This window comes from Miscanthus floridulus, chromosome 11, assembly GCF_019320115.1.
Source record: "Miscanthus floridulus cultivar M001 chromosome 11, ASM1932011v1, whole genome shotgun sequence".
Taxonomy (NCBI): Eukaryota; Viridiplantae; Streptophyta; class Magnoliopsida; order Poales; family Poaceae; genus Miscanthus; species Miscanthus floridulus.
Window position 1 is genome coordinate 96018780 of NC_089590.1, and position 72089 is coordinate 96090868.

At 47.5% G+C, this 72089-nt stretch overlaps 2 protein-coding genes across 2 annotated transcripts; both read right to left on the reverse strand.

Moving 5' to 3' along the window:
* Positions 1 to 6523: 6523 nt before the first annotated feature.
* Positions 6524 to 9836, reverse strand: LOC136494057 (protein DJ-1 homolog D-like). Its single transcript, XM_066490198.1, has 5 exons — positions 9668 to 9836; positions 9424 to 9540; positions 8022 to 8462; positions 7439 to 7801; positions 6524 to 6990 (listed from the first exon to the last, which is right to left on the reverse strand). The coding sequence occupies exons 1-5, from the start codon at positions 9719 to 9721 to the stop codon at positions 6802 to 6804; spliced, it is 1164 nt and encodes a 387-aa protein (XP_066346295.1). The 5' UTR covers positions 9722 to 9836; the 3' UTR covers positions 6524 to 6801.
* Positions 9837 to 11810: 1974 nt separating this feature from the next.
* On the reverse strand, positions 11811 to 15412 carry LOC136494058 (zinc finger CCCH domain-containing protein 32-like). Its single transcript, XM_066490199.1, has 3 exons — positions 15077 to 15412; positions 14082 to 14192; positions 11811 to 13967 (listed from the first exon to the last, which is right to left on the reverse strand). Exons 1-3 carry the CDS (start codon positions 15203 to 15205, stop codon positions 12123 to 12125), a joined length of 2085 nt encoding a protein of 694 aa, XP_066346296.1. The 5' UTR covers positions 15206 to 15412; the 3' UTR covers positions 11811 to 12122.
* Positions 15413 to 72089: the final 56677 nt, after the last annotated feature.

The following is a 72089-nucleotide window of genomic DNA, read 5'->3' on the forward strand; positions in this document are numbered from 1 at the left end:
ATAACTCGTTGTACCACCTTTATGTTTTGAATCGGGCCCATCCTCATGATGGCTGAGATCTTCTCTAGGTTGGCTTCGATGCCACGCTCGGAGATGATAAAACCTAGAAGCATGCCCCTTGGGACCCCGAAAACGCACTTCTTAGGGTTGAGTTTGATGCCGTTTGCTCGGAGTTTAGTGAAGGTCTGCTCTAGGTCGGCTACAACCTGGTCAGCCCATTTGGACTTGACCATGATGTCATCCACGTAGGCCTTAACGATATGCCTGATGAGATCCCCAAAATAATTAAGCATGCAGCGTTGGTATGTAGCCCCCACATTCTTCAGGTCGAACGAAATTGTGACGTAGCAGAACAATCCAAATGGGGTGATGAAAGATGTCGCGAGCTGGTTGGACTCTTTCATCGTGATTTGATGGTACCCGGAGTACGCATCAAGGAAGCAAAGGGTTTCGCACCCTGAGGTCGAGTCGACTACTTGGTTTATGCATTGCAAAGGAAATGGATCCTTTGGACATACTTTGTTGAGACCCATGTAGTCAACACACATTCTCCATTTTCCACTATTTTTTTATACAAGAACGAGATTGGCTAACCACTCAGGGTGGTATGCATCCTTGATGAACCCGACCACCAAAAGCTTCGCAACCTCCTCGTCGATGGCCCTTCGTTTCTCCTCGTCTGCTTCACCAGCTTGGAGCCTAGCCTGATCTTCAAGGCGTGCTTGGTGACTTCTCTCGGAATGCCTAGAAAGTCTGAGGGTCTCCATGCAAAGATGTCTCTATTGGTGTGGAGGAAGTCAGCGAGTGCGCTTTCCTATTCAGAGGAAAGTGTGGTGCCGATGCGCACCACTTTGCCCTTAGAGCCGCTGGGGTCTATGAGGACCTCCTTGGCATCCTCTACAGGCTCGAAAGACCCGACCGACCGCTTGGGGTTAGGCGCTTCTTTGATGACCTCCTACCTGATGGTCATAAGCTCTTTGGAGGTGACAATTGCCACGACGTGTTCGCAGCACTCGACCTCGCACTCGTAGGCACACTGGAAGGAGGTGCCGATGGTGATGACCCCGCATGGACCTAGCATCTTCAACTTCAGATAGGTGTAGTTCGGGATGGCCATGAACTTCGTGTAGCATGGACGTCCCAGGATGGCATGGTAGGTCCTGTGGAACCCGACCACCTCGAAGGTAAGGGTCTCCGTCCTATAATTGGTCTGATTCCCAAAGGTGATGGGCAGATCAATCTGCCCAAGTGGCACAACCTACTTTCTAGGCACGATGTCGTGGAAAGGCACCCCGGTCGGCCGGATGCGCGATCGGTCGATGCCCATGGCATCGAGCGTTTTAGCATACATGATGTTGAGGCCGCTGCCTCCATCCATTAGCACCTTGGTGAGCCGCTTCGTGCCGATGATCGAGTCAACCATGAGCGGGTATCTTCTCGTCTATGGGACGCTTTCCGAGTGGTCGGTTCGATCAAACGTTATGGCAAACTCCGACCATCGGAGGAAGGAAGGCATGGCCGGCTCGGCCGTATAGACCTCGCAGCGTGCAAGCTTCTGGCGGCGCTTGGAGTCGTAGGCCACCGAGGCGCCGACCCTCCAAAAATCATGAGGTAGCCATCCAGCATAAAAAATCTGCATTCCTTCCCCTTGGCGTTGTCTGCGGCCGGCTTGGGCTCCTTCCTATGCTCCCTCTTGTTGGAGCCTCCGGACAAGAACCGCTTCATGAGGACGCAGTCCTTGTATAGGTGCTTGACAGGGAAAGCATGGTTCAGGCATGGCCCTTCGAGCAGCTTCTCAAAGTGGACCAAGGTAGCCTCGGTGGACTTCCAAACCCCCTTACGGTTGATAGTGGCCACGAGCGAGCCCTCGCACTGCTACTTGTTCTTCTTCTTGTTGGGGCGGTTGGAGGCGCCTTCGCCGGTGTCCTCGTCCTGCTTTGCCTTACCCTTGGGGCAATCAAAAATTGCTCTGACCGCCTCCTTGCCCGAGGCATGGCTGGTGGCGATGTCGAGGCGGTCATTGGTGGTTCATGGGCCCTTACATCTCAGCTTGTGAACCAGGGACTCATAGGTGATCCCAGACAGGAAAGCTCCTATGACGTCAGTGTCGGCGACGTCGGCCAGCTCGTTGCACTGCTGGGAGAAGCGCCGAATGTACCAACAAAGAGTTTCCCTAGACTTCTGTCGGCAGTTTTTGAGATCCCATAGGTTCCCAAGACGCGTGTACGTGCCCTGGAAGTTTTCCACGAAGATCAATTTTAGGTCCGCCCAACTCTGGATTCGGTTGGGCGGAAGGTGTTCCAACCATGTTCGCGCCGAATCGGCTAGGAACAATGGAAGGTTACGGATAATGAAATTATCACTATCTGCTCCACCGGCTTGGCAAGCAAGCCGATAATCCTTGAGCCACAGTTCAAGGTTTGTTTCCCTAGAGTATTTTGGGATGTTGGTCGGCGGTCGTTACCGCGATGGGAAGATGGTGTTGAGGATGTGTCAACCAAAGGCCTAAGGTCCTAGCAAGTCGGGGCTCAGGCTTCGGTCCTCACCGTTGTCGTAGCGTCCGCCACGATGAGAGTGGTAGCCGCGGCTAGCCTCCTCCTTCTCATTGTTGCGGGCACGCCTATGGGCATCTAGGGTGTCGCGCGCGTCATGTTGGAGGCCAAGACGCTCGTGCATCGGGACCATGGCACGCGGCCTGTCGCCTCGCTGCGCCTGGTGGACTGACATGTCCCTGACGGGTTGCTCTGAGGGCGCGAACTGGTTGGCGCCGAGCTCGCATTATCGGGACAGTGAGCTCTCGGCCTGCTGCGTCACCACACGCTCGAGTAGTGTGCGAATCTCATGATGGGCCCGACGATTCTTGGGCGTCGCGGGCCTTGGAAGCCCTCGGAGCAAGGCCGCCATGGCAACGATGTTCTAGCTTGCCCGGGTGAAGTGAGGGAGGGCTTCGTCGTTTTCGATGATCCTCTGATTCACGCCGCGGGCCATGGCACGCGCACTCTCATTGTCTCCATGGCGCTTGATCTCTCGCTCGAGCTTCGCGCGTTTCTGGTCGAGCTGGAGTCGTGCTTCTTCGAGCTCTTGGTGTCGCGCCCTCAGCTGCTCTACCCACAGGTGAGGTGGGGCCCCTACATCCCCCTCGACCTCGTCATCAAGGTCGTCTGTTGGGGTAGCTCCTCCCTCATGGATGCTTTCGACGTATCCCTTGGGGGTACCTGCCATAAAACATTCTCACGAGGGGTGATGGCTCCTCCTGTTTGAGTCAGAGTCGAAGGGCGACTTCGATTCTCCTGTGAGAAGGTCGAGGAAAGATTCCATGACGTATTCGGTCATCCCCATGAACTCATCGTTCGTAGAGGATGGGGGCATGCGCTGCGCCACAAGATGGACAATGGTCTCTACGGCGTTGCGCAGACTGAACGGGAGCGCTGTTGGGTGCTCCGGATGAGGTATTCCGGGGAGAGCGGCTCTCCTTCGGCAAGTTGAGTCATGACGTTGGCGAACGAGAAGGTGAGGTGGCGCAGGACCTCTCGGGATGGATGGGGTCCCAGGATGGCGCTAAGCTGGCGCTCTAGCCTCCCATAATTGAAGCTGAGGAGTTGGTCGCTCCCGGGGGCACGGGCCTCCGGTGCATGCAGCTACAACTCCTCAAGCGCCTCGGCGATCGCGTCGAGGCCGATGGAGTGGAGAGGTTGGACGGTGGTGGGAACCTGCGCCAACTCTCCCTTTTTCGTAATGATGAAGTCTAGGTTCCCAAAGCGCACGTGCGTGCCTGGGACCGAGCTGACATCGCAACTAGCCATCCGAGGCTTGATGTGGACGTCGAGACGCGCAAAAAGCCCCTACCAGGCGCGCCAACTGTCGGTGTTTTGGACCACCGATGAGTAAATTTGTATTTGCTCGTCTGGCTCGGATGGTGTGCTCGGAGGACACAAGGGTTTATACTGGTTCGGGCAGAACGTCCCTACGTCCAGTTCGCTGCTGCTCGTGTTACCGTCACTTAGTTTGCAGTAGGGGTTACAAACAGGCGAGAGAGGCAAAGGATCCCAAGTCTCTGGTGGAAGGAGTGGACGGGTGCTGAGAGCTCGCTTGTCGCTCAGCCGTGTGCTCGTGTCATGCTCTTGTGTTCCGATCTCGTGTTTTTTCGCCCCCTTACATGAGGCGCCCTGCTTCCTCTTTTATAGACGAATTGAATGCGCGGGTTACAGAGGAGGAAAAGTAGAAGAATGAGAGAGAAGAAGGCTTCCAGGGTTGTTGGGTCCTTCTCCTTCACGCGGGTCCCGTTGATCCTGTAGATGTCAATAGGGACGGCTCCATGTCGCGGCCCTGTTCGTCACTGGCGCCATGCGCAAGCGTCATCTGTCGGTCATGGCGTTTCACTCTGTCCCAGCGGACGTCATGGTGAATTGACGGGCCTGTCAGTGTCCGTACGAGGGTTCGACAGAACAGCACCGGCATGTCCAATACTGTTCTTGATGTGAATCCCTAGGTATGGCCCGTCATGGCCATGGGGTTACATCGAGGCGTGTCAGCCTCTTCCCTGGCGTCAGAGTTTTGACCCTGGCCCATACGCTTGGACCTAGAGTGGTTGGTTGTATGGGTCCCCATCGGACGAGACGGAAACCGCGTCTAAGGGGTCGGGCAAGACAGAGCCCGCACCCAACGGGTCGGGCGAGACAGAGCCCGCGGCCTTGAGGTCGGGCGAGACGAAAACTGTGTCCAAGGGGACGGGCGAGACGGAGCCCGCGGCCTTGAGGTCAGACGAGACGGAGCCCGCGGCCAAGGGGTCGAGCGAGACAGAGCCCGGGGGTCGGGCGAGACCTTTTAATACGTCTCGAGTCATCTGGGAAAGTCAGCGTGAGCGCTAACTTTCTTGCTTTGGGTATCCCTGATATCGATACCCGACACATAGATCTTCATCTTTATGACTTTCTTACAGCCTGTTCGCTTAGTCGTATTTGGCTTATAAACCATGGCTTATCAGCCAACGAACAGTATTTTCTCGCACCAAACCAGTCAACAGTACTTTTAGCCATGGCTTATAAGCCAAACCAACCCAAACGAACATGGTGTTAGTGTGCAGATTTTTACATCTAGAACCTTCTACTTGCATAGATCTTCGTAACATGGACTCGGCTTCCTAACCTTGTGCTTGACGCAAGAAAAACGGCAGAGCCCTCAGGCCATTTTTTATCTATTCATTCCACCTCCTCAGCCGCTGTTTATTCGCTCAACAGCAAGTCAGCAACCGGCGCGGCGTCAGCGCGCCTACCAGTATATATATACATGGTGGCTCAAGCCAACAAGTTGTTTTGTTGGCCTCCATTGTTGTAGCCTTGATTGATGAAGACACCGCTCCTAGTTGCAATTATACATTTTCCATAAAACCATGATCGTTGTAAGATCCTCAAGCCCAAATCGTCTCGATTTAATATCCTCTCAAAAGCAAAAGAAAAGAAAATTATATACTGTAGTCCGTAGATCATTTTTCTCCCTCTAGACCCTGCAAGTACAGGCACCCTCGCAGCCACACTCACCAGATGTGTCTATAACTTATTCCAGCCAACGCGTAAAATAGAGGAAATTTACATTTTTACCATTATAACGATCGCCACTCATCCGATTTTCATCTTTAGAATAGAAATTACATATTTACCAGAGGAGAGAGAAGATGAAGCTGACGAGTGAGGCCCACATGTCGGTGAGAGGAGCTGGAGGGCCCAGCTGTCAGGGAGGGAGAGGGAGAAGCCAGGCAGGGGCAGCTTCGTCTTTTCTTATTGTGCGGCCATGCTGGCAGCTTGACATGGCACGCCATGTACACAAAAACGCTTGTTTTAGGCAAACTTGTAATATTTCGTCTCTCTACTTTGATAAATATGTAATTTTCATTCTAAAGGTGAGAATCGGATAAGTGGTGATCATTATAGTAATAAAAATGTAAATTTCCCGCGAAATGGTGACTAGAATGGCCACGCCGGGCGCCACAACACACAATGATAGCAGATGCCTGTGATGGGGACGGATACCGGGCCGGGGCTGTCGATGAATGTGAAACTGGATCATTACACGGAATCGTCTCCATAAAAATGATGTCGTTTATGACCGGAATTTCTAATTTGTTTCTAACACTGTTTTAACATCATCGCTGAGTTATTAAATTGAAAGCACTTAAGCTTCCGATCTACCGAGGATAGTTGAAAATCTAAACCATACCGCGTTTTCGTCCCATCATCAGGTCAGGTGCTCCAGCAGAGCAACTCCCTCCGCCATGGACACGCTCGGAGGTCCAAGCAGGCAAGCCGCCGGGGGCGGTGGAGCGCCTGCCTGTCGTGCCAAACCTAGGCAGCTCCTATCAGACACGGACACGTCACGTCCAAAGATCAGATCTTCCTCAAAGTGATAAATTGCTCCTGACGCCTTGACCAGAAATAAACGACAAGTCCACATCGCTGTTCGTTTACCAAGTACCCGAACTGCTGATGGATCTATTTTAGTTCATTGGAGAGTCAGACAAAAATCCAGCAACTCGAAGTATAGTGTATCAGATTAATAACACATAGCAGTATACAAGCCTTTATTGTTTGAATCCCAAAAGGAAGACAAAAAAAAAAAGAACCAAGAAGAAGAAGAAACAACATCCACGTTACAGTTACACAGCGCTGACAAAAAAAGGGTAAGCCTGAAACTTGCTGCCCATGGATCATGGACGAGTGTGTGTTCTCTCCTGTCTGTAAATCCAAAGCTCTATCCTATCATGCCCCCAGGTTCAACCGGAGCTCTTTCAACCTCTCAGTTGGGACTTCAGAAGGAAACCTTGATGCCAAGCAACGCCATGAGCTGGGACACGAACTCCGGGTGCCCGGGCCAGGCTGCGCCGGTCACGAGGTTGCCGTCGGTGAAGCAGCGGTGGATCGGGTCAGGCTCCAGCCAGGTTCCACCCCCAAGTACAACGTTGAGCTTCACGGCTGGGTATGCAGTGCATTTCTTCCCCTGCATATCAACCAACCAACGAAGGAAGCATCAGTGCACACGTCAGTCAATCCAAGTTGTCAAATGCTCCGAGAAAACCAGACACATTTAGATATTATAACCTAAGGACTAAGGAGAATCCGTGGTCGACAAAAGGAGCTATCATTAATCTGCGATGACTACCATCCTTTCTGGACCCATAAAACTAGCAAGATTTGTTATGTTCAGAGCAAAATTTGCTAGGCCACACAGCACAAACACATGAGGGTGGAGCTATCATTAATCTGCGTTGACTACCATCCTTTCTGGAGGAAAGAAAACTAGTACGATTTGTTATGTTCAGAGCAAAATTTGCTAGGCCACACAGTAAGAACACATGAACCAAAAGAAACACTAAACGATACAGATTATAGGGCATATCAAATTATCAACGGAAACAAGATTCTGCACAGCAATGATAGAGATGTACCTTAAGGACTCCAGCAGCTGACAATATCTGTTGGCCATGGCAGATCGATGCGATTGGCTTTTCGTTATCCGCGAAGCCCTTCACCAAGCTGATGACTTTATCATTCAGAGCCAGATACTCCGGAGCCCGCCCACCAGGAATCACAAGCGCATCATAGCTTGAAGCATCCACACTTTCAAATGATGTTGTTAAAGTAAAATCATGGCCAGGCTTCTCACTGTAAGTCTGGTCGCCTTCGAAATCATGAATGGCTGTCGGGCACTTCTCTCCAGCTCCCTTGTCAGGGCAAACAGCATCGACATGGCAGCCAAGAGCTTGAAGAGACTGGAATGGGACCATAACCTCATAATCCTCCATGTAGTCCTATTAATCATGCAATTAAGAAAAAGATTTCAGCAGAGTAGTAACTACTTGTGACACTGACACATATAAGATATATAAAGATCAATAATATGAATTAGATTGTTTGAGCAAGCCTGTTGGACTTCATCCCAATCGTGCAGTGTGAAATATAAAAATAAAGTTTAAAAGGTGTATACGAATGTGGAAATACTTAAGAACATGTATTTTTCTCAATACATACCCCACAGAGGAACAGTATTTTCTTGTCTGAGCCTGCCACTGAACCTCCAAGTGCTTTGACAAATAGGCTGATAAATTCAGGATGAGAATCATAAGTTGCTGCAGTGATGAGATTGCCATCAACAGTGCATTTTGCCATTGTGTCAGGTTCTTCCCACTTAGCACCAGCAGCAACCAAAACTGGTTTAACAGCTGGATACGCTGTGCAGGTACGGTTCTCAACTACTCTTGCTGCCGCTAAAATCAACTGCCCATGACAAACTGATGCAATAGGCTTCTTAGCATCAGAGAAATTTCTGACTAGGTTAAGCACCTTTCTATCCATTGCAAGATATTCTGGTGCACGTCCTCCAGGAATTACCAACCCATCATATTCACTAGCAGTAATCTCATCAAATGAAGCATTTAGTGTGAAATTATGACCTTTTGTCTCGGAGTATGTCTGCATGAAATATGCAAATGAGAGAATGAGTGTCGGCTTGTTAGAGCAACAATAAAGAGTAAGGTAACATGAAACAAACAAAAAGAGTAACACTACTGTTTATTCTTGCAGCTGTTAATCTAAGCCATATCAGTGTAGATACCACAGGAAGTAAGCAAGAGAAGCGACAGAGCAGTGTTATTGATTTAGTATGATACTAGTACTACCAGGGCCTCAAGGAAAATTATACTATACAAAGCAACACCTTTTGGGAACAGATTCTGCAGACAGGGATATAAGCCAGATAACTATCTCCTAGACAAGTATCCAAATATGTGATCATACATGAACTCCAACAACTACAATTCAAATACCTGGACAAATCTTCGTTATGGTCGCTAAGTACGTGGAATCTTACATGACAATGGTATATGGAAATCAGCAATACGCACGCAAGTTTGGAATCCTTTTACAATTTACAGCACACTCACAGTTCTCCCAATGTTTAAAATGCGATTAAATTGAGAGACCCTGTATCATCTACATTTCAAGTGCAGGTCTCCAGCAGCTGCGTGTCGTCAAACTAGTTCATCCTGAAAACGACCTCCAGAAGCAGCTACTTCTAAACAAGCAAAAGGTTACAAATATTTTCACCTACCCTGGCTAAAGAAACACGAATTGCCTATACAGTTCAGTCACAGCAGTAACTACACTTCCCTGGGATCTGAAATATTATGGAGTAGTGAACAAATCAGATGCAGTGTCTTTGCTTTTAAAAAAACAGATGCGGTGTCCAATCTAGTTTATGCAAGCCTCCACTATTCACTGCCAATCTAATAAACTCCTAACAAGTTTTCCACACAGCTTCATTTGGTCCAACTCATCATCTCACTAGAAGCAAGACGATATGACTAGCCCTAACCAACGGAACGCGACCACGCAAAAAGAAAAAGTAGAACACAGGGAGATCAATCCAAGGTACCTGGTGGCCGATCCCCTGATGGACGGCGGTGCGGCAGATGTTGCCGGCCTTCTTGCTAGGGCAGACGGCATCCACGGACACCCCATACGCTTGCAGCGCTTGGAACGGGACCATGACCTAACCCAGCATCAATTCAAGAACCGATTTTGTTTCAGGATACACCAATCCAGGGCTGATTTTCGATCCAAACACAAGTAATTCAGCAGGAGGCAAAGCGAAAAAGAGGGGAAGAAAGAAAAGAGACCTCGTAGTCCTCCATGTAGTCGCCGCAGAGCATGAGCACCTTCTTCGCCGCCATCCCTAATCCCCCCTCGCACGCTCGCGACCGCGCACGCGAGACGCTTCGGCTTGTTTCGTCGAGCTCGGAGTCTAGGAGCCTCACCTTCGTCTCTACTGCCTCTAGTCTTTGGGAGTACTAGTAGTAGTGTTTTATATAGGCCACTGGAGAGTCATCCGGAGAACACCTGGCTCTCATTTGTCTTCTACGCCTGTTTTCTTTTCTTTTCTTGCTAACTTTATTTTTCTGAGAATAATTTCATAGGTATCTGAATGATGATTTTATAGCAAAAGTGTTCAATGCAACAGTTTCACTTATCAGCGATCAAGATTGTAATTTTGTTCACGCGATGCAGTCAGAGTATTAGGCTCTCTTTGAAATGTAGGAAAATTATCTAAAATTACAATGTCACATTTTCTCTATAAAACTAAACTGATTCTTATAAAATTCATATACGGTTCTCGGCCCTGTTAGGCTGGTTGGAAAAACGGCTGATGCTGATGATGCTGATGCTGATTTATTGTAAAAGAAAAACAATATTATTTCGCTGAAATGGTACGGCTGATAAGTTCAAGCGAATATGACCCTCGTGAAAATCCAGCGTCCCAAAAAAAAAACTCTCATCGATCGACTTTACAGTTTCTAGGGTTTTTTTATTTATACCGTTATAATTTTCAAACTTTGAAGAAATATCATTATTATTTACCTATTTTAAAGGATACCATTATAATTTTTTATTTTTCACCAGCATGCTACAGAATACGTATGGAGACGACTTAAACCAGAAGCAGGTATATATATGAATACGTATACTTCATTGCCCATCACTGACTCGCGGGCCTCACTTCTCACCTTCTCCTTCTCCTCTCCTCATTTTTCATTGCTGAGCCACATCCACCGCCGACCATGGCGAGCAGCAGCAGTAGCACGCCGGCTGGGAGCTCCATGCCCGCTGGGAATCACGAGCTCGCCATCGACGGGGCCAAGGGTAGCAGCAGCAGCACGCCGGAGCAGCAGCAGCTCGCCATTGACGGGGCCACGAGCTCCACGCCGGCTGGGAGCTCCGCGCGCCGCCCGGGCCGCGAGGTCCCGCCCGGGTCGCGAGCTCCGCGCCAGCCGCGTGCCCGCGTGCTCCGCGCGCCGCCCAGGCCGCGAGCTCCGCGCGCCGGCCGCACACCACCATGTGATTCCGAGAACTACGTGATATAATAATGCTCCCGTGCGTAGCGAGGCCAACCTTTTGCACCTACAGGATCCCAAAGTGGTGCTAGCCCCTATCCATTATGTATTTCTTTTTTCAGAAACAGAAACAGAATTTCAGTAAAGCCCCGTTTAGTTCCAAAAATTTTTGGTTTTTGACTACGGTAGTACTTTCATTTTTATTTGGCAAAAATTGTCCAATTATGGACTATTTAGGCTTAAAAGATTCGTCTCACGATTTCTCGGCTAACTGTGTAATTAGTTTTTTTTTCGTCTACATTTAGTACTCCATGCATGTGCCACAAGATTCGATGTGACGAGTGCTACGCAAAAATTTTTGGTTTTTGGATGAAACTATACGGGGCCTAAGTTCAACTGTACTGTACCTCACAAGTGCACGGGAATGGGAGGCATATATCTATTATAAAAAACTCATCATACACACACAGTCAACTGCTAACAGCAAAAGATCCAGATCTTGTTGCATTGGGAAGTTGGGAGCTCAGATGCCGATGCTAAAGGAACCTTGCGCATTGGCATCTCTTCAGCTCTTGTTGCATTCAACTGTGTCCAACTCCAGCACATCATTTCATTTTCAAGAAGTAACATAAACACATCTCACTGCATTTTTGCTGTTAAAACTTGTGTCTACTTGCCTGAAAGAAGCAAACTATCATGATTCATGACTCTGCAGCGATTGAAACCAACAAGAGAACCACCATGGTATCTCAAAGCATAATGCCAAAATATATAATACAGAACTCATGCATAAATGCATCATACAGCGATTGTAAGCAAAATGCCCCTTTGGGGGGTCGATTATATTTCATTCCGGCACAAATTGATCAAGGAATATCCTGCTGTTAGTAAGGAAACTAATACAATACAAAGTCTGAGGATAGGTCAGATATGCTGGACATCACAGCTGTTTACATGTAAACCTCAAATCGATTATGAACGCTACCTCGCTTCTTATCTGACCTATAATTATCAGTAATCAGCCTCACAAAATAATAGGCTTTGGCACTATCAAAATAAAAGGAAACACAAAGCGCCAGATGGAGTCACCCAAGAGATGCACTAAGCAAAGCAGGCATTTCAGCTTTGCCTCAAGCAACAGAACCGATGACAAAACCTAGACCTCTTTGCCTCAAGCAACAGAACCAATGACAAATTCTAGAGCTCTTTGCCTCAAGCAACAGAAGCAATGACACCATAGCGCTCAAGAGATTACAACCCCTACTTTCCGAGCGAAGTCATCATCATCATCAAAATCTTCGTCGTCTTGGTATGCATTTTCATCTTCAGATCTGTAGTCATGACCTTCAATTGTCTCGTAGTCGTCAGACTCACCCTCTCTCTGGTCATAGTTGTCCGCCTCTTGATTTCCTTCTATATCCACTTCAGCAGCATACTCAACCTCAAACTTATCACCATGAGATGAAGACTGCCTGTGTGCATCCACAGGGATATGATCTTCCTCTTTATACTCTTCGTCACCTGAACCACTCTTGCAATCTGCAGAGCTGGTAATGTTGTCACAGCCTTTCTTCTCAGTTTCAACCAGAGAACCTGTCTGCATGACTGCAACCTCAGCAGATTTCTCATAGTTGGAAGATGAGTTATTGCCCTGTGCTGCCTCTCTTTTTCTCTGTAAGATGACACTGAGGGGTTTGGGACCCTCAAAATCAAGAGATGCTTCGGACTCCACAATTCCATTTGCCTTCCTTGGCTCTCCCAAGTTTCTGCGAGCAGCAAAATGAGCTGAATCCACTGCATCTCTTCTAGCAGAGAGGCCATCTGCATGCCTGACAGTAGAGACAATCTCACTTGATCTCCGGTGGCTCCTTTCTAGACTCTGTCCAGCCTCCCGATGCCTACCACTATGAAAATCCATACGCCTAACTGGAGAAAATCTTTCCCGGAATCTCCTCCTGTCTCGTTCATCCTCGAAGCGAATATCAACTCTATCAGGTGATCTTCGAGGAAGCTTTATTCTGGCCTGCAGACGGGAACTCAGAGTGCTTCCTCGTGGGCCCTGATAGCGATCTCTATGTGTGTGGTTACCACCATGTGGCCTTTCTCTGTAGCGTTCATCCCTCCAGTGCCGGTCCCCATTAGCCCGTTCTGGGCTAATGGCTGTCGAAGGCCCATTTATTCTTCTCCTGCGGAGCTGATGACGTAGATCTGATCCATCTATGTCGTTGCGATCAAGCTCTCTGTGGAGAAACCTTCTATCTGGATGGTAAGGTCTGTCTAAGCTCCTCTCAGATGAGGATCTACGACGTTTCCTCTCATAGCCATCATACTGTCCAATCCGTCCGTTCTCACCCATTCCATTGTTGAACTGCTCACTTTCATGATGAGCCCGAATATCAAAATCAGCTGGAGCATATTCATAATCTTCTACCGGGTACATATCCCTTCCAAAATCTTCCTCGTCATGTAAATAAGCAGCACCATCTCCATCATTGTCTACAAGAACATCAAAACCAGGAGAAGACTCTCCCAAAAAATCATCAGCCTCCCTGCTATTCTGTGGCAGGTCATCAGTAGGAGGCATTTCAAAATTTTGGTTCCAGTCTTGGACAGGATCACCCTCCACAGGAACCTGGTTCTGATAGTGCATAGGATGATCCTCAGTTGTGAAACTTTTCTTTGCTGCAAGTGTATTACTGGGTGCCAGCTCTGAGTTGGGCCCAGACTTCACTGCATTGGAAGCTACATCAGCGGGAATTGCACCCGCACCACTCTTGGAAACATGAGCCGTAGTCCTATTATCAGTTATTCGAGCCTCCTGCGTTGAATTATTTGGAGCTGCAGCATCTTCATTCTTTTGAGACTGGGACAGTTCCAAAGGGAAGGAAGAAACCTTCGCCACCTGCTCTGCAGGATTATTACCAGCTGTTTGTGGTCCATGATAAAAAGGGCATCTATCACCCTTCAAGCAGTTCCCTTTCTGGAAGTAATAGCATGGGACCATCTGCTTGCCCGGGTTATAGGCACCATAGTGCGCAGAAACTGGAGGTAGTCCGGAAGTTGGGGCACCAAAGAGACCATCAATTGGCTGGAGAAGGAAAAGGAAGAAAAAAACAAAGTTTAGAAAATAATGTAAACAGATAAAATGGGCAAGTAGTTATAAATCTGATAGTAGATATTGAGGAAATGGAAATAGACATACCAGATGGCGGAATGCACATTTAGGATTCAAACAACTGCCATTCAACCAGTACCAACAGTCTCTAGGGTTCATCCGGGCACCCTCGCTGTGACGAAAATCGCATTCATTACCCTAATGGAAGGAATAGAGAGAAATATTACTTTAAGATTTGATTGGAAGGTCATAAGAAACAATAGCAGGTAAACATGCATGATAATTTGAAATTCAACAGTCGGATAGTATTACAAAAGGACTAACATTATATTGTCTAATCAAGCGAAGCCATGAATGAATATAATGTGACACATTGAATGGCCTAACAATATGTGAACCAATACACACAAGAAGCAGAGGACAGCCAGGCATGAAAGTCTACTGACACATATCAGGTGTTTGCATTGATATGGAGCAAATGTCTATTTGCCTTTTTCACATATACAGAGCACTGATAGTGTATACAATAAGTTGTTAGATTGATATTGTATTGCACAACATGTTTTGTCAGATTATGATAGCGAAACTGTTCCATAATAAAATCACCAGCATGTACCAATCCAGAAAGCCCAGTGCGATTCTAGGCACCAGAAAATTTTCTCTCGAGGCCTTCTCCAACATCTAAAAGATTGTATCACTAAATCCAAGGGTGATGTGGTGCCAGTAAGCCTACCCGATGCCCAGATGACACAACTTTAGAACACATTAGCCTGGCTCTAGGTAGCATCACAGACATGGAAAATGCACATGCTTGGAACCAGGGGTTATCAATTTATCAAATTCCCGAACGCTGCTCAAATCGTGATTCCAAATATCGCCCCTAAACAGCACATGCGTCCAAAACCAGAACAGAATTTGATGTTTTTTTTCACCGCGAAATTCACAGGTACCTAGCAAAGAAACCCTACCGAGACCCTATTCCCAAACCAAACCGGCCGCCTCGAAGGGAGGAAAATCACACGCCTCAATCGCCTAAAGCAGCACCCAGAAGGCCGGAACCCTAAGAAACTCGCGCGGCGTACCTTCTTGCAGGTGAGCGGCGAGGCGAGGAAGTAGACGCAGTCGGTGCTGCGCCGAAGCGCCTCCTCCTCCGGCGTCAGCGGCTTCGCGGCGGCGGCGGCCGCCGCCCCCGCGGCGCCGTCCACCTCCATGGCCCCCGTTCCGAAGGTGGCGGTGGGCCGCGGGATCCTCGTCCCCTGCCCCGGCCCGCGCGCCGATCGCAGCTGGCGGAGATAGGGCTCCTGGCGGCGGCGGCGGGCGGGGGTTAGATCTACGGCCGCCTCCGCTCCGCGGGAGGAGGCTAGGCTAGGGTTGGCGAAGGCGACGGGAGGGAGGGGATGGGCTCGTCTCGTGTGGACTGGGTTGGATTGGAGCCGCCTCTGCGACCTCTACCTGCGGGTATATGCAGGCTGTTCGAGCCGTGGCTCGTCGTAAACGAACGGAACAGTATTTTTGTTTACCTAAACTAGCCGGTTGTACTTTTTCAGAACCAGCGACCAAACGAACCAGCCAACCAAACATACTGATAACGATCAGGGGACAGACAGGCAACGAACCAAACCAACGGGCTCCCTCTCTCTGTGGCTGCTAGAGAGGCGGTAGGCAGGTAGACACGGCCGCAGCGTTGCGTTGCGTTGCGTGTGTGCACGCCTGCTCCGATTCGGTTCACGGCTCTTTCCTTCGATCTTTCCTTTCCAGCAAGTTTCCGCATTGACCTTCAACTCTCAGGCTCGGATCGTAGATTTTTTTCTGGTTATTAATGTATTGTATACGGAAACTCTATTACGCGACGGGTCGAGACGTGGCGCGATGACGCAACTCCCTAGCATCCGCGGGGGGACGGTGGTCGGTGGTGGGGGCGAGGAGGAGCAAGAACAGCGGTGGGGTCGGGGTCGAGGACGAGGAGGAGGGCGGGCTCGACGGTGAAGGAGGCGTGTGGGAAGGTGTGGGGGTACGACCCCGGATACCCACGGCAGATCACATGGGTTGTGCCCCCAAGGGCGGCTCAACTCACAAGACGAAGCCTTGCGGGGCACGACTCTGCTCGGCGCCTCCCGCAAGATACCGGAAAGATATCCTGAAGATACCACGAGATCTGTTAGGATATGTATGATCACATGATTTCTGTAATCTGTTATTACTTTTCGGTCATCTCTCAGATCTAACCGACTTGTAACCATGTCCCTCGGATTATATAAGGCGGGCAATGACCCCCTCCAAACTCACGCAATATCATACGATAGCCAATACAATCCAACAGAATACAGGAGTAGGGTATTACGTCATACTGACAGCCTGAACCTGTCTAACTCGTGTGTCTCTGTTGCCTTCTTGTTCTTGATTACACGCCTCTCTGTCGATCAATCTACCTTCGTGGGATACCCCTCGGAGGACTGCTGACGATATTCTATCGACAGTTGGCGCGCTAGGTAGGGGTGTGTGTTGTTTCCTTGTCGAACAAGATGGTTTTTTTTCGTAGGCTCTTCGTCCCTCCCGCAGCCCGGCCAGATCTTCACGGTCGGATCGATCTCGTGGATCATCAACGCTGACGGAGTCGGCGAGCTCCTCGAGCCAGTGCAGATCGATTCTGCGTCGATCACCCCAACACCTGCAACTGCAGATCTGATCTCGGAACCACCTCCGAGGTCGCCTTCATCGACAACTCATCGCCCGCTTCCTCGCTACCAGAGAAGGCAGATCAACAATGATGATCTGATTGCATCCATCGATCAGGTTGGTCTGAAGCTCGCCGATTGCCTCTCCATCGCCGAATCGGCTCTGGACACTCTGGTTTAGCGCCGATCATCCCCCGATCTAGATTTATCGGAGGCTGCTCGGGAAACTTCAGGGGTTACGGCCCTACCCTTCGGGTTCACCAATGCCGCCGCCGCTTACCAAGATGCCCTAAGGGGCAAATTCATCGACCAGGTTGGAGCTGTCCATCCTCTCGCCAACCAGATCACTGACTAGCCTTCGCCGGCCGTCAACACGCTGCACGTCGGCCAACGCCCCGGAGCATCCCTCCAAACTATCCTGGAGGAGAATTCGGACTCCGAGTTCCAGGGCTCTATGGAGATCGTCGCTGAAACCACCACCGAACTACTTCTTCCCCCTCTGTTCTGTGGTGGCGCCGTCTTCAACGTCAGCGTCGACAACCCCCCTCAGAACGGCGAAACCGAGGAGGAACACGCCGCTCGCGAGAATCGGAACGTCAACCGTGCGCAGCACCGAGCAAACGAGGCTGCCCTTGAAAGGGCCGAGCAGCAGCTTGACTCGCAAGGAAGGCCACTCCAACACAACCTCGATGACGAGTTTGTCCGTGTTGACGGCCATGACGTCTATAAGACTCCAAGCGCCAATCTGGCAGTGGTCGCCAATAAGCTCGCCCGGCTCCCGCAGACACCAGAGGTCGCCAAGGTCGCCGCCATGCTTAAAGCAGCGCACTATCAGGTCAATGAGATCCGCCAGGATCAGAGACCTTCATGCTCCACAACCTCGATTCGCCGATTAGCCACGCAAAGATCCGATCGCCGCCCAAGTCACTTCACCGACCAGCACCGCGACGACAGGCAACCCCTCCAGGGTGGAGCTAGGGGCAACTGCATCGAACATTACTACCAACATGACCAAGAGGTTGACCAGGACATCCGAGTGCACCTCAACAATCTTCGAGATGCACGACGACGTATCGACGAACGCTGCTTCGGTCACCATGAAGAAGAAGTACGCCGCCGTCAAGAGTACGAGCAAGAGTACGGAAACCTAGACTTAGCTCTCGAGCCACTCAACACCGGCAACGCTGCAGATCCCGACGCCGACCACAACCTCAAAGGGCCCCCAGCATTCACAAGGGCGCTCCAAACACCTCAGTGTCCCCGTGGTTTTAAAATCACTGGGGTCGAGCCCTACGAGGGAAGAATGAACCTAACACAGTGGCTATAGGCTTACGCCACTGCTATCCGCGCTGCCGAAGGAGACACCAGTGTCATGACGAACTATCTTCCCATCATGCTCATGTCAACCTCCATGAATTGGTTCACAAGCCTTGCCCCGGGCTCCATCGGATCCTAGGAAGAGCTGAAAAAGTCTTCATCGACAATTATATGGCTACGTGTACTCGACCGGGCACCAAGCATGATCTCAACCACATCAACCAGAAGCCATCCAAGCTCCTCCATAGCTACATCAGACGATTTTTCGAGATGAGAAATTATATTCCCAACATCATAGAAGCGGAGGTCATCACCGCCTTCATCAGGGGACTCCATCACCATGAGCTTCACTCCAAGTTCAATCGCAAGCCGCCCATAGGGATTGGCGAGATGATCACGACCGCCAACCAGTACGTCGACGTCGAGAAAGCCGAGGTACGCATCAACGAGGATGCGGGCACTCATCGCCCAACACGCCGCTACGATGACCGCCCCGACGACCGACGCCACAATGACTGCCACTATGACGACCGCAGTTACCATCGTGACAACGGCCGTGATCGGCCAGAAGAACCCAAGTCTGGTTAAAATCGCCACCGCCGGCCAGACCACATCGTCGCCGCCGTTAATAAACCTCGCGCCAAGCGCAACTACGACGAGCAATACAAGAAGATCCTCGATGGTTCATGCTCTCTCCACAAGAACGCCAGACATAAGATGAAGGACTGCCTCGGCTTGGCCAAGGAGTTCTAGGACAAAAAGCTGGACGACGACACCAACAACAGAGCCGGAGGCCGCCGACCACCTGGGGGCAATAACAATGCCTTCTAGGACCACGACAAGGTGGTCACCACCATCTTCGGGGGCCTCGCCTCCACCGAGAGCAGAAGAGAACAGAAGCTCGCCGCCCGGCGGGTGCTCGCCGTCACTACAGAAGACGCCGCCGCCAACCCCAGCTATCGCCCTTGGTCTGAGGTCCCCATCACCTTCAGCAGGGCGGACCAGTGGGTGGACATCCACTACATAGGGTGTTTCCCCCTCGTCCTCGACGCAACCATCCAGAAAGTGCTTTTCAGAAAAGTGCTCGTCGACGGTGGGAGCGCTCTGAATCTCCTCTTCGTCGGAGCCCTAAAGGAGTTGGGCCTCGGGATAACAGATCTCACACCCTTAGACTCCTCCTTCTGGGGTGTGGTACCTGGCAGGGCATCCAAACCGCTTGAAGAGATCACCCTACCAGTACAGTTCAGCATGGCAAGCAACTACCGCATCGAGCACATCAACTTCTACGTCGTTGACTTCAACACTGCCTACCACGCCATACTTGGTCGGCCAGCTCTGGCCATGTTCATGGTCGTACCGCACTATGCTTATCTGGTGCTGAAGATGCCTTCGCCTATAGGAGTCTTGGCCTTGCGGGCCAACCTCTCCATCGCCTACGCCTACGAGACAGAGAGTCTCGCTCTCGTCGAAGCCACCAACCTCTCTATCTAGATGGCTAGTGTGGTCACCGACACCAAGATGGTGCCCGCCGATGACCTGGAGATCCCATCGCTGGAGCCTCTTCATGCCTCCGCCAAGTCCAAGGAAACCAAGGAGGTCGGCCTCAGCCTCGACGACCCCTCCAAGACCGTGAAGATTGGGGCTCACCTCGACCCTAAATAGGAAAGCGCGCTTGTCTCCTTCCTACGTGCCAACGCGATGTGTTTGCTTGGGAACCTATAGACATATTGGGGGTACCGCGGGAGAAGATCGAGCACTCCTTGAATGTCTCGCTGACCTCCAAACCGATCAAGCAGAAACTCCACCGATTCGCATCAGATAAGGAGGCTATTAGGGTAGAAATAAAATGGCTCCTAGCTGCCGGATTCATAAAAGAAGTGTATCATCCTGAGTGGTTAACAAACCCTATTCTCATTCAAAAAAAGAATAAAGAATGGAGAATGTGTGTTGATTACACTGATCTTAACAAACACTGCCCTAAAGACCCCTTCGGTCTGCCTCGGATAGATGAGGTTGTAGACTCCACTGCTGGCTGTGAACGGCTCTCCTTCCTCGACTGTTACTCTAGCTTTCACTAGATCTCCCTCAAGGAAGAAGACCAGATCAAGATGTCATTCATCACGCCCTTCGGCGCATACTGCTACACCACCATGTCCTTTGGACTAAAGAACGCCAGGGCGACCTATCAAAGGGCCATCTAGATGTGCTTTGATCAACAGATCAGCTGCAACATCAAAGCTTACATCGACGATGTGGTCATCATGTCTAAGACCGCTGACAATCTTATCGCTGACCTTGAGGAAACGTTCGCCAACCTGAAAAGGTACCGATGGAAGCTGAACCCTTCAAAGTGCATCTTTGGAGTTCCATCCGGTATACTCCTAGGCTACATTGTCAGCGCATGTGGCATCAAGCCCAACCCCAACAATGTCTCCGCCATCACCAACATGAAATGGCCAACATGCGTCAAGGATATATAGAAGCTTACAGGTTGCATGGCTGCTTTAAGCCGCTTCATAACATGCCTCGGTGAAAAAGGGCTACCGTTCTTCAAACTCCTCAAGGCCTCCGAGCGCTTTTCCTGGTCGGAGGAGGTAGACACAGCTTTCGAGCAGCTCAAGCTATTCCTAACAAGGCCTCCGATCATGATGGCGCCATGGCCAGATGAAACTCACATGATTTACATCGCCGCTACTTCTCACGTCGTCAGCACAGCCATCGTCGTCGAACACGAGGAGGCAGGGCACGCCTATAAGGTGCAATGTTTGGTATACTTCATCAGCAAGGTCCTTAATGAGCCCAAGACTCGTTATCCTCAGGTCCAAAAGCTGCTATACGCCATTTTGATCATGTCACGTAAGCTCCGCCACTACTTCGAGTATTACAAGATTGTCGTGGTCACCGAGTTCCCTTTGGGGACATTCTCTGCAACAAAGAGGCCAACGGCCGCATCATCAAGTGGGCTATCGAGCTCGACACTTACTCCATCGAGTTCAGAAGCAGACCTACCATCAAGTCACATGCGCTCGTCTATTTCATCGCTGAGTGGACCGAGATCCAAGAGCCCATCGCCGCCACTTGCCCCGAGCACTGGGTGATGTACTTCGACGGCACCCTCAACATCAATGGTGCTGGTGCGGGCATTCTGTTCATTACGCCGACCAAGGATAAGCTCTGATATGTTCTCCGGATACATTTTCCGGCCTCCAACAACGCCGTCGAATATGAAGCACGTCTCTATGGACTCCGTATAGCCATTGAGCTCGGCGTCAAACGCCTCATGGTATACGGGGACTCTGCGTTGGTCATCAACCAACTCAACAAAGACCGGTCCTACTCCAGTGAAAAGATGGACGCATATTGCGCCAAAATCAGGAAGCTTGAAGGAAAGTTCTACGGTATCGAGTACCACCACGTGGTACGCGATCAAAATTAGCTCGTCGACCACCTATCCAAGTTAGGATCCTCTTGCACCGTGATTCCGCCAGGGGTTTTTGTTCAAGATCTTTTGGCGCCATCAATTAAAGAAGATAAGGAAATTTAGGAAGTTCCCCCGAGCAGCTGGTACTTACGGTACCTTCGCCGACCGCCGATTGGAGGAAACGGTTCATCAAGTGCCTCACCAGCGCCGAAGTACCCGCCGACAAGACTGAAACCGAACACCTAATCTATCGAAGCAAGCATTACGTGCTGGTAGACGGTAACTTGATGAGGAAAAGTGCCAAGGAAGGGATACTGTAGAAATGCATCACCCAAGAAGAGGGAGTGAAGCTACTTCTCAAAATTCACTCTGATTTTTGTGGCAACCATGTGGCCTCGAGAAACCTGGTTGGTAAGGCTTTCTGAGCTAGTTTTTACTGGCCCACGGCCATCTTCGATGCAGAAGACCTCGTCCGACGATGTGAAGGATGCCAATTTTTCACCAAGCAAATACACGTGTCGGCATAAGAACTGCATACCATCCTAGCTTCCTGGCCCTTCGTATGCTAGGGACTAGATATGATCAGGCCTTTTAAGCTAGCGCCAGGTGGTTTCCAGTATGTTTACGTCGCCATCGACAAGTTCTCCAAGTGGATCGAATACAAACTGCTTGTTTTGGCTACTCTAAGAAGGCAGTCGAGCTCTTCGAAGATATCATCCACAGATTCGGTCTCCCGAACAACATTATCACCGACCTCAAAACCACATTCACTAGTCATCATTTTTGGGATTTCTGCGAAGATCGATGCATCTCCATCAAATACGTCTCTGTTGCCCATCTGAAAGGACCTAGGATGCTGCCTAGAGGGGGGTGAATAGGCATTTCTAAAAATTAACACCTTTAAATGCGGAAACAAATAGAAAAGGGGGTTTCCAAAATGGAAACTCCAAATTAAGAGTAATACCACCCCTCACAAGTTAGCCACAGAGTAAACAAGGTATAAAGAATATATCTAGAAGTTATAACCCTGCAACACAAAGTTAGAACAGAGAATAAATATTTTCAGCACAGGTAGGAAATACCGGACGTGTTCGGTATACACGATTTCTGCAGAGCAGCCCCAAGCTTGCTCCTTTCGATTTCTATCTTCAAGCTAAACTCCAGGTACCTACTAGAGATGACAATATACACAGAGAACCTACACAAGAGCTGGAGCAACATAAATATCAAATGAAATGCGAATTGAGACACTATATTTGTTTTTCCGAAGTTCGAACTCATTCGAGTCCTACTCTCCATTGAGGGGGCTACGGGCGACCCAGCAAAGGTCAGCCCTAGAGGGTACCATGAAGGTCACTCTAGCTGGAGTCTTTTCCAACTTATTTTCCTCCTTCCACTAGTTGATTCCGAGGCGGCGGAATCGACTGTTACAAACTTTTCAAGACACACCACAATCTCTCGGGTGCTCTCTGGCGACGCCTAACCTTCTAGGACCAAAGAGTCCAAGAGTAATAAATGCAAATCATGAAATAGACAATATGCACAAGTGCTCAAGTGGTGGCTTTCTCTCCTTTTCAAATTCTCTCTTAACCCAGAAATGGATTTTGCGATTTGGATCACACACTCAGTAAGAGAGGGTTTGGGAGAGTTGGCAAGACTCAAAAACATGTATGTGTATCAGCAAAATCAGCAGCCTCCAAAGGTAGAGGCTTGGGGGTATTTATAGCCCCCTTGGAAAAACTACTGTTTTATAGCCGTTGCCATACCGGTACCAGACACGTCCGGTATGACTTACACTGCGCCAACGGTAACTGAGTTATAGTGATGTTGTGAGGCGTCAGAATTCTCGATGAATGCCGGAACTCCTAACCCTCAGCACATTTGAAAACCATAGTAACTGAGTTAAAGTATGTGAGGTGTCGGAACTCCCGACGCATGCCGAAACTCTCGACCCTCAAGGCATTTGAAAACTAGACGTTGGCCTTTGACCATCCATCTGGTATGAATACCGAACACGTCCGATATGATCAGGATAGTAAACTCTCTAAGTTAGTTAAGCACGAGACATCAGAACTCCCGACGAACCAACCCAAGAACATCAAGAATTTTATCGTGGCTAGGCACATACTGGACACGTCTGGTATCAACAGACCAGTAAAAACAAGTTAGCTCTTTTGTCTCTTAAACACTCAAAACTCACATGGGTTGGCATAAGCACTTATGAATAATTATCTATCAACATGATGCATCCCTCTTAATAGTACGACATACCTATTAAACTCAAGATCAAATGAAAAATGAATTTATACCGCTTGAGTTGATCTCTTTCGAATTGATGCCGTCTCTTTTAATCTTCATCAAGTGAGGTTGCCAACATATTGACATACACTTGAGCATAGCCATCTTGAGCACGTGACTTGATTCCATTCATCAAATATGAATAACTCCAAATGCATCAAGTCACTTCCAACACTTTGTCCAATATAAATTTGATCCTCCACATCAATATGACCATCGTAGCTTGATTAGTACCTCAACTAAATGCAAGTACTCTCTTCTTCACCCTAGCTAGGTTCTTTGGCCACCAAGCCGTCGCTTGCCCTTCACCCTTGCTTAGTACCTCGAAGCCTTTCCTTGCTATCTTCACCATCTTAAGCCATCAAGTCACATCTTGTGTTGAATCCTCCATTCATTTATATTGTTATCTTTTTCATTTTAATTTAGCAAGCTTCAAATATGAGACCATTCCATATATAATCCCTCATGTCTCATTAATTAATTCTTACGAGCTTGTTTTCACATAGTACATAGAAATCCCACAATAAATGAGCCTTTGCATGAATTTCATTTGCATTGTTGTTTGTGCTTGAACTAGATTGTTTATACAACAATACATCATTTTGGCTTTCATTAAGTACCTGTGAGATAACCTATTACATGTCCACACTTAGCAAACGGGTTAGACCTTTAATCACGTTATCATTCAATCATCCAAAACCCACTAAAGGGCTAGATGCACTTTCAATCTCTTCCTTTTTGGTGATTGACGACAACTTGATTAAAGCTTACAAAAGAATATAAACATTTAAACTTTCGTGGGATTGAAAGTGCAATGTAATAGGTTTAAATGTTAGTTATGAGTTTTGAAAAACATCTCTCCTATGTCACACAAATGCACATTCTAACATATAAAGGGTCTTAGATGCACTTACAATGCATGTATTTAAAAACATACCTTTGCCTTGAGCCCACAAGAATACCACTAAGAAGATACATAGCATGATGATCTTTATGTTGACCTTAATTGCCAAATAATCATGCTAGATACGAAATCAATTTTTCATCCAAAGGACTACAAAGAATGCTAGATAAATTTGTTAGTCCACAAGGTGCAAAATAGAAACTGAGCTCCCCCTAAATAAGTGCTTTAAGTAATTTGAATGACTTTTATCTAGCACTTTATTCTATTAAGAATCTGGGAGTCAATTTTCTATTTTGAACCACAACCAAATAATTTACCATATTTAAATTTGAGTTCAAGAGATGCTCACAATGCATTAAGATTTGGTAAATCATAAGCTTCTGAGTAAATTAAGGATATATAAAAATATATGGATCAAAGACTCAGTTGCAATCCAATTAGTGTACTGGTTCCTGCAATACCAGACACGTCCGGTAGGTATACCGAACACGTCCGAAATACGCAGAACAGAAATATTTTCTTTCTGTCCCCAGCCATACCAGACATGTTCGATAGGTGCAGGACAGAAACAAATAACCCGCTGATTGTGATTCTTCGTTTTAGTTATAGTATTTACTTTATGCCCTGCATCTCAACAACTAAATTGCTCTACTAGAGAGCCATTAAAACATCATATGGCAAAATAAAATACTTTTCAATTGAATCTAATTAGCCACTTTCAATATTTCACAAGTATGTCTGTTTGTGAACTATTGAACATAAAACAAATAAAGTGGCTATCCTTTAAGGTTTAGGTACTTGTTACCAATGGTGAGGATGAAGTAGATGATATATTCATTAAAATATCTTCGGGTCAACCATATAAGAGATTATGATAAAAATTAGTTGATAGATTGAGTGAATATTATCAATTTGCTTGCTCAACCACCCCGATGCCTTCATCTCATCACCAAGTACCTACATCATTAATCTAAGCACACTTTGATACCCAACTCTTGTTGGGTCCTTTTGGGTTAGTCAACAAGTGCTTAGGCTTAGGAGTGTTACCATTTGTGGTGAACACATCACCTTGCTAGTGTTAACTCCATTTGTGGTCTTCCTAAGCATATCATTATAAACAAATGTGTTTGGCTTAGGAGTGTTACCATTTGGCCATTCATAGCTTAAATGCCCCTTTTTCTTACAAGCATAGCATATGCGGCCTTTGTTTGCTCCATGCTTGTTTTGCTTGTATGGACATCTATTTACCTTGTGGCCCATCTCATTGCATCCATAGCATCTTCTTGTTGCAACTTGGGCTTCCTTTCTTGCCTCTTGGTACATTGGGCATTTCTTGGTAGGATGCCCCAATTTCTTGCTCATGAGACAAGCGCTTTGTCCATCACTTTTCTTTTGGTTGGCCAACTTGTTTGAGGCCTTTTGTTTGGCCACTTCACACTTGTTGGCCCAACTCTTATGTGGACATATGGCCCACTCATATCCATATAGCCCACAACCATAGCATAACCTTTTTCCATATTTCTTGCTCTTAGTTGTGTTGGCCTTGCTTGAAATGTGATTCTTTTGTTGGGTTTTGGAGGAAGCAAGGTTTGAACCCTTCTCAAGCTTCTTCACCATGTTATCACGGTTATCTTGAGAAGGTTGTGCTTTCTCCTTACCCTTCAACCAAATCACATCTTTCTTTAATCTTTCCACCTCTTCTTTGAGCTCTATGTTTTCTATGAGATTTAGCTCAATCGAAGATTGGCTTGCTTGAGGAGCACACTCATTAGTACAAGAAATATTTAATTGAGATGGTGTACTAGTGAGTGAATGTATGAGAGGTTGAGAAAATTTTACCGATGTGATCACAACCTCATGAGCCACCTCAAGCATGATGCTTGATTCTACTACTTCCTCATGAGAGCACTTTAGATGAACATAGTTTGCTTATAGCACATTGTACTTGCTTGATAGTTCATCTAGCCTTGCCTTGAGCTCAAAGTTTTCCTTCTCTAGTTGTAAAACACTAGAAGAGGAGTTAGTAACTAAAGCATGCTCAATTGACAATTTTTCATACCTTTCACTTAGAGCCTTTAGTTCTTCCATCTTGGAGATGAGAAACAATTCTTGCTTTTGAAGTGATTGCTCTTGCTTCTCAATCTCTTCTTCAAGCTCATCATTCTTTTCAACTATCTTCATGATGATGAACTTGTCTTTGCGATTGAGATGATCAAGGCTGTAGTTGTCTTCAACTGCAACATCACTCTCATCTTGATCATCTACTTGTGCTTCCTTCTTTTCTTGATCTTTCTTGTTACTCTTCTTCTTGCTTTTCTTGGCCATGAGACACAAGTGATGAGTATCATGAGATACTGAGGTTGACTCATCACTTGGTCGCCACTAGGCTTGAGCCTCATCATCACAGACAGCCTGTCGTCCTGCTGCCATGGCCATACCAGACACGTCCGGTATGTGTAGGCAGACAGCAGGTCATGCGCTACTTGCACTTCTTACTCCCGCTCGGCGCTCTTGAAGTCTTGCAAGGCTTCTTCGCTGCATGAAGACATAATGGACATACTTTCCATTGACTCGATCTCAAGTGCATCATCACATTTGGATTTTTCATATAACTCAACAAGTCTAGTCCAAATGAGATGAGCACTCTTCGGAGGTGGTTGTCCATTAAAGATTGCCTCATCTTGAACCTCTGCACTCAATGTACTCAAAATTATATTAATAGCTTGAGCATTAAGTTGCACGTATATCTCTTCTTCTTTTGATAAATTTTTGTAGTTGCTCCAATCAACTATAGGAAGAGGTATGCTTGCATCCACAATATGCTCAACAAGAGGACTAATATCTCTAAAAGCATTGAGTACATGAATTGACTAAGGTAGAAAGTTTGAACCATCATTTTGGAGAAGCACCGGCTCCAACTCGATAGGCGTCGACATCCTTTTCTCATGGCGGTGAAGCTTTAGGTGAGAACCTTGCTCTGATACTAATTGAAACGACCTAGGATGCCACCTAGAGGGGGATGAATAGGCGTTTCTGAAAATTAACACCTTTAAATGCGGATACAAATAGAAAAGGGGGTTTCCCAAATGAAAACTCCAAATTAAGAGTAATACCACTCCTCACAAGTTAGCCACAAAGTAAACAAGGTATAAAGAATATATCTAAAAATTACAACCCTACAACACAAAGTTAGAACAGAGAATAAATATTTTCAGCACGGGTAGGAAATATCGGACGTGTCCGGTATACACGATTTCTGCAGAGCAACCCCAAACTTGCTCCTTTTGATTTCTATCTTCAAGCTAAACTGCAGGTACCTACTAGAGATGACAATATACATAGAGAACCTACACAAGAGCTGGAGCAACACAAATATCAAATGAAATGCAAATTGAGACACTATATTTGTTTTACCGAAGTTCGGACTCGTTTGAGTCCTACTCTCCGTTGAGGGGGCTGCGGGCGACCTAGCGAAGGTTAGCCCTAAAGGGTACCATGAAGGTCACTCTAGCCAGTCTTTTACAACTCATTTTCCTCCTTCCACTAGTTGATTCCGAGGTGGCAAAATCGACCGTTACAAACTTTCTGAGGCACACCATAATATCTCGGGTGCTCTCCGACGACGCCTAACCGTCTAGGACCGAAGAGTCCAAGAGTAACAAATGCAAATCACAAAATAGACAATATGCACAAGTGCTCAAGTGGTGACTTTCTCTCTTTTTCAAATTCTCTCTTAACCCACAAATGGATTTTGCGATTTGAATCACACACTCACTAAGAGAGGGTTTGGGAGAGTTAGCACGGTTCAAAAATGTGTATGTGTATCAGTAGAATCAGCAGCCTCCAAAGGTAGAGGCTTGGGGGTATTTATAGCCCCTTTGGAAAAACTAGCCATTTTATAGCCATCACCATAGCATTTACACTGCGCCAACGGTAACTGAGTTACAGTGACGTTGTGAGGCGTCGGAATTCCCGATGAATGCCAGAACTCCCGACCCTCAACACATTTGAAAACCATGGTAACTGAGTTAAAGTATGTGAGGTGTCGGAACTCCCGACGCATGCCGGAACTCTCGACTCACGTCGGAACTCCCGACCCTCAAGGCATTTGGAAACTAGCTGTTGGCCTTTGACCGTCCATACCGGACATGTCCGGTATGACCAGGACAATGAACTCTCTAAGTCGGTTAAGCACAAGACATCGAAACTCCCGATGATTGCTAAAACTCCCGACCATCGGAACTCCCGACTTATGTCAGAACTCCCGACGAACCAACCCAAGAACATCAAGAATTTTATCATGGCTAGGCACATACCGGACACGTCCGGTATCAATACCGGACATGTCCGGTATTACCAGGCCAGTAAAAACAAGTTAGCTATTTTGTCTCTCAAACACTCAAAACTCACATGGGTTGGCATGAGCACTTATGAATAATTATCTATCAACATGATGCATCCCTCTTAATAGTACGGCATACCTATTAAACTCAAGATCAAATGAAAAACGAATTTATATCGCTTGAGTTGATCTCTTTCGAATTGATGCCGTCTCTTTTAATCTTCATCAAGTGAGGTTGCCAACATGTTGATATACACTTGAGCATAGCCATCTTGAGCACGTGACTTGATTCCATTCATCAAATATGAATAACTCCAAATGCATCAAGTCACTTCCAACACTTTGTCCAATATAGATTTGATCCTCCACATCAATATGACCATCGTAGCTTGATTAGTACCTCAACTAAATGCAAGTACTCTCTTCTTCACCCTAGCTAGGTTCTTCGGTCACCAAGCCATCGCTTGCCCTTCACCCTTGCTTAGTACCTCCAAGCCTTTCCTTGCTATCTTCACCATCTTAAGCCATCAAGTCACATCTTGTGTTGAATCATCCATTCATTTATATTGTTATCTTTTTTATTTCAATTTAGCAAGCTTCAAATATGAGACCATTCCATATGTAATCCCTCATGTCTCGTTAATTAATTCTTACGAGGTTGCTTTCATATAGTACATGGAAATCCCACAATAAATGAGCCTTTGTATGAATTCCATTTGCATTGTTGTCTTGTGCTTGAACTAGATTATTTATACAACAACACATCATTTTGGCTTTCATTAAGTACCTGTGAGATAACCTATTATATGTCTACACTTAGCAAACGGGTTAGACCTTTAATCACGTTATCATTTAATCATCCAAAACCCACTAAGGGCATGTTTGGAACGCAGGAATCAAAAACACGGGAATAGAAAAAATGTAGGAATGGGGTGAGTGTGTAGTGGTAAAACAGAGGAAAGAAAAAACACATGAAATAATTAGAAGGGGTGTTTGGAACGCAGGAATCTATAACACAGGAAAAACGCAGGAAGTAATAAAGAAAAAAATAGCAACATGCTTCACTTGCGTTAGCTGAAATGTTTGGGTCACTGACAACCTAACAGACTACGGTACGTTCCCTTCTTTCCTGTGTTTCTTCACGGGCAGTGCATCGGGCATACGCAAAGGAAAGGAAACCAAGAGATCCCGGTAGATTTTTTATTTCCTGTGAAATGAGCATCCAACTACAGTAAAATAGAGGAAAGGAATCGATTCTTCCTGTATTCCAAACACTCCAGTCAACTTCCTTTCCTTTGGTTTTAGTTCCTACGATTTTCCTTCAAAAATCCTTTGTTCCAAACGCCCCCTAAAGGGCTAGATGGACTTTCACCATCCCAGAGCCAACGGCCAGGTCGAACGGGCGAACAGCATGATCCTTGATGCCCTCAAAAAGAGGCTATATCAGAAAGAAGAAAAGCATCCGGGCAGATGGCTCAAAGAGCTACCAACTGTGGTCTAGGGACTACGCACTTAAGCTAGTCGTAGTACCGGTGTGTCTCCATATTTCTTGGTCTACGGCTCAGAAGCCGTACTACCAGTGGACGTTGCCTTCCGAGCACCTAGGGTGGAAAATTATGATGAAGAGCAAGCCGCAGCTGTTCGGACAGAGGACGTCGATAGGGCCGAGGAAGAATGCCTGATCACCTACGTCCGCACAACCAAATACCTAGAAGGCTTGCGGAGATACTACAACCACAACATCAAAGGTCGTTCATTTGCTATCGGCGACCTCGTTCTCCGTAGAAAACAAAAAACTAAAGGGATGCACAAGCTCTCCTCCCCCTGAGAAGGACCTTATGTCATCAAAGAGGTTACCCGAGCAGGGTCTTATCGGCTATGTGACTTATATGGACTCGATGTCCCCAACTCATGGCACATCAAGCACCTTATATGTTTCTATCCTTAAAATGCTCTAGACATGTACTCTCCACTTCATGATGAATAAAGTTTTGGTCTCCATAATTTGTCTTGATTTTTTCTCCATTACGATTTAATCTCCACTTATGGTCATCGAGCTCTAAGCTACTCCTTAACGAACTCTAGTATGAGATCGCCATAACTGCTCTGCCATGTTTCTCCAAATCTCCAACGTATTTCACCGAACAGGTTTCTCCAATTTGCCGACCACGTTTCTCCAAATCTCCAACGTATTTTGCCGAACAGATTTCTCTAAATCACCGACCATGTTTCTCCAAATCTCCAACGTATTTCACTAAACAGGTTTCTCCAAATCACTGATCACGTTTCTCCAAATCTCCAACATATTTCGCCAAACAGGTTTCTCCAAATTGCCGACCTTGTTTCTCCATATCTCTGAAATGTTTCGCCGACCAACGAGCAGCACACGTTCTGTTCTGTTCTCTATGGAAAAGACCCAGTCTTCGATCTCTCCCTACACATGCTATGGGCTCTGCACTCTGCGTTATGGGTGGTTGGCTGTGGTTCCTTGGTCACGCCTGTTCCTCCTACACGTGCACAGGCTCCGCGCTCGACATTATGGACTATAGGCTAGCCAAGGCTGAGAGCTCAGTAAAGAACTAACTGCTCGGACGCCACTTATACTACGTTTATGTCCAAGTTATTTCACTAACCACCTGAAAGGTCCTTGTGTGGTTTTGGTAATTGAGTGACAACTTAGGTGGACTAATTGTGTTTATGTGAGATACACAGGTGATTAGTCCATAGGTACATGTGTGTGAGCAACATATATCATAAAGGTGAAAATGGCTTGGAGATGTTGCAAAGCTCACATATGTGATGATGAAGGAGCTTAAATGCACATGAGACATGACATTGAGTCATGCGATCAAGGTAGAGAAGATCAAGACAAGACTTGGCTTGATGGACCAGTTGCAAGCGTGAAGGGCAAGTCGAAGGCTTTGGAGTGATGGACCGCGTGGCGGTGAAGCTTGAGCAAGACTTGGCGCCGATGGACGATGGCAACGGTGAAGAGCAAGTGGAGTCAAGATCGATGAACCAATATGATCACGTGATGATATGAAGTGGATCATATCATTGTTGATCATGTTGGTGCATGTGTTGCATCAACATTGGAGGAAGATGGAATGGAATGCGCAAGGCAAAGGTATAACCTAGGGCATTTCATTTCACCGGTCATAGGTGTGTAGAGAAGTTTATGACCGGGTTTAGGATAGATGGTCGTGCTATCAAGAGGGGCAAACTTGTTTGCATATCGGTCATCTAGTGCCACTCGAGTGATCTAACTTTGCATCGTTGCTAGGATCGAGTGGCGTGGCAAGTTGAGTGGCTAACATCCTTTGGGAAATGTTTATGAAAATATGCTAACACTTGTGCACAAGGTGATACACTTGGTGGTGTTGGCACATTTATAAAGGAGGTGGTGTTTGCAGGGTTGAGATGGGTTTGGGTCCCTTTCGGGAAAATGGAATGCCTATTTTCTATTGCGCCAGATGTAAATTCTTGGGGTTGGCACATTTGATCAAGGGTGGTGAAGTTTAGGTGCAAGGGTAAGATACTCCACCGGCGGAGTGTCCAACTATAGAGTAAGGATAGTCTGACGGTGCCACCGATGCCCTACACAGAAAAGACAGAGTGTCGCTGGGTGCACCGGACGCTGGCACTGGAAGTGACTGGACGCTAGCAGGGCGTGTCTGGTCAAGGTGACGTATGGTGACGCAGGAGCTGGAGTATGACCGGACGCTGGGCTGTGTCCGATCACATGTGACCGGACGCGTCCGGTCAAGGTCGGTACCTTACTGTAAATGATCGGACGTTGAAGCTGCTGTGTTCGGTCAGGTCAAGTGACCGTTGGAATCGGGACACGTGGCCGTCTGCGGGCGACCGGACGCTGAGGTCTAGCGTCTGGTCAACACAACCGGAGCGTCCGGTCAGCCCGACTTTTGCCCAGTGAAGGGGTAACGGCTAGTTTAGCCCTTGGGGCTATAAATAGAAGTGGCCTTCGGCCATGGCTGGAGCTGAGCACCCTCACGCCTATGTGGCTTGTATAGGAGTGCTTGGATGCCCTCTAACTCACTTGTGCTTGCAAGAGTGCGAATCAATTGCGAGTGAGTGTGATTCTAGTGCGTTGCATTGTGAGATTGCATCGAGTGGCACTAGGTGATCGAGTTGCAAGCCGGTGGTGCTTGTTACTCTTGGAGGTTGCCACCTCCTAGACGGCTTGGTGGTGGTCTCCGTCGAAGCCCGCAAGAAGCTTGTGCGGTGCTCTAGAGAAGTGCTTGTGAGGGGCATTATGCTCGCCCCGCGGGAGCCACGAAGAGCAACTCTAGTAAAGCGTGTCATTGAGCTACCCTCACTCAAGGGGTAGGTTCTTGCGACGCCCGACGTGCGGGCTTAGCGGGTGATGCTAATTAGCCACTGAACCACGAAGTGAGCAGTCGACACAACGGGGACTAGCATGTTGGCAAACACGTGAACCTCGGGAGAAAAACCATCGTGTCAACCTTGTTCTTCCCGTTGGTTTGCATCCCCATTACACAAGCTTGCAATTACTTTTATACATATTAAGCTTGTAAAGTTGCTCTTGTAATTAGATAGCTTGTGTAGCTTGCTAATTATCTTCTCGCTTGTGTAGCATAGAAGTAGCTCCCTTGCATGGCTAATTTGGTTTTAGTAACCTTGTTAGTCACATTGCTTAGTTTGTGTAGCTAAGTATTTGTGCTCTCTAATTAGGCATTGGTTGCCTTGTTATTGAGCATTGCTAGTGAGCTTAGTTAGCTTTGTGCTTTTGCTTACTAGCATGTGTAGGAGCTCTCTTGTTGCTTGAAGTACTAGTGGCATAGGTTTGTGTGACCTTGCTTCTAGAATTGGTTAGGTGAGCTCTAGCTAGCCCGGCACTTTAGTTGCATAATTAGTATCTTTACAAGGTGCTAGTGAACATATATAGAGGGGTGTAGTCTTGGCTAGTCCGATTGTTTTAATTCCGCATTTATATCGGTTAGCCAACACGATTAAGTTTTAGAAAAGACTATTCACCCCCCCCCTCTAGTCCGCCATCTCGACCTTTCACCACCGAGCAGCACACGTTTCGCTCTGCGCTCTATGGAGAAGACCCAGTCTCCGATCTCTCCCTACACATGCTACGGGCTCCACGCTCTGCGTTATGGGTGGTCGGCTACGGTTTCTTGGTGACGCCTATTCCTCCTACACGTGCACGGGCTCCGCGCTCGACGTTATGGACTATGGGCTAGCTAAGGCCAAAAAGTTCAGTAACAAACTAACTGCTCGGACGCTACTTATACTACGCATAAATGGCGTTAGGGTTAACACTACAACGATTCTTCACTGAAATATTGGCAAATTGCATAAACATGCACATTGCACTTTATAACATTTATACACATACATAAATGTTTTCTGCGCTCTTGCGTGCTCTAACTACATTCTCTGGATGTTACACATCATATCCTCCGAGCATATCACCGGGCTTCGCCATCGCCTTCTGTCTCACCGAACAGGTCAATGTCACCAGCTAGTTTCTTCGCCGCGCCCTCCACCTCATCCTCTAGCTGTTGGTGCTCTGCCTCGCCCATCCCTTCGGCAAATCTGTCCCCTATGGCTTGGAGGTCAATGGCTCGATAGTGGGACCGAACCACTGCAAGGGCATGAGTGATGGCGATAACAACGGCTTCGCGGTTGAAGCTCTTGAAGTTTTCCCACACCGCCTTGCACCTCTCGATGATGGTGTTCGAGCGTTGTGGCCTATCATCGAGCTAAGGAGCCACCTCTAGGTCGACGCAGTCAAGCACCGGTTTGACTCCAGCGACTACGGCGTCGAACTTCTCCCTTTGGGTCCTGGCTTCCTGCACCAGCACATCAAATTGTGCCTTGACCCTCCGACGGTAGTCTTCAAGCATTACAAGGTTCCATCAAGCAAGGAAACTACTTCAGCAGTAACTCCGACTAGGAAATACTCACCGTTTAGCTCCTTGGCCAGTTTGTCTGCTCACCCTGTCTCCTTCGCCTTCTCCTCTCGGAGTTGCACAAGGGTCTGGCGCAGCTGGCCGAGCTCCACGTCTTGCTCTACAAGCACAACAGTTAGCACATCAGACATGGCTGTTCAACTATATGAAGCACATTCACCGATACGTCATACCTGTTTTTTGCTCGGATACATTCCTGAGCTGCTCGGACTTCCGCTCTAGCTACTCGGAAGCACTCAATAGCTACTCAGACTTGCCGCGCAGCTGCTCGGACATGGTCACTAGCTGCTCGGACAGGACCCCCTTTTGGTATTCTAGAACCCGCACGTTGGACTCAGCAAGGTCTCACTCACGCTGGGCCCTTTGGATGTTTCTCTCCATTAGCTTCGTCGCCTCTTTGAGTTTTTTGTTCTCCTCGACGAGGGGCTCCATCCTCTTGATCAGCTGGTGCCACTGCTCGACAGTTCGAGTTATCCCCTACAAACGCACAATGACAATGACGAACTTTGATCTCCAACATCAAAGACGAGCACTCTAGATATAGAACTGACCTCGATTTGTTTCATCACTCCGGCAAGGGCGGACTTCAATCTCCTCATCTCCCTAGTGGTGTCCTCCTCCTTGACAACCATCACCTCATCGCCGTGCTTGCGGAGGATTTGGACAGACTGGGGTCGAGGTTCATCACGCTCGATCTCTTCCACCTCGTCCTCCTCTGCTGCAGCTAGAGGCACCACCTGGGGGCTCGGTGGCTAGATAGCGTGTCCGACCACACCCATCGATGCCTCAGGCAGCATCGTATGCTCCTCTAGCACCGTAGGCCTCTCTGCTCCGCACTCCAACGTGGCATCAGTGGCTCCAGTCTCTGCTCCTGAAGACCTAGCGGTTTTCGTTGTCGCCTCGGGCACCATCGTCGACTCATCCGTCGTCGACGCCAACTTCTTGCCACCACCAAGTTCACCAGTACCGGCGGTCGACACCTCTGTAGACTGCTGAACACCTGGGGACTCTGGGACAGGATCTACTGGCACCTCCTCCGCTCTAGGACCAGCCCTTGGTTGCTCGATAGTTTGGACAGGCGAGGTCGGATCCTCCGCATGTCTCGCACTACATCAGATTAGCTTGCTAGTCGCCAAAAAAGCTAAGGAACAACAACAAAATAACTCCAAGGCAAAGATACTTATGGTTTGGTCTGTCGGTACAGTTTCTTGAACCGGCATTGTCTACCCGAGCCCCTAGGCGTGTCCGTGGGGTCAATTCCCGTGCTCTGGGGTGGAGGTCCCGCCTTCTCCACCGTTGGCCTCTCCTTCACCCACCACTCTAGGACTTCCTTTGCTTGTCGCTCTAGGACTTCCTCCACCTACTGCTCGGGGCTCCCGTCGCCCGCTGCTCAGGGACTTCTTCGCCTCTCTTCGATCGTACCTTCATGTGCATGTTGAGCGGAGGCGCTTTAGTGTTCGGTGGAGGAGCCACTGGAGCCTCATCATCATCAGACCACTCGGACATCACTGCACTACGTGTCCAAGTAGGTCAGTCTCCGCCAAGTGAAATACCGCTTGGTTTAAGGGGAGCGGCACATGTCGTCATTCTCTTTTTTCGGGCTGGCTCGTCTACTGCTGTCCTCTTCCCCCAGACTTTCTCCGACACTAGGGATGGACTCTCTGAAGAGATGCTAATGGCTCCCTCCTCAGGCTATGTCGGTGGCCGGGCATCTACTCCCCGTGGCCAATCGCCCCTCGGCACGCTCGAGAAGTACACCGCTCTTTCCTATGAATGGATCTTCGCATAAGTGAATCAGTCCACCGCTCAGTAACTACAGAAGATAAAAAGCATCAGGAACACACAACTGAGATATTTACCTGAGGAGGCAGATTCTTGTAGTTAAAGGGCCTCATATACCCTAACATGCTGAATGAGGCAAACGGAGCGAATAGCTCTGTAGCTCGCTCTTGCACTATGTCCCTCGACAGCATCTCCGGCCTCTCCCGGGTACCATCAATCTCCCCCTTGAACTCAAAGGCAGGGTGGGCCCTCTCCTTACAGGGCTGGACACGGCCCACTATGAAGCTCGCTGCCACCAATCCACCGTCGGTCTTCACGCCCTTAATTAAGCCAAGGAGCTCCCTCACCTGCTCCATATCAGCGCTGCTTGGCATCTCTGACCAGCTCTTCTGGCTCTCCGGGATGTAGTCAGCATCATAGCGGACGGCATGGTGGATCTGCTTCATATAAAACCACTTGTCATTCCACCCCTTCAGCGACGTGTTTAGCGCCACAATAAGATACTATTCTGCCATTCCATCACGCAGCTGAAGGTACACTCTGCCGACCACCTTGGAACCACCGCCGCCTCTCTTCTTCAGCCAGAACAGGTGGCGGAATAGGTTGAAGTGGGGAAGGATTCCGAGATATGCCTCACAGAAATGGATGAAGATCGAGATATGCAAAATGGTATTTGGGTGGAGATTGCACAGACTAACCACCCATAACTCCAACAAATCGCTCAGAAAAGGATGAATAGGAAATCCCAATCCTTGCCAAAAGTAATCCTCAAACACCACTGCTTCATCAGTATGGGGCATTGGGAAGGGCTCACCGAGGGCCGGCCACCATCCGGCGGTAACGCGGTCAGGAAGAATTCCTGCCTCCACCAATCTGTTGAGCTCCGCCTCTCCCGTGCGCGACAGCACCCACTCTTCATCACGCCTGACTTCGGCACTCGCCTTCTTGGGGCTCGTTTTCCTCGGCTTCACAGCTTCCTTCTTCGGCGTCATCTCTCAGATCTGGTTAGGGTTTGGCGGTGAAAACAAATATGGATGTGAATCTGGAAGAGTGAGGGCTGAGGAGGAAGACGAAATGGCACAGTGGCAAAGGTGGGAGCGCGGGGTGCGACAACGTAGTTATAAAGCACTTCCCCCACCTTTTCGCATTCGAGGGTTTTTGGAAAACCGTTCCCACGATTGGCGCTTCTTCGAATTCTCCGCAACAGCAAGCTGGGCCGTTACCTAGGCTTTCGCACAACCACGGTCCGTATCGCCCGTTTATCTTCGCAATTTGTTACAGATCGTTGAATATTCGTTGATGTCTCCGCCAACCGTTATGGCTCAGTAATTACTACTGTATAGCCATTACTTTGGTATTTTCTCCATGACTTGTTTTCTCCAAGATTTTCCTCTTATGGCCCGAGGACTGCGTCAGCACTGCGTCTCGGTTCCTTGTCGCATTGGGGGACTTTTTCTTCAGTTGACTGCTATTTCTGACCCTGGCACCATGTGACCATGTCACCTACTGCCAGGCTCGGGGACTAAGTGGGCACACTTCACCTTACGGTGAATGTGCTTTTTCTCACTTCGAGGCTACGCCCGGGGACTGGCTACCTACTCGGTTGGTCTTCTACTATTCTTCTACTTTGGACCCTGGCACCACATGACTACATCATCTACTGTTAGGCTCGGGGACTAAGTGGGCACACTTCACCTCGCGATGAATGTGTTTGCTTTATTCTAGAAGACTCCGCGCCTCTTGAAGCTGAAGAAGACTATCTCCTTTTCTCATGGTCGGACTCTAAGTGGGCACACTTGGTCCACTACGAAGAAAATTTTGATTTTGAACTTAAGCTCCTTACACCCTTATGGCAAGCCGTACTTGGGTTATACTGCTCGGTGACGGTTCACGCTGCTCGGCGATGGTTCACACTACTCGGCAACTGCTCACAACTGCTCGACAACTCATCACGGTGGTCGGACCATGAGTTTGACTGCTCGGCTTTGTTCGCACCTACTCGGACAAACTCCAAACGGCGTTGCACAACGGGTACATGGCACTCGGGGTCTAATTGTGGGGGTACGACCTCGGATACCCATGATAGACCACATGGGTTGTGCCCCTAGGGGCAGCCCAGCCCACAAGACAAAGCCTTGCGGGGCACGACTCTGCTCGGCACCTCCCGCAAGATACCAGGAAGATATCCTAAAGATACAACGAGATCTGTTAGGATATGTATAATCTCATGATTCCTGCAATCTGTTATTACTTTTCGGTTATCTCTCAGATCTAACCGACTTGTAACCCTACCTTCGGACTATATAAGGCGGGCAGGGACCCCCTACAAACTCACGCAATATCATACGATAGCCAATACAATCCAACAGAACACAGGAATAGGGTATTATGTCATACTGACGGCCTGAACCTGTCTAACTCCAGTGTCTCTATTGCCTCTTGTTCTTGATTACACGTCTCTCTGCCGATCAATCTACCTTCGTGGGATACCCCTCGGAGGACTGACGACGATATTCTATCAACATGAGGGAAAAAGGGGTGGGAGAGGAGGAAGAAGGGGTGTTAGCGGCCTCCAATTGTTTATGTAAAATTAAAATTATTCCTATAAATTTTTTATGCGAGTCATGATATTTCTGCATTTCAAACGGGCCAGTAGAAAAGAGTAGGAAAAAACTACCATGACTGCTTACCTAGATATCAGGATATGGTTGCATTTTTCTTCCCAACCAAAGAACCAAAAGGTGGACCAGAGATCGAATTGCTCTCGCAACCATGGTCATTTATTTGTAAATATTTGTATATGATAACAATAATTGTTTTTATGAGTTGTATCAAAAAATATATACCATATTTATTTGTGTACTTTCTATAGTACTATCAATGGTAGAAGAATATCTAGGACCATTAGGGTGACCGCCCTAGGCGTTGGCCCATATATTCTATATTGTAGCACGTTGTATTATGGAGGTCCAATCCACCCCGCAAATCAAATATATGGAGTGTTCCTAAGCGTTAGGCTAGACTAGCTTCACTATTGTGAAAATCTTGTAATGTATCATAGATTTTTTTCTTGTAAAATTTCTCATATTTACAGCAACACTTTCTGTCGGTATAGAAAGTGACCAACTAGTGAATATTTGTAGTTTTGTTGTACGTTGTGATAGGAGGTGGCCTAGCACTCAATGACATAGGATTTATACTGGTTCAGGTAATATGCCCTACGTCCAGTTTGGGTCGGCCGATGACTTTATTCCTGAGCCCAGGTGCTCGAAGTCTGTAGTGGGGTTACAAACGAGAAGGAGAAATATGGGGTGTACGAGAGGCCCGGTCGGGTCCGACCGGGAGGGCCGAGAGCGACCGGAACTCTGCTATGAGCTAGGTGTTTAAGCATGTGCTTGAGGGGTTATGAGCTATCGATCTAGTGAATCTCAACTTGAAGAAGTCTCCCCCTTTGTTGGAGGGAGCGCATCCTCTTTTATAGATGAAGGAGATGGCTTTACAGGTGAGAGGGAGAGAGTACGGATGTTACTAAGCCTTGTTGCCCATGCCGATGAGGACAGTGATGATGGTAGGCGCCCACAATACTGTTGATGTCACTGTGGAATGTCAGGTGCACATGGGAGGTTGTGTTGTCTTCTTCAGGAAGGGTAGATGTCGGTACCTGCAAAATACTGTTGGTATGTGAGGAGCCCTACCACGTGTACCAGGTATGGTGAATCCTAGCGCCCACAGTACTATCGATGCCCAGAGGCATGTGAGGGGCTTTTCGCCGTACGGGAGTCCAACGGCGCCTACAATACTATAGACACAAATGTTGGCGCCTACAATACTATTTGTGTTAGGGCGGTTGTGGAGCACTATTCCTGTAGGCATATAGGGTATGGTCCTGGTATCGTGGTTTGACTTGTGCGCTGCCTTCTCCGTTCGCCCCTGGTCCCTTCCGAGCGGGCATCCCCGGTCGGATGGCCCTAGTCGGCCCTGGCCGCGCCAGTCGGAGAAGTGTGGTAAGCAGGCTTCCTACGGGGTCCCCGGTCGGAGACACGGGGTCAGAGTAGGAAGCAACGTTTTGGGCCAGGCCTTCCGATCAGAGAGACCGCCCGGAGGCGGCTGGTGACCGAAGCGAGTGCTTCGGTCGGAGAGGTGGACCGAAGAAGTTGACGAGCGGGTGTTTGTTCCTTTGGGTAGACCTTCCGGTCAGCGACCGGACTGTCCTTCCGGCCCGTTGTGTTTTAGACTCTTGGGCCGGCCCATGAACTACATGCTGTTTTCTTGGGCCAAGCCCTGGCATGGAAGCCGGTCCCCGAGGGACCCCGGGTTTATGAACCCGACAGGAGCCCCCGAGCCCCTGGGCGATTTGAGCAGAATCGTCCGGGGGATTTTTTGTCTTGTCGGTGGGTGCGCGCGAGCGCACCCGCGGGTGTAGCCCCCGAGCCCCCGGGTGGTTCGAGCAAAACTGTCTGAGGGTGTTGTTTCAGTGGGCGTGCGTGTTTTTAGTTTGAGATGGAATTTTGTCAACCACGGCGTCGTTGCGCAGCCGAGGCGGTTTTAGGCGCGGGGATGAGACAGAACTTATAGATCTCGGCGTCGGTGCGTGCCGTGGATCGGGTGAGAAGGTTAGTTCGGGACAAACCTATGGTGGAACCACCTAATCTAATGCCTCTCAGGAGTGCTTGTTTTCCATTAGACACTAAGCACCCAAAGGAGAACACTAAATTACTTGGTTCCGTCGGGCACACCCCAGGGGAGAACCCGAAAATCCACATTTTTGCCATCAGGATCACAAATGAGAGAATAAAGCTTACATCATTCTTAACCATTTCTTACATCACTTGTAGTACAATATCAGAGTATAATATTTATTATTATAATAGCGGAATATAATCATATTATCAAAGTTATGAATAATTTATTGTAACAGCGGAATATAAACATGTGATCAGAATTACAGCGGAATTGAATATCTAATCATGACATGATGAAGTATTGATATATAAACTACGACAACAAATTATGAAACTTTCATTTATAAAAGCATTTGATGAAAGTTATAAATAACAACTATGATCGCAGCGTAAAGGAAATCCTCTCTGAGCCCACCAGGAGGAATCCACACACAAAGGTCAGCTTTAGCCTCCACCTGTCACCTGCAACAGGGGGAATAAAACCCTGAGTACTCAATTGTACTCAGCAAGACTTACTGTCGGTGTTTCGGACCGGGGGGGGGTCCTCAACCAACTAGTAAATTTGTACTGCGTGCCCCTAATCCTGGATGGTGATGCAAAGAGACAAACGGTTTATACTGGTTCAGGCAATCAGTGCCCTACGTCCAGTCTAGGAGATCGATCTTGTATTCCTTGCACCGAAGTGCTCGTAGTAGGGGGTTACAAGCAGGGCGAGAGAGGGAGCTAGCCCCAAGTCTCTATGATGAACGGGGCGAAATGCTCGAGATGTTGATCTAAGTGTGGGCGCTACAGCCGGTGTTCGTCTACCTCGTGAGTTCGTATGTTCCTAAGTGTGTTCCAGTTCATGCCCGTGTCTCCCATCCCTAGAAATAGCCCTGGTCCCTCCCTTTTATAGTAGAAGGGGGGATGGGGGTGATACATGCGCTAGTTATGTGGCATTGTGTGAACAGAGGCGGCCTGTCCGAGCCCTGTAGCCTGTTGCTGTGGCGGAATAGTCGATGGAGTGGTTCTGCCCTTGAAGTGCTGGAGTAGCGCGCCGGTCACATCCGATCCTGTGCGACGTGGGAGCTAGCAATAGCTTGATGTCGGGCCTGACGAGCGACGGGCCGGCCGTAGTGTGCCGTCTGCACGAAGTGCCGAGGCTTAGTCAGTGCCGAGGCCGAGCCATCACGGGGGGCTCGGCAGGCGCGAATCCCAAGGTTGTAGAGACCCTGAGGTAAATTGCCGAGGCGTGGAGGGAGCGGCTGACCTTGCACACTAATTTCGAGGTTACAGGGATCCGAGCTTAACTCCCCATGCCGCGTTGTCCTCGGAGCAGTTAGAGTTAGGCAACACAGTGCAGTATAGACATTAGTCGTGGGCACAGTGCTGCGCACAGTGGCTGGTAACTCCTGCTTTGTCTTGTCTCGGACGTCATGGTATCGAGGTGACTTGTGTCTTGTCGGCCACTCCTCCCGTACCGAGCCGTCGTCTGGACGACATCGTGGGAGTGGTTGGTCGAGGCGGAGGTGATGGGGTTGTTTGCCGAGCCAGCCTTGAGCGAGGTGGAGAATCGGTAACTCGTTCGAGGCCTTCTGGGTGGGGCCTCGGGTGAGTCGGAGAATCGGTTATTCGTCCGAGGCCTTGGACGTGCCCCATGTGCGATACGGGGGCCTCGGCGGTTAGTGTCGTACTTGGTTTAGGTGGAATTGTGTGGGACGTGTGTCCATAGGGCACGGTAACCCCTGCACCGTCAGTAAGGGTTGGTAAAAAGAAGATTTGACCGACGTCCCATCGCTCCTGTTGCCGTACCCTGCTGGTTGTGGCTGACATAGTGGGTGCATGCAGGCGCATTAAATGAATGGGGCAGCCTGCCAGAGGGACGGTCGAGGCGGAGGCGATGAGGACACGGGACGAGCCCGGCCTCGGGCGAGGCGGAGCAGGATCAGGATGTCCGAGGCCCTGACCAGGGGCCTCGGGCGAGGCGGAGATTTGGTCTGAGACCGGATTCGGTTGAGCCGGCCTCGGACATCACCGTGGACTGTTTCCTTAGTTTGACTAAGGAGGCCTCATGGGGGTTTTATGAGTTTTTTTGGCTTTTGCTTAGGGTACCCCCTTTTTATGGTACCCGACAGTAGCCCTCGAGCCTCTGGGAGAGTGCGTGTGCTCTCTCGAAGGTTTGAGACTCGGCTTGCGGTGGCTCTTGTCGGGATTCGCATTTCATACTCGAGGCCTCGGTGGGTGCGCGTGAGGGCACCCGCCGGGTGTAGCCCCCGAGGCCCTGGAGGAGTGGATTTGACTCCTCCAAGGGCTTTTGTTTACGTCGTGCGAATGATTTTTATTGCGTTTGCCGAGCTCATGAATGCGAGTTCGGGTCGCTGGGTCTTGGCAAAGTTGCAGGGAGAGCCCCTTAGCCTCTGCGAGAGGTCCGTCAGGGGTTCCCCTGGCTTTTTTATACGACCCTCATGCTTCCTTTTCATTCGGAAGGAGGGGTGGAATATGCCAGGCTACCCTCGATGGGCGTGAGCGGTGGCATTTCCGGTGAGCTGTTATCGGGTGAGTCCGAGTGGAGGCCCGAGCCCCGTTCGTTAGGGGTCGGCTAGCGGTCTAGAGACACACTCCAAGAGTACCAGAGGGTTTCTCTAGTGGGTGCCGGGGCCGTTCGCTGGGCCCCGGTGGCTCGGTGCCTCCCTACGGTGGGATCCCATTCGAAGATTTCCCTGCCGATCTCGGACACGACTTAGAGCGTCCCGGGCAGTCACCTGCCTGGGTCTCGGCCTAGCACGGGCTCGCCCATAATCGTCCCTGACTCTGTTGCCCTGGGGCGGTTGTCGAAACCCTTAGGGGCCCAGCCTTCGAACCCCTGGACCGTAACGGGCTCGATGCCCTTTTATCGTGTTTTTTCGAGTCTTCAAGTGCGGGCTTGGGTCGCTTGTCTTTGTCTTGGGTGCAGGAGGAGCCCCCGAGCCTCCGCACGGAGCGAGAGGGCGGTCAGGGGTCCCCCTGACTTTTTTGTTCGACCCTCGCACATCCTTTTCATTCGGACGGAGGGGTTGTTTGCCGAGCCCACTCGTGTGCGAACCTAGGTCACTGGGTCTCGGCAAACTTGCAGGAAGAGCCCCCTAGCCTCTGCACGGAGCGAGAGGGCCGTCAGGTGCTCTCCTGGCTTTTTATACGCCCCCACGCGTGAGGGTTTATTTGCTGAGCCCCCCTCAAGTGCGAGCCTGGGTCGTGGGGGCTTAGCATATCTGCAGGAAGAGCTCCCTAGCCTCTGCCCGGAGCAAGAGGGCCGTCGGGAGTTCCCCTGGCTTTTTGTACGACCCTCACGCAACCTTTTTGTTCGGAAGGAGGGGTTTGTTTGTCGAGCCCCCTCGAGTGCGAGCCTGGGTCGCTGGGTCTCGGCAAAGTTGCTGGGAGAGCCCCTTAGCCTCTACGAGAGGTCCATCAGGGGTTCCCCTGGCTTTTTTATACGACCCTCGCGCTTCCTTTTCGTTCGGAAGGAGGGGTGGAATATGCCAGGCTACCCTCGATGGGCGCGAGCGGCGGCATTTCTGGTGAGCTGTTATCGGATAAGTCCGAGTGGAGGCCTGAGCCCCGTTCATTAGGGGTTGGCTAGCGGTCTAGAGACGCACTCCAAGAGTACCAGAGGGTTTCTCTAGTGGGTGCCGGGGCCCTTCGCTGGGCCCCGGTGGCTCGGTGCCTCCCTACAGTGGGATCCCATTCGGAGACCTCCCTGCCGGTCTCGGACGCGACTTTGGGCGTCCCAAGCGTTTTGCTTGCTTGGGCCTCGGCCCCGTATGGGCTCGCCCACAGTCGCCCCTGACTCTGTTGCCCTGGGGTGGCTGTTAAAACCCTTAGGGGCCCAGCCTTCGAACCCCTGGACCGTAATGGGCTTGGCGCCCGGTTCCTTCATTTGAAAGGAGTAGGGTGGGGGGATATCTCCCCCATCGGCTCGACAACGGTTGGCGCGCCTTTTGAGGCGATTTCATTGGGGAGGCGGATCGACGCCTGCTGCTGCAGTGGTTGGACACGATGTGGCATCAGTGGATGGGACGTAACTGTTCCCGCGATTAATGAGGAAAAGGTGGACACACGGGCGGTAAAATCGGATCAGGATTAACCGCGTCAGATCTGAGGGAAACTTCCTTGATTTCATCGCCCGTTCGTTTCGCCTTCACCCTGCATAAATATGCAACGAGCTTTGCCCCTCCCCTCCTTACCTTGCCCGCATTAGCTTTGTCGTCTTTGAGCCGTCGCTAGAGCAGAGAGCCCTAGGAGGAAGAAGGGAAAGAGGCGAGGCAGAGAGAGAGAGAGACTCACCGCCATAGTCGAGCCCTCCACCGTACTCATGGGCGGCGACATTGTTGTCATCGAGGCGGACCCTTGGGATCCATCCGATGTCACCATGGAGATGCTTCAGTCGCTCGTCGACGGCGGGCTCCTTCATCCGGTGACCGACCCCAATAGGCCGGAGTGGATCGCTCCGTCGGGCGAGCCGGAGCCGAGGCCTCGCGATGGTTATGTCGTGAGCTTCATGTCCTTTCACGAGCGCGGCCTCAACGTCCTGGCAGATCGATTCATGCGGGCGCTCCCGCACTACTATGGCGTGGAGCTCCACAACTTCAACCCCAATTCTATCGTGCATGCGGCCATCTTCGTCGCTGTCTGCAAGGGGTATTTGGGGATTGCTCCCCATTGGGAGTTGTGGCTCCATCTCTTCTGGGTGGGGCAAACCACCAAGCCGACGGGCACGTCGGGCACGAGGAAGGCGGTGAGCGCCGGCGACTGCACTCTCCAAGTGCGCCAGGACCGCCAGCACCTCTATATCCTGGCCTAGCTCGCGTCAACCAACCGTCGATGGTACACGAGCTGGTTCTATCTCTGCAATGACGACGACGGACTTCCCCTCTACACTGGGCAGATTGTGGGGAGCTGCCCGGAGAGGAGGAAGTATGGCGTCCTGAGAGAGGATCAGCCCAAGCTGCAGCTGCTCCTAGAGGGGCTACAGAGGCTGCGGGACCGCTGCCTTACCGCGGTTGTGGTCGTGGCTGCCTTCCATAGCCGGAGGGTGCTGCCGCTGATGGCTCAACGGTGGCGCCTGTTTGAGATGAGGCTAGACGAGCCGATCACGGGCATCCGGATGTCTGCTTGCGCTCTCTCTGACGAGGAAATTCTTCGCTGGGTGAGGGAGACGGTGGACGCGCAGCTGAGGAGCGGTGGTCTGACCACCCTCGCAATGCGTCCGTCGTGGGGGTACCTCTCGCTGGTAAGTTGTGCGCCGCTGCAGCCCCCGAGCTCTCTCCGTTTCTCATTATTTCTCGTTCCCTTATGCGCGTTCACTGTTCCTGTAGGGGATGAGGGATGTGCGAGCCTCCCCGCCGCCCGTTCCTGAGGACGCGAGGCAGCGGGTGATCAACCGGGCGCACGCCGAGGCGCAGAAAAAGCGAAAGGACGCCAAGGCAGTGAAGCGCACAAAGCAGATTCTTGCGCGCGAGAAGCTAGACGAGCGTTGTCGGCAGCAAAGGAAGGACGACCTCCTGTTGGAGGAGTCCCCGTCGCCGTCGCTATCGACGGATGCCTCGAACGGAGATGACGAGGGTGAGATGGGGCGGGGTCCCGTAGACCATCTCCCTGACGTTGAGGAGACGGCGCCCGGGGCGTCGGCAAGTAGCCTGGCGCTCCCAGGAGGAGGAGGAGGAGCCGCCCTGGGGTCGATGATTGCCAGCCTCGGGGCTGAGGCCGACACGCCCGAGGAGCGAGCATTGGGCAAGCGTGCCGTCAGCCTAGTGGGCTCGACGGCAGCGGTGGTGCAAGTGGCAGCGGAGGCGACGCAACTACTCCCGCAGAGGACCGAGGGGGCGCCGGGGTCCGTTGAGAACCGGCCGGCGCCGACGGATACGGAGGCCGTGCTTCTGCCGCCGCCATCGCCTTTGTAGACGAGGGTCGCCATGCCGAAGCGGTTGCTGCCCCGGTCGAGGTATGCGTACTTTAGGTGGCGCCGCAGCGTTTTCCGTTCATTCCTTTGTCTCGTGCTAACCCTGTAAGTATTTTGTTCTTAGCCGGAAGCGACCTGCGGAGGTGCCTTCCTTGGCACCCCTTAAAGCGCTCAAGGTGACCTCCGGCTCCACCACCCATTGGGTGGCCGAGGCACAAGCCGCCATACGATGCGGCGCAGCGTCGGCGAGGGCCGGCCTGACGGAGTCGGTCCCCCAAGGAGGGGCTGTCGAGGGCGAGGGCCATGAGTCGGATGGGGCCGAGGTGTCCTCAGTTGCCGAAGCCACCGAGGTCGAGGCCCTTAGGGTCTCCAAGGCCGAGGCGGCTGCCGAGGCCGCAGCGGTGGAGGTCGAAGCCCTCGTGATCATCGAGGCCACGATGGCGGGGGCCGGAGCCCCCGGGACCACCAAGGCTGGCGTAGCCGCGGCGAGGCCATCGGCCTAGGAAGTGGAGATGAAGGCGGCAGAAGCCTCGGTGGCACCCTTTGTGATAGAACCGCCCAATTTACACAAGATCAAATACGGCTGTCCCCGCTTAACACGTTGACACGCGCATACTCTCACTTATATAAACCCGGTAGTCCGCCGAGTGTCACGCAGGACCTCGGTAAATCAACATCACAACCAAGATCGCGTGATTAAGCAAATACACATCACATACGCAGAGTTGCAGCAGAAATAATATTACATAAAGATTCATAAATAATAATACAAGTTTAGATTTCAAAACTGATTAGTGAAAACAACATTGCTTTTGAAGGATTTCATTAATATGAGTTCCAAATACATTGCTAGCATAAGTGACATCCTCAGACAAAAGCATGTAGATGAGAAGTGAATATAGAGTCACCGAGCCCACCGGTGGTTAGCCACCATCCTCAACAGGTCAAACCTTACCTGCAACATGGTGGGATAAACCCTGAGTACTCGAATGTACTCAGCTAGACTTACCCATCATAACCAGAAATAAAATTGACTCCAAGGAGTATGCAAGGCTTTATAAGTGGAGGTAGCTTGACAACATTTTGCATAAAAAGCGATTAATTCAATTATACAATTATAATTCTGTTATCAAGTTAATTAAAACTATCCATCTCTAGATTAGCAACTATCCTGTGCCAAACATGTGGTATATCTTTTTAGAGCATACAATAGTAACCATAGAAGGTATTGAAATTCCAAATTCATTCGAACCATCATATTCCATAACATAGTTACTACGATGTTGGGACTAGCCAAGTTTCTCACTATCCGGGAGAGACGGCGATTCGAATCGATTTCAACCAGCTGGGAATTTATTCCTAACACAAACCCAGGCAGACCAGATCAACGGTCACCTTTGGTACAACTCAGGTACACATTTCGCGGGTCCGTACTGCGCCGCACAATCTGGAACACCAGATGCCAGGATGCTCAGGCCAAGCCTACCCTTGGGCTCAGTCTGATCGTTCCCCGGAAGGAGCGCACAACAGAACGGTTCTCGGCCTGAGTTGAATTACTCGGCTTCGCAGTCGGAACGAGTTATCCGGCCAGCTAAGTGAGAGGCATGCGTTCAATCTTGTCAGAAGCGCCAACAACGGTACGGTCCTTAATTGACACAGATGGGATAAATCCACACCCAAGACCTCCATGTCTTGTTGCTTCTCTATCGACTTCCCGTCCGGTCTCGATTTACTTTTACCTCATGGTTCTGTTCCACGATAGCAGATATAGCCAACCGTGCTTCGGTATCCACCTATATCTCGCAGGTGACAGGACATCGCCCGACTTGTACCGGTCTAAGCATGGCTAAGCATATATATTCGATCCTGGACCTATACCGGTTAAAGGTGTAATATCTGGACAAGGAATGTACATGCATCAAGTGGTTCCATTCAACTCTTATAACCTAATGCATCAATCATAAGTACTTAAGTAAACATTTGTAAATTACGGGGAGACTTAGAATGCTCCGGGGCTTGCCTGGGATCCGACACAAGTCAGTTCAGTTAGCTTGCACCATCCTGGTGACATCTCAGATCCTAGCACTTGCTTAGTCCTTCCATCTTCGGGACAGATCCATCAAACACCGTCTTCGGGTTTGGCTCTAACATCTCATCCTTCACGTGGTTCATCTAGCGTACCTAAATGAGATGCAAGATGCATGTGTATGAATACATGGAAGTGCAATAGACAATGCATCGCAGGCAGTAAGTAAGACAAGCACAAGGTTACGTTAACATGCACAAGCACTTCGCATTGCTTACTATAAATATCGCACAATTTATCATGCCACGATAGCAAAGAAGATGACAACACCAAGCATGACACAAGTTTCCCAAGATCTCAGGTACTCTAACTCAACCATCATCAAAGGTATGAGCCACACTTAGCAATATACAAGCAAACAACTATAATTGGAATCTATCAATTTCTGGACGTGCAAACAACAGCTACAAGATTTAGCTATAACTGGAGTTACACAAATCCAAATGACTTGCAAGAAGACATTATGGAAAGCTTATGAAATTATCTACAATTCATATTTAATCATCTTAGTATGATTCTCAAGTTAACTAAGTCAAATATACCCATTTACAGAAACTGGTCTAAATAAGGCAGAGAGTAATCAATTCTATAACCCAACTTTAAACAGGCATAACTCACAAACTACTCAGCCAAATACCACCAAATTTTAACAGAATCTAGATACATGAATTATATACAACTTTGTTATTATCACCAAAAACTCATTCAAATCCTAACTAGATCAAACACTAGCATCTTTCAGATCTGCTCAGAATAAAATCAAAACTTGATAGAGGACTTAAAAGTCATGTAACTCCTAAACTATCAGGCCTATGGTGTTACAATTTGAACACAAGCAAGATTAAGAAATTTGCTACAACTTTTGTATTCACTACAACCATATCAAACATCATTTACACCACGAAAATAATTGCACAAGCAAAACTGCAAATCCAGCCCAACAGCAGTGGTATAGAAAACTGATAGCATCTTCAGAGAAGCATAACTGGAGTTCTAGACCTCCAACAAACATGAACCATAACTTTTTGAAAAGCTTAGGAAGTTACCTACAACTTTCTTATTCTCATCTTAAGATGATTCTACAGTTAGAAGGGTCAACTAATCCAATAATTGCATCTCTGTCCAAAACATAGACAGAAACTAACATGCCATTTTAAACAGCTATAAATGGAGTTATACATGTCCAATAAATGTGGTTCTGGACTTTTTAGAAATCTTAGCAAATTATAAACAACTTTGTTGTAAACACCTAAAGCTAATTCTACAAGTAAGAAGGCCCCACAGTAAGAACAAGGAAACCCTGTCTGGGTTTGGGCAGAAACAGCCACAGAGATTTAAGCAAGTATAACTCAAGATCTACTTAGCCAAAAATCATGATATTTAACTTTTTGGAAAGCTTAAGAAAAGTACTACAACTCATGTATTTTCATCAAGTCATGATTCATAACTTAACTGAGCCAATTAATTCAAACATGCAGAACTATTTAGAGTAGGAGCAAAGCATTACAGGGCATTTGTTATTTTTATAACTCTTAAAATATAAATCCTAAACTCATGCAATTTTTACCAGACAACAACAATCATCTTAGTAGCACTCCACAAAAATTTCACAATTATTTGAGCACAACAACTGCAGTTATAAAAAAAACAAATAAGACTAGCATTCAAACCCTAACTGCACACATCCATTTTTACAGCTACAACTTTAAACTAAAACCTGACATATTATAGATCTAGTGCATAGAGAATTTCACAAGGATTCCAAAAAGTCCACATTTGTTATTTTACGATTTTTCTACTAATTATTACGATTTTCCAAAGTTCAGCACAGGAATCTGCAAAAGAAAAGATTAATCCGAAAAAAGGAAAATACTTTTGCATTAGGAACCCTGGAAATCTTAGAAACCAACAAAGCCCACATATGTAAATATATGTGTCTGGCATTTATGCAAAGTGAACACATGAAAGAGCTTCTATTTCTGATATACTCCTTCTTCTTCTTCCTCTGAAACGCTGGACACAGGAAAAAAAATGACGGCTGTGGCCGGTGAGGTCGCCGGGGAGGTGGCCGGGCTGTCCGGTGGGGAGGAGCAGGCCAAGGTCGAGGTGCTCTGGTCGACGAGGCATGCCGGCAGCTGGCTTGACGACGCTATGGTCAGGCCGCGGCTGGCCGGCTCGACAACTCCCAGCAGCGGCCGACCGGCTCGGTGCAGAGGACGGCGAGGCGAGGCCGCGGTGGCTGGCTGCGGTCCTGTGTGGCTAGCAGCGGCTGGCAGAGCAGCTGGAGGAAGGAGGAGGAGAGGAGTAGGGTGACCACCGAGCTAGCTGAAGAACGAACAAGCAGCAGACGTACAACCGGACTGCCTGGCTTGGCTCCTGGCGGTAGATGGGGAAAGGAGAGGGAGAATGGAGAGGGAGTGAGTGGAGAGGAAGGTGCTAGTCCTAGACTTAAGCACGGTAAGGTGGCAGCAAGGGCACGGTAGGTGGCAGCGAGTGCAGCGAAGCCGAGCCACGCGGCGCGAACAGCCAGCACGGTGACGGTGATGACACTGTTCATAAAATTCAAATTTTCAATTCTACCTCAAACATACCACTGAAACTCATATTTCGTGCCTCCGTAACTCCTAAACCACAACGAGTTAGCAAAAACTCTATTAATAAAAGTTGTAGATCTACGCGACATCTCCAACTTTTCTTAAAGCGTCAAAGTCTGATTCGGCCTGGTTGGAGAGATACAAGGCTCCGAAGAGGGGTAAACGAAAACTGAAATCTCAGTTTCAGTCCATTAAGGACTTAGCCAAATTTTTGAGCTCCAAAACAACCATGGATTCCAACTTGAGGGCTCGGTTTGACTTGCTTCAAAGCTGATCTAGCTCTTGACCATTAAACAAAGTTTGCTCTACTCTACTCAAACTTCAACTTTGATTTAAGGTGCAACTCCATGCAAGCAGTATAAGTGATTGGTCAACATAGGTCAAAGTAGCATCATGGTAAAGCTTAAATCCAAGTTTTAGACCGATGGAGGTATTTTCTTGTCCTCCGCTCAACACGAACCCTTCATAACTTTTATTCACAAGTGTAAGTAGAGTTGTTTGAGCAAGGTTGCAATGTTTGTTTGTCATTACATGTTCTTATTCACCTAATAAAGTAATTCAGGCGAGGACATAACTTGTCATTTCATGTGATTTCTTGATTCCAAACTTTATGAAACTTTTCCAATCATCCATGTGGGTGGAAATTGAGGTGAGGCACATGAAAGAAGCACCTTCAACATTACTTAGGTATATATATCTGAAAAGGGCCAATAAGCAAGCAAAGGTGTGTTGCCCAAGTTTAAGTTGGAGCCCGCTCTTGTAGAATTGATCTTGACACCGTCATCACCACTTAACATGTCATGTTTGAGCTCAACCCATTGCTTAACTGGTGGCAAACACCTAGGGTGTTACAGCCCTCCCCCCTTAAAGGAATTGCGTCCCAAGATTCTGTGCAATAGACTTTTAAGAGAAGAGAAACATGTCAACCAGTTTCCAACATCAGTGATAGCATTAGGCTACTTAACTTTGGAGTATTAGAGAGGCCAATTTGGTTACGACACTTTCTGATACTTGCTCTTCGTCGTAAGCTGTTGTCTGAAGAATTTCCTTCGTTGGCGTCCATAAAGCATTGTTATATTGGAAGAAATCTAAGATAGCACTGTCCTACGTACTTCGTCCTCGATGTACGAAGAGTGATACAAGTGTATACTAAATACTTGTAACATCTACTTTCCTAGTGGATATAGCACGGACCTTATGGACTTTGCACTAGACCGTAGTCTATTGACAGATATTCCTTGCAATGGTGCTATATTTGCTCCCAAGGTTTGAAAAGCAGTTCTCTATTAAAGTGGCTTGAGCACAACTTCTCATAAAGGATGTGTTCATAAATGAGTAAATGTCCTTTGAGGGTATGAGAAGCTAGTTAACCAATATCCAAACTGGTTGTAGCGGTGCAATCACTCAAATGTCAACTGATGGAAAGCTACATAATGTTCCATGTGCGCAGTGCTCTTTCTTTGATAACAATATTGCATGGCCTGAGTCTGCTGAGTGAGTGGTAATCGTAGTAGCTGACTCTGTTGGCTCAATGTTCTCAATGATCATTCCTTAGGGAGCCTTTGGATCTAAGTTGCAATAGTGATCTGGGTTGAATCTGATGCAACCTCTTGGGTGAAAACACCTAGAAGGCACCAAAGAACAAGTCCGTCTTGTAAATCCTTGCTGAAGAAGGTTGACAGCGAGGTCTGGAAGGCAACAAAGGTTTTAGTTATTCACCATCCGAAGAAATAGTACACTACTAAGCAGGTTGAGCACAATTTGACTTTATAGTGCAGTGGCGCAGTAAGTTGATTTGACTAACACTATAGCAAAACTAGCTTTGTTGAACTACATTGGACATTGAAGCCTCCTTTTCCAATCCAACGGGAATGACATAAGTTGCTCACTAGATGATCGACGTCATTACAGGGACCGTCAAGTAGAGTCACTTGTCTACCGTCTTGCAGTCTGTTAGGGTTTATGTCAGTGACCTGTTCTTCAAAGGTTATCCTTTGGACGACTCTAGAAGGAAGTCCTATGGTATCTAGTTCGACGTACAGATCTTTTGACAAGAGAAGGAGAGATAATCAAGGAGGAGCTCATGTGAAAATAACACATCGATGCAGTCCTGCAATGGATCATGACTAGAAACTTCGATACCAGCGCGTGCCGAGCAGCACAACCTTATGGCTGCAGTCCACAGGATGCCCTCGGTTTCGTCGCGGCACCATAGCTCGCTAATCATGTCGCCATTACTAAACATACAACCCACAAGCATTCTCATGTAACACCCCAGGTGTTTGCCACCAGTTAAGCAATGGGTTGAGCTCAAACATGACATGTTAAGTGGTGATGACGGTGTCAAGATCAATTCTACAAGAGCGGGCTCCAACTTAAACTTGGGCAACACACATTTGCTTGCTTATTGGCCCTTTTCAGATATATATACCTAAGTAATGTTGAAGGTGCTTCTTTCATGTGCCTCACCTCAATTTCCACCCACATGGATGATTGGAAAAGTTTCATAAAGTTTGGAATCAAGAAATCACATGAAATGACAAGTTATGTCCTCGCCTGAATTACTTTATTAGGTGAATAAGAACATGTAATGACAAACAAACATTGCAACCTTGCTCAAACAACTCTACTTACACTTGTGAATAAAAGTTATGAAGGGTTCGTGTTGAGCGGAGGACAAGAAAATACCTCCATCGGTCTAAAACTTGGATTTAAGCTTTACCGTGATGCTACTTTGACCTGTGTTGACCAATCACTTATACTGCTTGCATGGAGTTGCACCTTAAATCAAAGTTGAAGTTTGAGTAGAGTAGAGCAAACTTTGTTTAATGGTCAAGAGCTAGATCAGCTTTGAAGCAAATCAAACCGAGCCCTCAAGTTGGAATCCATGGTTGTTCTGGAGCTCAAAAATTTGGCTAAGTCCTTAATGGACTGAAACTGAGATTTCAGTTTTCGTTTACCCCTCTTTGGAGCCTTGTATCTCTCCAACCAGGCCGAATCAGACTTTGACGCTTTAAGAAAAGTTGGAGATGTCGCGTAGATCTACAACTTTTATTAATAGAGTTTTTGCTAACTCATCGTGGTTTAGGAGTTACGGAGGCACGAAATATGAGTTTCAGTGGTATGTTTGAGGTAGAATTGAAAATTTGAATTTTATGAACAGTGTCATCACCGTCACCGTGCTGGCTGTTCGTGCCGCGTGGCTCGGCTTCGCTGCACTCGCTGCCACCTACCGTGCCCTTGCTGCCACCTTACCGTGCTTAAGTCTAGGACTAGCACCTTCCTCTCCACTCACTCCCTCTCCATTCTCCCTCTCCTTTCCCCATCTACCGCCAGGAGCCAAGCCAGGCAGTCCGGTTGTACGTCTGCTGCTTATTCGTTCTTCAGCTAGCTCGATGGTCACCCTACTCCTCTCCTCCTCCTTCCTCCAACTGCTCTGCCAGCCACTGCTAGCCACACAGGACCGCAGCCAGCCACCGCGGCCTCGCCTCGCCGTCCTCTACACCGAGCCAGTCGGCCGCTGCTGGGAGTTGCTGAGCCGGCCAGCCGCGGCCTGACCACGGCATCGTCAGGCTAGCTGCCGGCATGCCTCGTCGACCGGAGCACCTCGACCTTGGCCTGCTCCTCCCCACCGGACAGCCCGGCCACCTCCCCGGCGACCTCACCGGCCACAGCCGTCATTTTTTTTCCTGCGTCCAGCGTTTTAGAGGAAGAAGAAGAAGGAGTATATCAGAAATAGAAGCTCTTTCATGTGTTCACTTTGCATAAATGCCAGACACATATATTTACATATATGGGCTTTGTTGGTTTCTAAGATTTCCAGGGTTCCTAATGCAAAAGTATTTTCCTTTTTTACAGAGTAGGTGGATATCTCTACAAAACAAGTTTTACTTACATTTAGCAATTTAGTTTTCAAAGGGGTGAACCTTTTGCTAACTATTAACTTTGTCATCTATTTCCTTTGGAAGCAAACATACAAGGCAAAGCTAATCACCCACTATCTTCAAGCACAGCTATTCAAGCGGCATGGAACAAGGCATTTTGTCTATCCTCACACAGGGAAGATAGTAACATCACATTGATCACAAGTTACTTAGTATTAGAACAAGGTGAGGGAAGCATATTTATGCACAAGCACAATCATGATGCATGCTCGTCCTATTCGTCCTCACAAAATTGCCAGCCTAAGGCGGCAATCACGTTCTATGTCGGTGGCATAACACGTACTCTCTCGATATATAGCTAGTCGTCAGCTATATTCAAGCTACGCATTCGTGGTTAGCATACCTGCAGGCAAATTCATTGCAGCCCATTCCCATAAGAGATAAATAAGCACACAATGACAGCAGTAAACTAAGATACTTTCCATATATACATCCCCAGATATATATACTTCGGTATCCATAGCTACCCGGTAGATATACCCACAATTAAGTACCTTCATATATATATGTATGTAACATGTAAATATTCCAGTAACCATATCTAACTCTCCCCTAGACCAATAGTTGGACGGTCATGCTCTCACAACTCACACTTACCTGTGCGTAGAGGCAATTGATCCATACATTACCATTCAAGTGAACGGCATCCATACAATAGCACGCCGTATGGACGACGAAAGTAAAAATTGCAAGAAGTAAACCCCCAAAGTTAGTACTTAGATAGCCACCTAATAGTCCTTAACTGGGCATAAAGGAGGATGTCGCTAGCATAGTTTTGCAAATAAGTTTTGACGAATTTGCCTATAGCTAAAGTTTTAGTTAAAATAGACTTTTTAAAACCAAAACTTGGATTTTACAACTATGTATATGACAGTATTATGCTTAATCTCGCTCTGATACCAGCTGTGATAGAACCGCCCAATTTACACAAGATCAAATACGGCTGTCCCCGCTTAACACGTTGACACGCGCATACTCTCACTTATATAAACCCGGTAGTCCGCCGAGTGTCACGCAGGACCTCGGTAAATCAACATCACAACCAAGATCGCGTGATTAAGCAAATACACATCACATACGCAGAGTTGCAGCAGAAATAATATTACATAAAGATTCATAAATAATAATACAAGTTTAGATTTCAAAACCGATTAGTGAAAACAACATTGCTTTTGAAGGATTTCATTAATATGAGTTCCAAATACATTGCTAGCATAAGTGACATCCTCAGACAAAAGCATGTAGATGAGAAGTGAATATAGAGTCACCGAGCCCACCGGTGGTTAGCCACCATCCTCAGCAGGTCAAACCTTACCTGCAACATGGTGGGATAAACCCTGAGTACTCGAATGTACTCAGCTAGACTTACCCGTCATAACCAGAAATAAAATTGACTCCAAGGAGTATGCAAGGCTTTATAAGTGGAGGTAGCTTGACAACATTTTGCATAAAAAGCGATTAATTCAATTATACAATTATAATTCTGTTATCAAGTTAATTAGAACTATCCATCTCTAGATTAGCAACTATCCTGTGCCAAACATGTGGTATATCTTTTTAGAGCATACAATAGTAACCATAGCAGGTATTGAAATTCCAAATTCATTCAAACCATCATATTCCATAACATAGTTACTACGATGTTGGGACTAGCCAAGTTTCTCACTATCCGGGAGAGACGGCGATTCGAATCGATTTCAACCAGCTAGGAATTTATTCCTAACACAAACCCAGGCAGACCAGATCAACGGTCACCTTTGGTACAACTCAGGTACACATTTCGCGGGTCCGTACTGCGCCGCACAATCTAGAACACCAGATGCCAGGATGCTCAGGCCAAGCCTACCCTTGGGCTCAGTCTGATCGTTCCCTGGAAGGAGCGCACAACAGAACGGTTCTCGGCCTGAGTTGAATTACTCGGCTTCGCAGTCGGAACGAGTTATCCGGCCAGCTAAGTGAGAGGCATGCGTTCAATCTTGTCAGAAGCGCCAACAACGGTACGGTCCTTAATCGACACAGACGGGATAAATCCACACCCAAGACCTCCATGTCTTGTTGCTTCTCTATCGACTTCCCGTCCGGTCTCGATTTACTTTTACCTCATGGTTCTGTTCCACGATAGTAGATATAGCCAACCGTGCTTCGGTATCCACCTATATCTCGCAGGTGACAGGACATCACCTGACTTGTACCGGTCTAAGCATGGCTAAGCATATATATTCGATCCTGGACCTATACCGGTTAAAGGTGTAATATCTGGACAAGGAATGTACATGCATCAAGTGGTTCCATTCAACTCTTATAACCTAATGCATCAATCATAAGTACTTAAGTAAACATTTGTAAATTACGGGGAGACTTAGAATGCTCCGGGGCTTGCCTGGGATCCGACATAAGTCAGTTCAGTTAGCTTGCACCATCCTGGTGACATCTCAGATCCTAGCACTTGCTTAGTCCTTCCATCTTCGGGACAGATCCATCAAACACCGTCTTCGGGTTTGGCTCCAACATCTCATCCTTCACGTGGTTCATCTAGCGTACCTAAATGAGATGCAAGATGCATGTGTATGAATACATGGAAGTGCAATAGACAATGCATCGCAGGCAGTAAGTAAGACAAGCACAAGGTTACGTTAACATGCACAAGCACTTCGCATTGCTTACTATAAATATCGCACAATTTATCATGCCACGATAGCAAAGAAGATGACAACACCAAGCATGACACAAGTTTCCCAAGATCTCAGGTACTCTAACTCAACCATCATCAAAGGTATGAGCCACACTTAGCAATATACAAGCAAACAACTATAATTGGAATCTATCAATTTCTGGACGTGCAAACAACAGCTACAAGATTTAGCTATAACTAGAGTTACACAAATCCAAATGACTTGCAAGAAGACATTATGGAAAGCTTATGAAATTATCTACAATTCATATTTAATCATCTTAGTATGATTCTCAAGTTAACTAAGTCAAATATACCCATTTACAGAAACTAGTCTAAATAAGGCAGAGAGTAATCAATTCTATAACCCAACTTTAAATAGGCATAACTCACAAGCTACTCAGCCAAATACCACCAAATTTTAACAGAATCTAGATACATGAATTATATACAACTTTGTTATTATCACCAAAAACTCATTCAAATCCTAACTAGATCAAACACTAGCATCTTTCATATCTGCTCAGAATAAAATCAAAACTTGATAGAGGACTTAAAAGTCATGTAACTCCTAAACTATCAGGCCTATGGTGTTACAATTTGAACACAAGCAAGATTAAGAAATTTGCTACAACTTTTGTATTCACTACAACCATAGCAAACATCATTTACACCACGAAAATAATTGCACAAGCAAAACTACAAATCCAGCCCAACAGCAATGGTATAGAAAACTGATAGCATCTTCAGAGAAGCATAACTGGAGTTCTAGACCTCCAACAAATATGAACCATAACTTTTTGAAAAGCTTAGGAAGTTACCTACAACTTTCTTATTCTCATATTAAGATGATTCTACAGTTAGAAGGGTCAACTAATCCAATAATTGCATCTCTGTCCAAAACATAGACAGAAACTAACATGCCACTTTAAACAGCTATAAATGGAGTTATACATATCCAATAAATGTGGTTCTGGACTTTTTAGAAATCTTAGCAAATTATAAACAACTTTGTTGTAAACACCTAAAGCTAATTCTACAAGTAAGAAGGCCCCACAGTAAGAACAAGGAAACCCTGTCTGGGTTTGGGCAGAAACAGCCACAGAGATTTAAGCAAGTATAACTCAAGATCTACTTAGCCAAAAATCATGATATTTAACTTTTTGGAAAGCTTAAGAAAAGTACTACAACTCATGTATTTTCATCAAGTCATGATTCATAACTTAACTGAGCCAATTAATTCAAACATGCAGAACTATTCAGAGTAGGAGCAAAGCATTACAGGGCATTTGTTATTTTTATAACTCTTAAAATATAAATCCTAAACTCATGAAATTTTTACCAGACAACAACAATCATCTTAGTAGCACTCCACAAAAATTTCACAATTATTTGAGCACAACAACTGCAGTTATAAAAAAAACAAATAAGACTAGCATTCAAACCCTAACTGCACAAATCCATTTTTACAGCTACAACTTTAAACTAAAACCTGACATATTATAGATCTAGTGCATAGAGAATTTCACAAGGATTCCAAAAAGTCCACATTTGTTATTTTACGATTTTTCTACTAATTATTACGATTTTCCAAAGTTCAGCACAGGAATCTGCAAAAGAAAAGATTAATCCGAAAAAAGGAAAATACTTTTGCATTAGGAACCCTGGAAATCTTCGAAACCAACAAAGCCCATATATGTAAATATATGTGTCTGGCATTTATGCAAAGTGAACACATGAAAGAGCTTCTATTTCTGATATACTCCTTCTTCTTCCTCTGAAACGCTGGACGCAGGAAAAAAAAATGACGGCTGTGGCCGGTGAGGTCACCGGGGAGGTGGCCGGGCTGTCCGGTGGGGAGGAGCAGGCCAAGGTCGAGGTGCTCCGGTCGACGAGGCATGCCGGCAGCTGGCCTGACGACGCTGTGGTCAGGCCGTGGCTGGCCGGCTCGGCAACTCCCAGCAGCGGCCGACCGGCTCGGTGCAGAGGACGGCGAGGCGAGGTCGCGGTGGCTGGCTGCGGTCCTGTGTGGCTAGCAGCGGCTGGCAGAGCAGCTGGAGGAAGGAGGAGGAGAGGAGTAGGGTGACCACCGAGCTAGCTGAAGAACGAACAAGCAGCAGACGTACAACCGGACTGCCTGGCTTGGCTCCTGGCGGTAGATGGGGAAAAGAAAGGGAGAATGGAGAGGGAGTGAGTGGAGAGGAAGGTGCTAGTCCTAGACTTAAGCACGGTAAGGTGGCAGCAAGGGCACGGCAGGTGGCAGCGAAGCCGAGCCACGCGGCGCGAACAGCCAGCACGGTGACGGTGATGACACTGTTCATAAAATTCAAATTTTCAATTCTACCTCAAACATACCACTGAAACTCATATTTCGTGCCTCCGTAACTCCTAAACCACGACGAGTTAGCAAAAACTCTATTAATAAAAGTTGTAGATCTACGCGACATCTCCAACTTTTCTTAAAGCGTCAAAGTCTGATTCGGCCTGGTTGGAGAGATACAAGGCTCCGAAGAGGGGTAAACGAAAACTGAAATCTCAGTTTCAGTCCATTAAGGACTTAGCCAAATTTTTGAGCTCCAAAACAACCATGGATTCCAACTTGAGGGCTCGGTTTGACTTGCTTCAAAGCTGATCTAGCTCTTGACCATTAAACAAAGTTTGCTCTACTCTACTCAAACTTCAACTTTGATTTAAGGTGCAACTCCATGCAAGTAGTATAAGTGATTGGTCAACACAGGTCAAAGTAGCATCACGGTAAAGCTTAAATCCAAGTTTTAGACCGATGGAGGTATTTTCTTGTCCTCCGCTCAACACGAACCCTTCATAACTTTTATTCACAAGTGTAAGTAGAGTTGTTTGAGCAAGGTTGCAATGTTTGTTTGTCATTACATGTTCTTATTCACCTAATAAAGTAATTCAGGCGAGGACATAACTTGTCATTTCATGTGATTTCTTGATTCCAAACTTTATGAAACTTTTCCAATCATCCATGTGGGTGGAAATTGAGGTGAGGCACATGAAAGAAGCACCTTCAACATTACTTAGGTATATATATCTGAAAAGGGCCAATAAGCAAGCAAAGGTGTGTTGCCTAAGTTTAAGTTGGAGCCCGCTCTTGTAGAATTGATCTTGACACCGTCATCACCACTTAACATGTCATGTTTGAGCTCAACCCATTGCTTAACTGGTGGCAAACACGTAGGGTGTTACAGCCCTCCCACCTTAAAGGAATCGCGTCCCAAGATTCTGTGCAATAGACTTTTAAGAGAAGAGAAACATGTCAACCAGTTTCCAACATCAGTGATAGCATTAGGCTACTTAACTTTAGAGTATTAGAGAGGCTAATTTGGTTACGACACTTTCTGATACTTGCTCTTCGTCGTAAGCTGTTGTCTAAAGAATTTCCTTCGTTGGCGTCCATAAAGCATTGTTATATTGGAAGAAATCTAAGATAGCACTGTCCTACGTACTTCGTCCTCGATGTACGAAGAGTGATACAAGTGTATACTAAATACTTGTAACATCTACTTTCCTAGTGGATATAGCACGGACCTTATGGACTTTGCACTAGACCGCAATCTATTGACGGATATTCCTTGCAATGGTGCTATATTTGCTCCCAAGGTTTGAAAAGCAGTTCTCTATTAAAGTGGCTTGAGCACAACTTCTCATAAAGGATGTGTTCATAAACGAGTAAATGTCCTTTGAGGGTATGAGAAGCTAGTTAACCAATATCCAAACTGGTTGTAGCGGTGCAATCACTCAAATGTCAACTGATGGAAAGCTACATAATGTTCCATGTGCGCAGTGCTCTTTCTTTGATAACAATATTGCATGGCCTGAGTCTGCTGAGTGAGTGGTAATCATAGTAGCTGACTCTGTTGGCTCAATGTTCTCAATGATCATTCCTTAGGGAGCCTTTGGATCTAAGTTGCAATAGTGATCTGGGTTGAATCTGATGCAACCTCTTGGGTGAAAACACCTAGAAGGCACCAAAGAACAAGTCCGTCTTGTAAATCCTTGCTGAAGAAGGTTGACAGCGAGGTCTGGAAGGCAACAAAGGTTTTAGTTATTCACCATCCGAAGAAATAGTACACTACTAAGCAGGTTGAGCACAATTTGACTTTATAGTGCAGTGGCGCAGTAAGTTGATTTGACTAACACTATAGCAAAACTAGCTTTGTTGAACTACATTGGACATTGAAGCCTCCTTTTCCAATCCAATGGGAATGACATAAGTTGCTCACTAGATGATCGACGTCATTACAGGGACCGTCAAGTAGAGTCACTTGTCTACCGTCTTGCAGTCTGTTATGGTTTATGTCAGTGACCTGTTCTTCAAAGGTTATCCTTTGGACGACTCCAGAAGGAAGTCCTATGGTATCTAGTTCGACGTACAGATCTTTTGACAAGAGAAGGAGAGATAATCAAGGAGGAGCTCATGTGAAAATAACACATCGATGCAGTCCTGCAATGGATCATGACTAGAAACTTCGATACCAGCGCGTGCCGAGCAGCACAACCTTATGGCTGTAGTCCACAGGATGCCCTCGGTTTCGTCGCGGCACCATAGCTCGCTAATCGTGTCACCATTACTGAACATACAACCCACAAGCATTCTCATGTAACACCCCAGGTGTTTGCCACCAGTTAAGCAATGGGTTGAGCTCAAACATGACATGTTAAGTGGTGATGACGGTGTCAAGATCAATTCTACAAGAGCGGGCTCCAACTTAAACTTGGGCAACACACATTTGCTTGCTTATTGGCCCTTTTCAGATATATATACCTAAGTAATGTTGAAGGTGCTTCTTTCATGTGCCTCACCTCAATTTCCACCCACATGGATGATTGGAAAAGTTTCATAAAGTTTGGAATCAAGAAATCACATGAAATGACAAGTTATGTCCTCGCCTGAATTACTTTATTAGGTGAATAGAAACATGTAATGGCAAACAAACATTGCAACCTTGCTCAAACAACTCTACTTACACTTGTGAATAAAAGTTATGAAGGGTTCGTGTTGAGCGGAGGACAAGAAAATACCTCCATCGGTCTAAAACTTGGATTTAAGCTTTACCGTGATGCTACTTTGACCTGTGTTGACCAATCACTTATACTGCTTGCATGGAGTTGCACCTTAAATCAAAGTTGAAGTTTGAGTAGAGTAGAGCAAACTTTGTTTAATGGTCAAGAGCTAGATCAGCTTTGAAGCAAGTCAAACAGAGCCCTCAAGTTGGAATCCATGGTTGTTTTGGAGCTCCAAAATTTGGCTAAGTCCTTAATGGACTGAAACTGAGATTTCAGTTTTCGTTTACCCCTCTTCGGAGCCTTGTATCTCTCCAACCAGGCCGAATCAGACTTTGACGCTTTAAGAAAAGTTGGAGATGTCGCGTAGATCTACAACTTTTATTAATAGAGTTTTTGCTAACTCGTCGTGGTTTAGGAGTTACGGAGGCACGAAATATGAGTTTCAGTGGTATGTTTGAGGTAGAATTGAAAATTTGAATTTTATGAACAGTGTCATCACCGTCACCGTGCTGGCTGTTCGCGCCGCGTGGCTCAGCTTCGCTGCACTCGCTGCCACCTACCGTGCCCTTGCTGCCACCTTACCGTGCTTAAGTCTAGGACTAGCACCTTCCTCTCCACTCACTCCCTCTCCATTCTCCCTCTCCTTTCCCCATCTACCGCCAGGAGCCAAGCCAGGCAGTCCGGTTGTACGTCTGCTGCTTGTTCGTTCTTCAGCTAGCTCGGTGGTCACCCTACTCCTCTCCTCCTCCTTCCTCTAGCTGCTCTGCCAGCCGCTGCTAGCCACACAGGACCACAGCCAGCCACCGCGGCCTCGCCTCGCCGTCCTCTGCACCGAGCCAGTCGGCCGCTGCTGGGAGTTGCCGAGCCGGCCAGCCGCGGCCTGACCACGGCGTCGTCAGGCCAGCTGCCGGCATGCCTCGTCGACCGGAGCACCTCGACCTTGGCCTGCTCCTCCCCACCGGACAGCCCGGCCACCTCCCCGGCGACCTCACCGGCCACAGCCGTCATTTTTTTTCCTGCGTCCAGCGTTTCAGAGGAAGAAGAAGAAGGAGTATATCAGAAATAGAAGCTCTTTCATGTGTTCACTTTGCATAAATGCCAGACACATATATTTACATATATGGGCTTTGTTGGTTTCTAAGATTTCCAGGGTTCCTAATGCAAAAGTATTTTTCTTTTTACAGAGTAGGTGGATATCTCTACAAAACAAGTTTTACTTACATTTAGCAATTTAGTTTTCAAAGGGGTGAACCTTTTGCTAACTATTAACTTTGTCATCTATTTCCTTTGGAAGCAAACATACAAGGCAAAGCTAATCACCCACTATCTTCAAGCACAGCTATTCAAGCGGCATGGAACAAGGCATTTTGTCTATCCTCACACAGGGAAGATAGTAACATCACATTGATCACAAGTTACTTAGTATTAGAACAAGGTGAGGGAAGCATATTTATGCACAAGCACAATCATGATGCATGCTCGTCCTATTTGTCCTCACAAAATTGCCAGCCTAAGGCGGCAATCACGTTCTATGTCGGTGGCATAACACGTACTCTCTCGATATATAGCTAGTCGTCAGCTATATTCAAGCTACGCATTCGTGGTTAGCATACCTACAGGCAAATTCATTGCAGCCCATTCCCATAAGAGATAAATAAGCACACAATGACAGCAGTAAACTAAGATACTTTCCATATATACATCCCCAGATATATATACTTCGGTATCCATAGCTACCCGGTAGATATACCCACAATTAAGTACCTTCATATATACATGTATGTAACATGTAAATATTCCAGTAACCATATCTAACTCTCCCCTAGACCAATAGTTGGACGGTCATGCTCTCACAACTCACACTTACCTGTGTGTAGAGGCAATTGATCCATACATTACCATTCAAGTGAACGGCATCCATACAATAGCACGCCGTATGGACGACGAAAGTAAAAATTGCAAGAAGTAAACCCCCAAAGTTAGTACTTAGATAGCATCCTAATAGTCCTTAACTGGGCATAAAGGAGGATGTCGCTAGCATAGTTTTGCAAATAAGTTTTGACGAATTTGCCTATAGCTAAAGTTTTAGTTAAAATAGACTTTTTAAAACCAAAACTTGGATTTTACAACTATGTATATGACAGTATTATGCTTAATCTCGCTCTGATACCAGCTGTGACAGAACCGCCCAATTTACACAAGATCAAATACGGCTGTCCCCGCTTAACACGTTGACACGCGCATACTCTCACTTATATAAACCCGGTAGTCCGCCGAGTGTCACGCAGGACCTCGGTAAATCAACATCACAACCAAGATCGCGTGATTAAGCAAATACACATCACATACGCAGAGTTGCAGCGGAAATAATATTACATAAAGATTCATAAATAAGAATACAAGTTTAGATTTCAAAACCGATTAGTGAAAACAACATTGCTTTTGAAGGATTTCATTAATATGAGTTCCAAATACATTGCTAGCATAAGTGACATCCTCAGACAAAAGCATATAGATGAGAAGTGAATATAGAGTCACCGAGCCCACCGGTGGTTAGCCACCATCCTCAGCAGGTCAAACCTTACCTGCAACATGGTGGGATAAACCCTGAGTACTCGAATGTACTCAGCTAGACTTACCCGTCATAACCAGAAATAAAATTGACTCCAAGGAGTATGCAAGGCTTTATAAGTGGAGGTAGCTTGACAACATTTTGCATAAAAAGCGATTAATTCAATTATACAATTATAATTCTGTTATCAAGTTAATTAGAACTATCCATCTCTAGATTAGCAACTATCCTGTGCCAAACATGTGGTATATCTTTTTAGAGCATACAATAGTAACCATAGCAGGTATTGAAATTCCAAATTCATTCGAACCATCATATTCCATAACATAGTTACTACGATGTTGGGACTAGCCAAGTTTCTCACTATCCGGGAGAGACGGCGATTCGAATTGATTTCAACCAGCTGAGAATTTATTCCTAACACAAACCCAGGCAGACCAGATCAACGGTCACCTTTGGTACAACTCAGGTACACATTTCGTGGGTCCGTACTGCGCCGCACAATCTGGAACACCAGATGCCAGGATGCTCAGGCCAAGCCTACCCTTGGGCTCAGTCTGATCGTTCCCCGGAAGGAGCGCACAACAGAACGGTTCTCAGCCTGAGTTGAATTACTCGGCTTCGCAGTCGGAATGAGTTATCCGGCCAGCTAAGTGAGAGGCATGCGTTCAATCTTGTCAGAAGCGCCAACAACGGTACGGTCCTTAATCGACACAGACGGGATAAATCCACACCCAAGACCTCCATGTCTTGTTGCTTCTCTATCGACTTCCTGTCCGATCTCGATTTACTTTTACCTCATGGTTCTGTTCCACGATAGCAGATATAGCCAACCGTGCTTCGGTATCCACCTATATCTCGCAGGTGATAGGACATCACCCGACTTGTACCGGTCTAAGCATGGCTAAGCATATATATTCGATCCTGGACCTATACCGGTTAAAGGTGTAATATCTGGACAAGGAATGTACATGCATCAAGTGGTTCCATTCAACTCTTATAACCTAATGCATCAATCATAAGTACTTAAGTAAACATTTGTAAATTACGGGGAGACTTAGAATGCTCCGGGGCTTGCCTGGGATCCGACACAAGTCAGTTCAGTTAGCTTGCACCATCCTGGTGACATCTCAGATCCTAGCACTTGCTTAGTCCTTCCATCTTTGGGACAGATCCATCAAACACCGTCTTCGGGTTTGGCTCCAACATCTCATCCTTCACGTGGTTCATCTAGCGTACCTAAATAAGATGCAAGATGCATGTGTATGAATACATGGAAGTGCAATAGACAATGCATCGCAGGCAGTAAGTAAGACAAGCACAAGGTTACGTTAACATACACAAGCACTTCGCATTGCTTACTATAAATATCGCACAATTTATCATGCCACGATAGCAAAGAAGATGACAACACCAAGCATGACACAAGTTTCAAAAGATCTCAGGTACTCTAACTCAACCATCATCAAAGGTATGAGCCACACTTAGCAATATACAAGCAAATAACTATAATTGGAATCTATCAATTTCTGGACGTGCAAACAACAGCTACAAGATTTAGCTATAACTAGAGTTACACAAATCCAAATGACTTGCAAGAAGACATTATGGAAAGCTTATGAAATTATCTACAATTCATATTTAATCATCTTAGTATGATTCTCAAGTTAACTAAGTCAAATATACCCATTTACAGAAACTAGTCTAAATAAGGCAGAGAGTAATCAATTCTATAACCCAACTTTAAATAGGCATAACTCACAAGCTACTCAGCCAAATACCACCAAATTTTAACAGAATCTAGATACATGAATTATATACAACTTTGTTATTATCACCAAAAACTCATTCAAATCCTAACTAGATCAAACACTAGCATCTTTCATATCTGCTCAGAATAAAATCAAAACTTGATAGAGGACTTAAAAGTCATGTAACTCCTAAACTATCAGGCCTATGGTGTTACAATTTGAACACAAGCAAGATTAAGAAATTTGCTACAACTTTTGTATTCACTACAACCATAGCAAACATCATTTACACCACGAAAATAATTGCACAAGCAAAACTACAAATCCAGCCCAACAGCAATGGTATAGAAAACTGATAGCATCTTCAGAGAAGCATAACTGGAGTTCTAGACCTCCAACAAATATGAACCATAACTTTTTGAAAAGCTTAGGAAGTTACCTACAACTTTCTTATTCTCATATTAAGATGATTCTACAGTTAGAAGGGTCAACTAATCCAATAATTGCATCTCTGTCCAAAACATAGACAGAAACTAACATGCCACTTTAAACAGCTATAAATGGAGTTATACATATCCAATAAATGTGGTTCTGGACTTTTTAGAAATCTTAGCAAATTATAAACAACTTTGTTGTAAACACCTAAAGCTAATTCTACAAGTAAGAAGGCCCCACAGTAAGAACAAGGAAACCCTGTCTGGGTTTGGGCAGAAACAGCCACAGAGATTTAAGCAAGTATAACTCAAGATCTACTTAGCCAAAAATCATGATATTTAACTTTTTGGAAAGCTTAAGAAAAGTACTACAACTCATGTATTTTCATCAAGTCATGATTCATAACTTAACTGAGCCAATTAATTCAAACATGCAGAACTATTCAGAGTAGGAGCAAAGCATTACAGGGCATTTGTTATTTTTATAACTCTTAAAATATAAATCCTAAACTCATGAAATTTTTACCAGACAACAACAATCATCTTAGTAGCACTCCACAAAAATTTCACAATTATTTGAGCACAACAACTGCAGTTATAAAAAAAACAAGTAAGACTAGCATTCAAACCCTAACTGCACAAATCCATTTTTACAGCTACAACTTTAAACTAAAACCTGACATATTATAGATCTAGTGCATAGAGAATTTCACAAGGATTCCAAAAAGTCCACATTTGTTATTTTACGATTTTTCTACTAATTATTACGATTTTCCAAAGTTCAGCACAGGAATCTGCAAAAGAAAAGATTAATCCGAAAAAAGGAAAATACTTTTGCATTAGGAACCCTGGAAATCTTAGAAACCAACAAAGCCCATATATGTAAATATATGTGTCTGGCATTTATGCAAAGTGAACACATGAAAGAGCTTCTATTTCTGATATACTCCTTCTTCTTCCTCTGAAACGCTGGACGCAGGAAAAAAAAATGACGGCTGTGGCCGGTGAGGTCGCCGGGGAGGTGGCCGGGCTGTCCGGTGGGGAGGAGCAGGCCAAGGTCGAGGTGCTCCGGTCGACGAGGCATGCCGGCAGCTGGCCTGACGACGCTGTGGTCAGGCCGTGGCTGGCCGGCTCGGTTACTCCCAGCAGCGCCCGACCGGCTCGGTGCAGAGGACGGCGAGGCGAGGTCGCGGTGGCTGGCTGCGGTCCTGTGTGGCTAGCAGCGGCTGGCAGAGCAGCTGGAGGAAGGAGGAGGAGAGGAGTAGGGTGACCACCGAGCTAGCTGAAGAACAAACAAGCAGCAGACGTACAACCGGACTGCCTGGCTTGGCTCCTGGCGGTAGATGGGGAAAAGAAAGGGAGAATGGAGAGGGAGTGAGTGGAGAGGAAGGTGCTAGTCCTAGACTTAAGCACGGTAAGGTGGCAGCAAGGGCACGGCAGGTGGCAGCGAGTGCAGCGAAGCCGAGCCACGCGACGCGAACAGCCAGCATGGTGACGGTGATGACACTGTTCATAAAATTCAAATTTTCAATTCTACCTCAAACATACCACTGAAACTCATATTTCGTGCCTCCGTAACTCCTAAACCACGACGAGTTAGCAAAAACTCTATTAATAAAAGTTGTAGATCTACGCGACATCTCCAACTTTTCTTAAAGCGTCAAAGTCTGATTCGGCCTGGTTGGAGAGATACAAGGCTCCGAAGAGGGGTAAACGAAAACTGAAATCTCAGTTTCAGTCCATTAAGGACTTAGCCAAATTTTTGAGCTCCAAAACAACCATGGATTCCAACTTGAGGGCTCGGTTTGACTTGCTTCAAAGCTGATCTAGCTCTTGACCATTAAACAAAGTTTGCTCTACTCTACTCAAACTTCAACTTTGATTTAAGGTGCAACTCCATGCAAGTAGTATAAGTGATTGGTCAACACAGGTCAAAGTAGCATCACGGTAAAGCTTAAATCCAAGTTTTAGACCGATGGAGGTATTTTCTTGTCCTCCGCTCAACACGAACCCTTCATAACTTTTATTCACAAGTGTAAGTAGAGTTGTTTGAGCAAGGTTGCAATGTTTGTTTGTCATTACATGTTCTTATTCACCTAATAAAATAATTCAGGCGAGGACATAACTTGTCATTTCATGTGATTTCTTGATTCCAAACTTTATGAAACTTTTCCAATCATCCATGTGGGTGGAAATTGAGGTGAGGCACATGAAAGAAGCACCTTCAACATTACTTAGGTATATATATCTGAAAAGGGCCAATAAGCAAGCAAAGGTGTGTTGCCCAAGTTTAAGTTGGAGCCCGCTCTTGTAGAATTGATCTTGACACCGTCATCACCACTTAACATGTCATGTTTGAGCTCAACCCATTGCTTAATGGGTGGCAAACACCTGGGGTGTTACACCCTTGGTTCAAGGCCCGCCGTCGTCGTGGGAGAGCGCCCGGGAGGGGGAGGTCCTTCCGATCTCCTCCGACGATGTTTCCCGGGCGCTGGAGATGGCCGACGCCGAGGTGGCTAGTGCCGTGGAATAGCCGGTTCCGACCCCGGGCGAGGGAAGCTCGGCCCTTGTGCGGGTACGACCCGAGCCCCGTGGGTGGGATCACCCGCGTGTGCTGTGGCAGAGCCGGGACGACCCTGAGGCGGAGCCTCTGTTTGCCCTCGAGGACGCGATTGAGGGCGGGCGCTGGGACACCTTTGAGCAATACCGCCAGCTGGCGGAGCGGTCACTACGGACGGCGCTGTCCGTGGTGGCCGATGATCTGCCCAAGGTCGCCTAGGTTCGCACTTTCTTTTCTCACACGGTGGTCTTTTTCTGAGTTTTCTTTGTAGGGATTGACCCCTGTTCTGTTTCCCCCAGGAGCTCGAGACCCGGTCCCTCAGGAAGTCGGTCTTTCTCTGGCGGGAGAGGGACGTCTGGGACCAGCTTCAGCGATAAAAGGGCCTTCTTGCCGGTGCCAACGAGCTCCTATCGGCGCGGAGCGCAGAGGTGGAGGACCTCTGCCTTCGTTGTGCCGATGCGAAGGTCGAGGCGGTCACGACCCAGGAGCAGGTCGCCCCTCTGGCGGCGCGGGTCAAGGAGTTGGAGGAGGAGCTGACCCGCGTGGCCGGTGAGCGGGACGCCTTCAGGTCCTGGGTTGGAGAAGCCACGGCCTCGGGCAAGGTCCTTGCTGGGCAGCTGGGGGCGGAGCAGAGTGCGCACCAGCTGACGAAAGGCGCCTTGGACGAGGCCCTTACGGTGGCTGACGCCTCCCGGACCGAGGTTGTGATCTGGAGGGGAAAGGCCGAAGGTGAGTCTTGTTCCCTTTATTTAATTTGTTTTTCTTGTGTTCGGCCCCTAACTCCTTGGTGCGATACAGAGCTGGTGGGGGGGGCTTCTAGGGTGGACGAGGCTTCCCGAGTCGAGGCTCAATGCCTAAAGGAGAAGGCCAAGGCTTCTCGGGTCGAGGCCCAGCGCTAGAAGGAGAAAGCCGAGGCCTCTTAGGTCGAGGCCCGACGCTAGGAGCAGAAGGCCGAGGGTGAGTCCCGTAGGCTTCCGCCCCTGTTCTAGCTTGTATTCCTTTGTGCTGAACCCCATTCTGTTGTGTTTGGTGCAGGGCTAGAGAAGGAGGTCACCCAGATAGCCGAGGCCTCCGCCGCAGTGCAGGCGGTGCTTGAGACCGAGATCGGGGAGCATGATGCGTTGAAGAGCGCCGCCTGTACTGCCTACGAGGCC

Coding starts and splice junctions, on each gene's coding strand:
- LOC136494057 (XM_066490198.1), bottom strand. CDS start 9,721: ATGGCGGCGAAGAAGGTGCTCATGCTCTGCGGCGACTACATGGAGGAC. Junction 8,463..9,423: donor ATCAGGGGATCGGCCACCAG/GTACCTTGGATT, acceptor TATTTCATGCAG/ACATACTCCGAGACAAAAGG. Junction 6,991..7,438: donor CAGCTGCTGGAGTCCTTAAG/GTACATCTCTAT, acceptor GTTGATATGCAG/GGGAAGAAATGCACTGCATA.
- LOC136494058 (XM_066490199.1), bottom strand. CDS start 15,205: ATGGAGGTGGACGGCGCCGCGGGGGCGGCGGCCGCCGCCGCCGCGAAG. Junction 14,193..15,076: donor CGCCGCTCACCTGCAAGAAG/GTACGCCGCGCG, acceptor TCCTTCCATTAG/GGTAATGAATGCGATTTTCG. Junction 13,968..14,081: donor AATGTGCATTCCGCCATCTG/GTATGTCTATTT, acceptor TTCCTTCTCCAG/CCAATTGATGGTCTCTTTGG.